This window comes from Amphiprion ocellaris, chromosome 5 (genome assembly GCF_022539595.1).
Source record: "Amphiprion ocellaris isolate individual 3 ecotype Okinawa chromosome 5, ASM2253959v1, whole genome shotgun sequence".
NCBI classification, from domain to species: Eukaryota; Metazoa; Chordata; class Actinopteri; family Pomacentridae; genus Amphiprion; species Amphiprion ocellaris.
In genome coordinates, this window is record NC_072770.1 from 5,393,719 (window position 1) to 5,462,220 (window position 68,502).

Genomic DNA, 68,502 nt, shown 5'->3' on the forward strand with positions numbered 1-68,502 from the left:
ATGTCAGTAATAATGTCAAACACTGATTCTCAAATCTGCTGTAGTTTTTTTCTCTTTTATGCCTTTATAAACTTATCTTTAGGTTTGAGATTTTTATTTCCCTACAAACCTTAAAGAAGGCACAGTGGTGATTATAGCAATTTCAAATCGTGAACAGTGGCCATAAAAAATCTACAGCATAATATGCGCCAAAATCCTGAAAGTTTACAAAGCTGTTGTTTGTTGAAGGTTTGTGTCACATTGCAATTTGGTACAATCCACGAATGTAATCAATTCTAAATATCTCCTATAAACAAATAAAACTGACTTTCCCACCCCACACAGACACATAAAAAATTCTCAAGACAGAACTGTATTGCAAATTATTTATAACTGCAAAATGTGTAACAAACTGTTCTGATAAATACAAGCATTTAACAAACCATCATCTAAAAAAGTTGACTTTCCATAACACCCACAAAACACAAATAGATAAGATCATCTTTCCATTAGAAAACAAAGACATTAACAAAAGCAACTCCCAGGCCAATGATATTTTATACATTTGCATATTTCAAAATATCGAACACCATTAAACTTCTGTTTTAAAATAACAGGGATAACTTAAAGAAATGACAGACTCACTGCGGGTTTTCTTCTCGTTGGTTGTTGCTATGTACAAACTTTTTGCATTGCTTCACAAATGCCACATTACATTTTTCAGTTTAGGTGGAGCGTCTCGTAACATTAAAGCAAAAAGAAAATGAGTGCCAAGAACAGGGCTGTGTGAAGAGAGCAGCAGATCCAAATTGTTCCTCAGATAACTTCGTGTCCTCTTATGACACAGACATAAGAAATCAATGTCATATTTTAGTAAATCATTTTGAAAACGCCACCAAAGAATCATTTGGAAGCAGTTTAAATGTATAGGAGAAAACTGGCAAATGAAAGGAAAAATCAAGCAGTTGCTTTGACTGTTTCTCTGCATTTCAGCTTTGTATTCGAGAGCCGTGAGAGCCTTATTGAGAGAAAAGGAAAAAGGAGCATCTTCTGAATAAAAATGAGCAAAATTAATGAATGTAATCTTCTGTTCCCAGGCACACACACGGCCATCTCTCTCTCATCCACACGCTAACAAAACTGTACAAAAAACATGTCTAATAATATACTAAAATCAGACTTCACTCAGGTTCTGTCTTAATGCCTCAATTCAGCACCGACGGTTGCAGTGTGACCCAACCTAGGCACCAATGAACAGGTAGAGAACGGTTTGTTCTCTCAGCCCTATGTTCTCTACTCTTTGTCAGATTAACTTCTTACAGAGATTTTCTTTTCCTTCAGACTGAATCCAAGAGCCCCTTAACATGTGGAATTATCATGCTATCCCAGAATTGGCACCTCGATGTGTTATCTCGATAATGACATTTGATAAGGGCCTTTGGTGTCTACATCTGGTATTAATAAGCAATCTTGTTATCTCAGTTCTGCCCCAATGCGATCAGATCCGAACAGATACAACAGATAATGGATGATGATAATGTCCCAGGTTAAGGAAAGCAATGCCGTTGTGTGGAGCTTTTCCTTTGCAGATAAAAGGGCAATTTGTATCTTTCTGACAGTAAGCTTGAGATGGCAGGAGGGGCAAAAATAAGGTGACCTTTTAACGTGTTGGTCAGATTTATTATTATTTAAGAATGTGGGATTATAACAAAGCAAGGCCTGACCATAAATCACAACCTTTTTGCATCATGTTTGTCCCATCCCTCTCCCCTCATTTCCTTTCATCTCTTTACATTTTATTCCCATTAAAAAGCATTAAATGCCCCAGTCTGGAGGATCCAACAGCAGGTACATGCATGTTCTGCATGCATTTCTAACTGCATCAACACATCATTTCTTATCCACATCATACATACAGCTCAACTGGTTGATATTGGGTGTAACTTTTGCACGACTTTTGTAGAAGTTCTTTTACATATTTCATTTGCGGTGTTTCCACAGAATTGTTGTGCAAATTTGAAGCAATTTAGACTTGTTTCCATTAAGTGCTTTGAGGTGAATAAACTTGGCTGTGTAGTGTCATCAACAGTGGCGGTATAGGCTCCATTTACCAACCACTAAAATACCTTAAAGAAGAAACAAACAAAACCTGTCACTTCAGTCATCCACCACAGACAAATGGAGAGAATTCTTCTGGAATTTTGTTAAATTGGGCAAGTTGCAATTCTTTCATCTCAGTTTATATTGGCTGTTAAATGCTGTCTGGAGACTTGAGAAACATAACATCAGTCATGTAAATTAAGTGTTTGCTGTGTCTGAACTGATTCAAAAAAGGAGCTTCCATCTCCTGTGAAGTGTGTTAGTGTCTTTGTCAAAAATCACTCTAAGCAAGCGTTGTTTAAGTGAACCTTTTCGAATATGATACATTAAAATGTGCATAAATATACGCTACAGAAACACAGCTATTGTTTCCGATAAACACCTGTGGTTGCATGTAAACACAAACTAACAGCTTCCTGATCACACTGCAGGCCAGTATGACCGAAGTGCTTGAAGGGCCACGAGAAAGAAATAACCAAGAGCCCTACATACACAACCAGTCAAAAGTTTGGACTCATCTTCTCATTCAATGCTTTCAATGCTTTTTATTCATTTGTGTAATTTTCTACATGGTAGATGAATACTGAAGATTAACATTTTTTGTTTAAAACATAATTCCATATGTATTCTTTTATAGTTTTGATGTTTTCAGTATTAATCTACAATGTAGAAAATAATTAAATAAAAAGCATTGAATGAGAAGGTGTGTCCAAATTTCTGACTGGTAGTATATGACTGGTCACATAGTGACTCAACTGATGCAGGCAAGTATGACGTGTTTATAGGGTTAAGACAAGTTTGAGAGAAATTTTGTATCAAAGGAACTGGTCCAGTAGTGCGGATAAGGTTGGGTCATAGTGCAGTCAGTGCCCTGTGCTGTCAGTGCTATGTTCTACACACACTTGCACACACGCGCGCACACACACACACACACACACACACACACACGCTTTCCTGCTAAGAGTCTTTGAGCATGTTGATGCGTGCAAAGATCTTGAGTGCAGGTCCCAGCTTAATGTTCATGGTGCTCATCAGGTGGTCCTCCTTTAACAGGAGCAAGGCCTGTCCATCGATCTCCTGAGAGCGAAACTCGTCTGCTATCTCCTGACAGCCTGTGTGAAGGGCAGAGGAACAAAATGCAGTGAATCACAGTGATACAGTACACTGTATCAGATGTGTGACGTGCACTAAACAGATGTACACTACCGTTCAAAAGTGTGGGGTCACCCACGCAATTTCATCTTTTCCATGAAAACTCACACTTTTCTTCATGTGCTAACATAACTGCACAAGGGTTTTCTAACCATCAATTACCCTTTCAACACCATTAGCTAGCACAGTGTAGCACTAGAACACAGGAGTGATGGTTGCTGGAAATGTTCCTCTGTACCCCTATGGAGATATTCCATTAAAAATCAGCCATTTCCAGCTAGAATAGTCATTTACCATATTAACAATGTCTAGACTGGATTGCTGATTAATTTAATGTTATCTTCATTGAACAAAACTGCTTTTCTTTCAAAAATACGGACATTTCTAAGTGACCCCAAACTTGTTAATGGTATTGTACATGTAGAGCTTTATTAGTGTGCTTCTTTAAAAAGCCTCGCTGACCTGGCAGCGAACGGATGAACTCATAAACTTCTTCCACGTTCCACTTGGTGGGGTCGTTGGGTAAGAAGCGCTGACAGAGTGACGGTGCGTCTCTTCCACCGCAGCTCTCCTGGTCTGAGGCTCTGCTCGGCTGCCGGTGGACAGGAACCTGAGCTGGAGCTGGAGCAGGAGCCAGGGGTCCTGAACTGGCTGCTGACAGGGGAGATGGTGGCTCCTCATAGCTGGACATGTCTGAGCAGGGGCTGGACTCCTCCTGACTGGGCTGTGAGGGATGTGGCGACGATACTGAACCGCCCTGAGTCTGCTGTGGTGAAGGGGACAGCTTCTGGAAAGCAAAGGATTCAGGAATGACGTCAAGACATGGTATTTGAGAAAGTGATGGTTCATCAGTAAAACACTGCTGGGACATTATATTAGTCATAGCAAAGATTAAAGGGGCAATAAATAAGATTTACACTGTACAATAGCTTCAAATGACTATAATACACCTGCAGGGAGTTGATAGGGTTATTGGATCGATACCAATGCCTTGAAAATTACTTTGTCAGGTGCTGAACCCACTGAATTACAAAATTCCCTTATTGATACAAACATGAGACAAAAGCACCCCCCACTGAAGGTTCCAGACCCATCCATTAAAATATTACATAACCCTCTTAAAGGGTACTGTTTATTCATTTTTGGATTTCTGTCAGATCGATAGACAATAGGTGGTTTTATATGTTTATATAATTACCGTGTGTGTAACATAATGCAGTGCTTGGTGTTAATGTTGTGTTATTTTTTTAGGGGGGGATTTTTCTGTTATTTATTGCGATTTGTATGTGTTTATGTTGTGAATGTTCTTTAAAATAATAAAAAATCTAAAAAAAAATATATATATATTTTTATTTTTTTATATATATATATATATATATATATATATATATATATATATATATATATATATATTTTTTTTTTTTTTTTTTTTTTTTTTTTTTTACATAACTCCAGATATTTCGACCGAGAAAAAATGTTTGCATGACAAAGCAAGTTATGTATTAATTATTGTGATATATTGAATAAAATGAAATTTGTTTTTACAGCTCATTTTCCAAAGACTATAGTTGACCAAAGTGATGTACATTTTGTAAGACAAGCAACAACAAAATGTGTGCAAAAAAGGATAGACTTAAAATAAGCAACATAGATTGTAGAACAAAAGTATAAAATATTTAAAAAGCAACACAAAACAGGAAAACAGCATGCAAAATCAATTTTTAAAATATAATTTAAAAAAATATTAACTCCGTAGAAGCAGCTAAAAGCAAAACATGCATATCTTAATATTTTTCCTAAAATGTTCAATAGTTTGATATCTTATTTACTCAAGCATAATAGAAATTTTTCTTGCTCTGTAATAACAGAAAAATCCACAGATTTCTGGTAACTACACAATATGGATAAAAAAAATGTAAAAGTACTCATTGATATGTGGCAAAAAAAAAACAAACCGGTCAATCCAGTTTCTTTCTACATCTATACAGCGTGCAGTCGGCAGAAAATCTCCTCTAATGCTTTTGCTTTCCTACTGGTCGCCAATAAAGGTTGACAGAGATCATAAAGCACTTAATGACCCTTGAAAGACAGAGGGAGATAATCAGCCTCACACAAATTATGCTCAACTTCATTAAAAAGCATGAGGCGTGAAAAGTGTGGGGAATAGAATGTGCAGTGGAAGCAGTATCTGATGGGAGGTAAAATGTTGATGAGGAACTTTTACATCAGTGAAGCAGCATGAGTATGTGTGAGCGTGTTTCTGTACCTGCTTTTTCGCCTCTATATTCGAGCGGCCCTGAGATTTTCGACGCCAGCGACTTGCCGGTTTGTTCCTCTCTGGGCGAAAGAGTCCTATCCGCTTCGTACAGCCCACGTTGTACCTGTTCAGAAACATCCACTATTTTTAGAGCTTTTCTTTTTATTATGACATAAACCGCTAATTATTTCACATGAAAAGAAATTTTAAAAAAAACAAAGTGACTCACCGCTTTGCACAAACCATTGAGCAGAATCTTTTAGTGCCCTTGAACGTGTAGGCAAAGTCGACCCAGCCACAGTATTCACACGTCAGCTTGGGTTCTTCTTTTTCTGTGGGAGAGAAAGCAGCATAAACACGAGACACTCCGAACATGAATTTTTCTACTGAAATGACACATTCATTCTTTGAAAACCAACATCCACTCTGACCAAATAACTGAAATAGAAGGACATGTAATAATCAGTATATTCAATATCTTTAATATCCATAAAATGAAGCTGTAGATCATCTAAATGATTTATTACGCAGTATTAAATTGACATATCTGCTCCAGAGATGGAAGAGGTTGAGACTCAGTGTGACGATCTTATTCACAAAGTCTGTTTTTCTGCACCAAGTAGTCAAATACAAGCACTCACAAATCTTTTTGTTCTACATTTTTAACCCGTCTTTGAAATGTTTTTTAGAAGAGGCACAGATAATGGCCTTATTTAGCAAAACATGTATCAACCAACAATCAGAGACACTAAAGAATATTCTTGGTCCGTTCCACTGTGTGTGTGTGTGTGTCTTTTTTTTTTTTTTTTTTTTTACAGCAGTAAGCCAATGTGTGTAAAACCATCCATCCATCCATTATCTATACACCACATAATCCTCATTAGGGACGTTGAGCGGCTGGAGTCTATCCCAGTTGACTGAGGCTGAAGGCATGGGACACCCTGGACAGATCACCAGTGTATCACAGGGCTACACATACAGACACACAATCACACTCACACCTACGAACAATTTAGAATCACCAGTTAACCTCAGCGTGTTTTTGGACTGTGGGAGGAAACCGGAGAAAACCCCACACATGCACTGGGAGAACATGCAAATTCCATGCAGAAAGATCCCAGAAAGGCTGGAATGTGAACCAGGGATCTTCTAGCTGCAAGGCGAAAGTGCTAACCACCAAGCCACTGTGCAGTCCCTGTGTAAAACCATTCATTTCAATTCCTACATGTGTTCCACTTTAACAAAGGCTTATTTCTGAAGGCAGAAATAAGCATTTGTTACAAGTGTTAAGAATTTATACTGTACTAGCAAATGTTGCTAAAGTTTTCTTTCATATCGTTACAGCATCATCATCATTCTATATGAGCATGTTATTTAGCAGGCTGTCTTTAATTTGAGGAGAAAAAGACAAAGTGATACACATTTTTAGGGGTTTGGTTAAGATATGCAGGCCAACTTCATTACACTGAGAGCATCCTTGGTGTGAGCAGAACCGGCTTTGGTCATCATTTATCACAAAGGCTGTGCACAGCAACCATGAATTTGTAAACAGACCTATTCACATTATGAGACTGATTCATGGTGCAGTTTCATACACTTTATCAATTCATTGGCGATGGAGACAAGAAATATGTGGAGAGAAAGCGGGGTACTATGCTTTCTGAACAGGATAAAGCTAAACAAACAAGTATATATAACTTATTCGACTTGAATCTGGTTGGTCTCACCTGGCTGGCTTATGTCCTCGGGCTCAGAGTCAGTGTTTGCTGCATTGCTGACCGGCGTTTTGTCAGGGTCTGAGGAGAGCTGATGATCCAGCTTCTTTGGGCTGTCGATGAGAATGGGCAGACGCTCCACCTGGTGTGAGGTACAAAATATTACCTTATGGACCAAAATGAAGGGTTTCGAGCTCCAGGAATAAGAAATAATGTGAAAAAAGACAACATAATTGACTGTATTTGAATCGCTGCAATTCAAAATAACAGCAGCAACATTAAAGCAAAGATCATAACTACTACGACTACATATCCTAGATAGTTTAATATCCATTTTCAGGCTTAAACAAACCAGGGGTCCTGAGTGCGACCATTTTGGTCACATATGCCACTAAAAATCTATCAAGTGAAGCTGTTCATGTACACTGGTTGCACCAGTGCACCTAACATTTAGCAGGTGTGTCTTGGTGTGTGCTATTTTTTTCTCCACCACCTGCATTGTACAATACATGGCAGATTAGTGATAGTCTGCTCAGCAAGTGGCTGATGTCAGTACCTCCAATGCTTTATGCTGCTCTGGGTGCTGTGAGCTCCTGCTGGCTACTCTGTTAACCTCACCCAGAGATGCTTGTATTGTCTGGAGATGGGCCAAAATACCGAGTCACTGCTGCTTGGTGTTCTGTGTTAGCTTCATGTTATTTTGTGTACAAGATATATATATATATATATATATATATATATATATATATATATATATATATATATATATATATATATATATATATATATATATATATACATATACACACACACACACACTAGTGACATTTATTCACTACTTGCCTTATTACAGACAATAGAGAATTACAACATATATCTTTCTGGATGTTTCAGTTGATTATTCACTTACTGTACTTCTGTCATTACGGTTGTGGTAGTAGTGGTTTCTACTTTTATTTGCCAACTTCAGCTGTTCCCCACTGTCTCATACTATTATCACAGCTCATTTGATATGCCAGTTGTAAACACTGTTGGTGCTCTATGTCTAAGTAAAATCATGTGAGGGGTCAGGTCACTTTGGGTATGGGGAGGGGTCAGCAGATTGTTTCATTTGGAAGCAGTATGCCAGTAGCCCCCACAAATTGTGAAGGCACTGTTGACCAGTCAGTCAATAAACCCACCACTAGTAACCTGCTTCTCCCTCCACTCGTTTGTGCACTTTTTCAACCTTTTTGAATTATTCTTCTGTGGGAGAGGCGATGAAGCAGGCAGGTTATTACACAGTGGGTTTCCTTTATTATTTGGCATTGTCACAATAATTGCAGATGACCTCCAAGTGATCACAGCGTGTAACAACATCGTTCTTATAACAACACAGTGCAGAAGCCCATTGGTTACACTGAGTGTAATATCAAAAGACGTGGTAAAAGATTTTTGGTGTGTCTAAATTATGTGCTAGTGTACCTTAAAAAAGTTATTCAAACCAGTGCAACCAATGTAAAAAGATCCCTGCAAACTACAACAGGAGGCACTGCTGGCAAATCAAGAAATGTGCATTTAATAGTGCTGTAACAATTAGTCAAATATCAAATTAGGCTTGTTCAGCTCTATAGCGAGTATTTACACCACATGTCCAATAGGAGGCAGAGAGCTCAAAGTGTAGAAATGACAACAAGCACATGTCATTGTGTTGTTCATACAGATGGGAAGATAGAAATGTTAAGCTTAGGCTTACAGATCTACTCTATAAACAATATCAGATAACAGGGCATCAATTTCAAAGGGAGATGGCTCAGATTAAAGAAGCATCATTACACACATACCTTCATCCATCTGTATTCGTTCACTGCTAGAGTCAGATCTACCTGTAATTAATGACTGACTCAAACAAAGGCTGCAAGCTGTCACTACTAGCAGTACCAGAGAGTTTGTGTTTGCCTGCTGACAGCTCCCTGCAGACGTGTACACTGGAGAGTGTGTGGTGCTCGGTTGTTTATCATGTTACTCTGCCTGTACAGCAGAGATGGGGTACTTACACACACAGGGAACGGCTCAGCGCCCTCCTGGATGACAAAGCCTTCGATGACATGTGTGAGGACCTGGGGCTTGACGATGGCCTGAGGCGGTTTGTTCTCACCGTTCTGCGGCGTGCTGCCCGTCACGGTGGGTGCCTCACTCTCATTTCCTGAGGTCATGGCTGGAGGTGGGGTCCCCTGTGCCGCACTTGGCCTCTTGGCTGAGCCCCCTTCAGACCAAGAAATGAATACACCATCCAGTTAATGTACAAGGGGCTGTCAGAAGTGGAACTCATAAATCATTTCAGTCATATTTAAAGACAAAAAGGTAGCACATTCTCTGGTTTCAGCTTGTCAAAATTGAATATTTGATGTATCCCTTGGTATATATGATGGCAAGCTGAATACTTTTGGAGATGAGATGGTTGCATTTTGAATAGGCCAATTCCAGCAACATATAATAAGTGTTTCTTCCCACTATTTAGGAACATATGATAGGAAAACTATTATTGACTTACAGACTATTAAGAAAAAATAATCAGTAAATAAAATTATACAGCAGCTCTATATTCACTGTTTAAGTAATTTTTTGAGTAGAAATAACAAACATGAACAGCTTTTCTTTGTTGTATCTGATAGAAAACTAAATATTTACAGGGGTGAGACTTTAAGGTGACAAAAACAAGACATTTAAAGATATCAGCTATACTTTAGGAGTCTGCAGTGGATCAATCAATACATTTGCTGAACTTCTGTGTATACACAGATTAACTGATGATTAGTTATAGCCATATATCTGGAAGGCAAATCTTTATTTTTTGTTTTTATTTGCGAGATAGTAATGGTTTAACAAAGTGTCAGATATTAAGAAATATGTGCTTATTCCGTTATATTATGTAAACTAAGCACATAATTGTCACATTATGGCCACCCACATGTAAACCTTCCCACTAGATCATCCACTTGCCTGTCGCTCATTTAAAAACGTTTATCCTGTCGACGGTCCAACAATACCTGAACAAGGTAAGTGACCCACCGACACAATGACGGTCAACAACCCACAACACACCCAAATCTGTATGTGATCGATTCTACCATCATAAGTATGCATCGGCTATTCTACTACAAACCCGCAAAAGCGAAAGTAAACATGAAGCCGCCATGCTTTGTCATCTTAAAGCCGTGAATATTAAAGAGAAGCGTTTTCTTACCGCGCAACTTTCGCTGTGTTCACAAAGAAAACATGTGCGGTTTGTTTGTTGTTCTAATGATCCGACACACACACAGAGACCTAAAGACGGACACACGCCGATCTGCTGTTGCTCTGAGCGGCGCCGCTTCACACCCCTAAATAAAAAGCTTTCAACAAGGTCCGCCTCCCTGTTTCCTCCCTGTTTCCTCCCACAGCCCTGATCCTCCTCAGGCTGCCGCAGCTCATCAGCATGTTTCGACCATTAGCCTCAAACCAGAGTCACAATGACGAGAACAGAGCCTACAGCTTCAAGTCTGCTACCGAAATGTCTTATTTTACTCCCAAAGATCGCGGCCAGTTTCGCCATGACACAATATTAATGCAGCGGATAAACACACACCAGCAGGCATGTTTTCAGCAGGGTTGTAAATGAGATTTAAGAGAGACATTGACCATACAGGACCCCTCAATGATCTCAACTTATGCACAATGTCTGTATATTACATGGATTTTTTGGTTCCGGTTTTTGTTTCCTCAAACTAACAATCGCCATGGAAGAACAGGCTTCCCTCAAACTAATGATGGGTGGAACTGTTTTTGTACAATATTTTCATTCAAGTAGACGTGCTGTAATTAAAAAAATGTAAAAAAATAAAACAAAAAAACAAACAAGAAAAGCACTCAGAGAGCACAGTACTCCGCCAAGGCCGCTCAGTTGTCGTATCATTTCTGATGGATAAGTCCCGATAAGTCCGCAGCTGTGGATTTGTACCAGGATCACAATCATGCAGCTGATGTAGTGTTCACTTGTTGTCATAGTTACAGTGATGCCGTGCCACTATCTCACAATGATACAGAAATCTTTAACAAATCCATAGATCCAGACTATAAGGCGCATCTCTGCTAAAATCTAATCAATTGGTCCTTGTGTCATTTCTGACCTTCGCTGAAAATTTCATCCAAATCCGTCAGTCTATTTTTGAGTAAAGTTGCCAACAGACAGGCGTTCAAAACAGTACTCCACAAACCACTCTCCAGTCCATCTAGCCATCGGTACATTTGTTGTGCCATTAACTCATAACTTAAGTTGCAAAGCAAAACTTCAGACTTTGCCACATTTGTTGGAAACGTAATCTGTGGCTATTCTGTGACTGGTTACATTCTCTGATGCAGTTTTAATTTAAAATGTCTCATCATGTCTTACTTCTCAACAAAGAATAGTCCTTATTGGACAGAAATGGAAACTCTGAGTCTAAGACTCCCTCTTCAGATGTACCAGTACTCAGACACAGTGAAAAATCTACAAAGACAGACCAGCAACCCAATAATTAGACATGTGATTATTAAAATCTGGTATGATGTAAGAAAATATCTAGAAGAACCAGATTCCCTATCACAATACAGCCCAGTATGGATTTTTTTACACCAAGAGAGCTGATGTTATATTTAAAACCTGGAATTCTAAAAGACTCGAAAAGAGCCAAGATCTGTATCTTTCAAATTATGATATTATGATGTCTTTTGAACAACTGGAGCACAAGTTCAATCTGAACAGACTATTTTTTTTAAAAATTCCTACAACTTAGAAGCTTTGTAAAAGCAAATCAAAACAATATACATACTAAACCCCTAAAGTCACTTTATTGAAACACTGATAACAAGGACAGTTTTAGAAAGAGCATCATATCTGAATACTACAATATGCTCACATCTTGCTCATCTGAGAGCTCACCATATAAGCTACCTGCTTTGGAACGAAGATCTGGAAATTGCAATTTCAGCAGAGGAGTGGAAATCCACCTATGCTGCAACTCATCTTCAGACAATAAACACACGGCTCAGATTAATTCATTATAACTGGCTGGTGCAAACACATGTAACTGATGCAAAGCTAAATCAGTTCAATAAGACTATGCCAGACATGTACACTAAATGTATACTAAACACTAGGGCTGGACCCGAATATCCCAACATCCGAATATTTGGTCGTGATGGTGGTATCCGAATATTTATTTTCGTCATTAATCGGGGCCGAGTATCCGGAGCCCAGAAATTGCTATTTGGGCCAGCCCTACTGAACACCAAGTGTTTTTTTCCCCCAAACATGTTGATATCTATAACATGTTACTTTCATTAATAGATCCTACAAATTGCATGGCTTTTTCTATTGGGTCATAGGTGTGGATCTCCAAGACATGTATGCCTCTGTAACACCACTCCCTCTACCAGATACAAAAAAATTATGACATTTATTTCAAAAAAGGTTTCGATTTTATACATTAAATTTCCCGACACTAGACTCTAAATGGTGCACATCCATTAATCCATTATCAAAACATGCCGGTTAATCCTGAGGGTTAAGGAAGGGTTCACCAGAACAGGTCACCAGTCTATTGCAGGGCTACACATAGAGACAGAGCACACTCACATCTACACCTAACACAATTCAGAATCACCAGTTAACCTCAGCATGTCTTTGGACTTTGACAGGAAGTAGGGGCACCCTGTGAGAACCCATGTAGACAAAGGTCTGAAAATAATCTTGCAATAATCAAGCTTATAAACAGTGTATGATGGATAGGATGTAAATGTATTTGATGTTCCAGAGGCAGTATTTAGATAGGCAGCTTTCTATTGCAGGAACTTGGTGCAGCTGCAAGATCCATCCATCCATTATCTATACACCGCTTAATCCTCACTAGGGTCGTGGGGGGGCTGGAGCCTATCCCAGCTGACTCGGGTGAAGGCAGGGGACACCCTAGACAGGTCGCCAGTCTGTCACAGGGCTACATACAGAGACAAACAATCACTCTCACATTCACACCTACGGGCAATTTAGAATAATCAATTAACCTCAGCATATTTTTGGACTGTGGGAGGAAGACGGAGTACCCGGAGAAAACCCACGCATGCACAGGGAGAACATGCAAACTCCATGCAGAAAGATCCCGGGAAAGCCGGGACGCGAACCAGGGATCTTCTCGCTGCAAGGCGAAAGTGCTAACCACTACACCACTGTGCAGCCCACCCAGCTGCAAGATGTTGCAAAAATTTACAGCAACTACCCAGTGACTGGCCCTCTGAGGTTTTATGCTCACATTTTGGTGTAGAATTCTGACAGCTTCAACTGTGACGTTGAAGCTCAGTTTGAAGTTTTGCTATACTATGGGTTAACTCAGAGTGTAGCAAAACTAGAAATAGTAGTTACTGAAACTAATTCATTTGTATGAGCACATAGGATATAAAATAATGGAGGTTTGTCATGCTTGCATATATGGTGAATTTTATGTTACTGCTATTTTAGAGAGGACAAGACTGCTTCTCAGAAGTACTCCCTGCCCTGAAAGGAGTTGTTCTGGCAGTTGCAACATGGATAAAATTTTGAGTCATCTTTAGAACATATTTTGAAAATTATTTCAGCTACAGATTGGATGCAGGAAGCCCAGAAAAGGGTTTTAACAAACATTAATAGACTGCAAAGCAATGTTCTATTTGTAGAAACAGTCTAAAAATCATTGTTGCCAGAGAAAACACAAAGGACATGGACTTCACCATGCTTAATGACAGCTACACAATGGTTGTCAGGTCCAAAAAACCTTAAAAAAAACATAGAGTTTTGCATATATTCTTTAAATTATTCCAAAAAAAACAAAACCCACTGGTAAGCTGCAGTCCCAGTGTGCCATTAATATAATGCCCACTCCTCTTTTTGTACAATTTTGAAAGACTTTAAAGGCGGCATACAGTTTTTCTGGATATCTTTTAGTATAGAGCGAGTAGAAAGCTTGTTTTATAAATGCAGTGTATATAATATTTGTAGCTGTTAACTTTAAATACTCAGTAAGCAACATGTAAAGTAGCTGTAGTCTGTATGCTTCCTCCTGAAATTAGATTTTTTCTGAAATACACAAAATTAAATTATGGGCATATCTTTAGTAGATCCTGCAGCCAGGAGATTACCAAAATAGTTCTTTGCTGTGCACATCACACTCAACTCACTGCCCAATTTGTGGTTTACATAACAGTTCATTTCATGAGATGCAAATTATTGGGACTATTACCAACCCTAAAAGAGGAAATGTGAGCACAGAAATGGATTCAGAGTATAGCTGCTGGATACTCATCCTTTCCAAGTATCTTAAAACCACCAACCTTTTATCTTAATCACCTGGCTGACAAAATTTGCACATTAAGCATAAAATATAGCCATACAAAAATAAATTTTACTGACACTGCAACATTTCTGGGCTTTTCTTAATACATACAGCTAAAAGCATCTTGACTGGATTATACATTTAACACTTCAAAGTCTATCCACATGTTATTACTTAAATATGTTTTAGTCCAGAATATGAAAATTAGGTTTGTAAGGTCTACAAACTCTGATTCTTCCAATCAACTGTCATAAAAAAAGAAAGAAAGCCTCACACATTGTTCATTGGACTGTAAGGGTCACTCATATAAATGGGAAATGTCAATAAACAGCCATGTGCGTTTTTAAACTGAAACACTCACAGCTGCCTCTGTAAATGACTCCAAATCCTTTTGTTGTAAAATGCCCCAAGTTCAAACATAAATGTGAAAGGCAGTATACCTGTGTGCCAGCTTAGTGCTAAAACAATGAATTACCAATTTATGAGCTCGTACTATTGTGCGATCTCATGCAATCAAATAGAAGAGCTACATAATAAATTCTTTTGTCATATTTCTCAAGTTTGACAATTAAAAGGCCATGAATCGTGGGATGTGACCTTATTCTATCTTTTAGCCCACTTAATGTATGTAGAACAGGAGTGGACAAAACATCTGGTGGCCTGGTCAATATTACAAACTCCAACAGAACTACAGCATGTGCCAAATGGGTCCACTATCTTTTGAAGGTAACAGCCTATACATATTTAAACAATGAATGTCTTTTTGATTGTTGTGAATAGAACAGTCCTAGGTAAAGCTTGATTTATGGTCTGTTCCAACTGCAGGCCAGAATGTCGGACAGAAACCTCCCTCCCCTGGCAACCTAATGGCTAAGTGGTAAGGGCGTTTACCATGTAGGCTAAAATGCCCCTAGCATACCCAGGTCACTCCCGGAACTCTGCTGCGTGTCATTCCTGTCCTTTCACTCTACATTTCCCATCTATGGCTTTGGCAACATTGAGCAATTAATTTACTGTATTACACCTGCAGTGCACATATGGCGAAGGGCTGTGGCAAAAAAAGATGCTGAGCTTTCATTTTAAGATCACAATCTATAGTTTCTGGTTCTAGCACAGCACTGTGAAACAAACATTTTTCAATGACTGTATTGTAAGTTAACTTGATATCCACAGAAGACAGAAAGAATAAATTGGCCGACGTCTGATACTGGCAAAATGAATGCTAAGAGGGTCATAAAAACCCCAAAGTGGAGGCTTCGTTTGATAAAAATTTGTCATACCTACATATTGACAGTTTCGTTTGAAAAAACATACACTTCATGAGTCATTTCCATGTCAAAAGGCCAAGCACAACTTGTGCAAAAATTATAAATACAACATCAATCTATTTTTATGTTTGCAGCATGGATTTAATCAGCAAATATGCACCATTTACGTGTATCTTTCATGCCTGGGGTAGCCAGTGGCGTGTCGTCTTAGAGCAGTCGCTCTGTAAACGTTCCTATACATTCAATAATATTTCAATAATACTGCATCTCCAATGTTTTCCTAAGTTGTGGGTATCAGTTGAGGGTCTAGAGCCCAACGTAAGGAAATCATAGACACAACAACAAAATGATAATAGACAATGTACAGTAAAACTAGATAAGGTGCTGACACAGCGTGTGTTAAATACAAATAAGTGTATGCATTCAGTTTTCTTTTCCTCCACTTGAGATTTATACAGGTGTAAGCCAATCCAAGGGGAGCCGAGAGGAAAGAAGTTAAATTTTGTTGAGGTAACAAGTTGTAACTAATACAATTTTTAACTGCTACCAATCCCCTTGTCCCAGAAAGTGAGTATCCCGCAGGGAGCAGTTTAGCAGCTTGGGAATTCCTGCTGAGTCATTACCTTGTGGCTGAACAGCTGGTGTGGCTGGGTCGACCTTGGGCTGCTCTACAGGCTTGGAGGGTTGTGATGGAGAAGGTACGGGTTGCTGTTGCTGTTGTTGCTGCTGCTGCTGCTGCTGTTGTTGCTGCTGCTGCTGCTGTGTGGAGGGAGTCTGGCACGTCTCTCTGACCACGAGTGAAGTTGGCTTATCTTTATTGTCTTGAATCATTCGAGAGGCCTAATATATGCATCAGGAACAAAAGACAGAAGGGCAGACATAAGAAAGAATATTTGATACAGGGATGAAAACACCCATCAGGGACTGTTAATGTTTTTAATGAGAGTGACTCAATAAGTGAAAACCATTAGGCTTGGAAAATATCACACCAGTGGGAAAATATTACATCAAGAATCCCAAACTCGGAAGATTCCTGCGTTTTTTTCCCATGTATGTCTTGGAGGAGAAACGCAGACTGTGGGTGTTTTTGGGACAGAGGTTTTTGTTTTTGCTGTTTTTTAAATTTAAGGACGTGTACAAGGACAGAAAAGGTCAGGATGTCAGAGTCAACAGAAACCTATGTTACATTAGACACAAGTAGAAGACAACAAATTTCCGTACTTTCTGGACTATAAGCCACTACTTTTTTCACACGCTTTGAACCCTGTGGCTTATACAAGGATGCGGCTAATGTATAGATTTCTACGGGCGAGCTTCATGCTGTCTATACGTTTAGCCTCGTCACATCAGACCAATAAAATTACCAAACAGGTCACAGTGGACCAATGAAACAGTTTGAATTAAATCAAACGCACTCACACTAAATTCTTCAGATTGGACATTTTGCGCTTCATGCACACACCTTCATCATGGAAAACATACAAAGAAATGCATATGATGCAGCTTTTAAGTTGAAGGCAATCGATCTGCCTGTCGAAGAAGGAAATAGAGCTGCTGCACGTGAGCTTAGCATCAATGAATCCATGGTGAGACGTTGGAGTTGGCAGCGTGAACTGACTCAGTGTGTTTTATTGCCGTGTTACTGCCGTGTTTCAGGCACTGTTCGGAAAAACGCATTTATTTAATCAAAAGTTTAAAAAAAACTTTCAGTGTAAATATCTTATGTTACAACATGAACACCTGCGGCTTATGGACAGGTGCAGCTTACGTATGTACAAAATCTTTTTTCTTTTTAAATTTAGTGGGTGTGGCTTATATTCAGGTGTGCTCAATAGTCCGGAAATTATGGTACTCACATTTATTGTCCCATTCTGAAACATCTACAATGGATAATGTGCAGCATGTTACTGTAAGAAAGGGATATCTCTCTATAGCCATTATATAGTAGTATAGTGGTATGAGAAAGGTGGGAAGTATATTCAAGAGAATGGGCAAATATTTTCCTTTATTAGAATAAATGTGAATGATCTAAATCATCTAAGTATTAAAACACAAATAATTCTGCTTTTAAATAATAGAGTGTGGAGTGTTCGACCTCTGAATGCTTCTGAGCTATATACATGATCTTTGAATTCACGAGCACATGTGTGTGGGTGACACGACAGAGCCCTGAAATGGTTTCATTACTAATCCACAGGTAGAAGAAACGTAGCAAGTGCCGCTGAAAGCTGAAAGACTGCTAGATAGTTGCCATGGATGCAAACAATGCAGATAAAAGAAGCTTTGAAAATGTTCTGTTGCTGATCAAGGTCTTCTGTTTGAGACATTGTTGTGTGCATCTGTACATACCGTTGGCTGTATTTGTAGGTTGATGGCAGTGAGCTGGACAGGCTGAGCTTTGGCATGGTTGAGGGAGGAGTGCAGGGCGTGAGGGCTGATGGTGGAGTGGAAGATAGTGGCCTGCTGGCTGGGTGTGTGGGGCTGGTGTGGACCAGGTTTGGGCAGCACAGGGACAGGGTGCTGTGATGGCTGAATGGAGGCCGTCTGCAGCAACTGGCCCGTTGTCCTTTGGGAACCTTGGCTCTGCTGGACCACAAACTGCTGTTGCTTGTGCTGCTGAACCAATGAATGAGGCTGAATCTGCGCGTACGCTGTAACGAGAACAACAGAGACTAAATCGATCAACTGCTGTTTCCACCAAACTCAACACTTCAGTAGCAACTCAAATTCACATCAAGGCCAAACATCGAGGTGGCTGTCAGTACACTATAGTGTGCAAATCTCTGCTCATTATTGTTACTGCGACCACAGATGTTTGTAGGTAAAAAGATGAAACCAACGTGTCAGACTGACAATAAGTAATATTTAATTCTTGAATGTCTGCACTGTAAAACAGGTATTAATTGATTTTACTTTAGTTAGAATTAAAGTTTGGAAAAGCTTGGCAACAGCCATTTTTAGCCACCTCAGATAATTAAGTCACTAGTGGGGATACTATTGGCTAAATGTGCAACTTGCTTTGTCTGAGAGAAAATTCTGTTCCAGCTTCTGGAATAGAAGTAGACTATTTCTTCATTCACCAGTTTATTTGACCTGCCAATTTGACAGCATCTTGAGCTCCTGAAAAATTGTGAAGGATGTTTTTCACATTTCTTTGCAAAGATAAAAACTAAAATAATTGGAAAATACATATGTCACACAAACTAATAAGAAAAGCAATCATTATTTGCTTTCCTTGTGTACACAAAAATTAGATGTTTAACATTTTATGCCACAAATCAATCATTATTGTCTTCTGTAAGATAATTCAGATATTTCTTTACAAAGTGAACTACAACTTGCTACAAATAACAACCATTATTTTTTTCATGTGATCTCACAACTGTCCAAACTCTGGATATCAGGTTTACTGTGCCACCCGGCTCATAAACAGTGAAAAATGTAGACATCTGCACAAAAGAGCTTGTTTTGTAGCATTGCCTTCACCTGTGTGCCCCTTGTTGACAGGATGTAACATTAAGAGCTTGTTGAAAGGTGCACAGAGAAAGGCACAATGTGGCAGTTTTGGCTGTACCATTACTCACAAATCGTTTCTAAATGGCCTGTCACCACCTGTCAGGGCTGCTATGGGTAAAAAGACATCCTGAGCTCACAACATTCCCAGAAGCCAAAGACACAGCACATCAATCTTGTATTGTGGGAGCATGTGTGAGTGGGAGATTGCTCAGCGGAAGTAGCCAGAGGCTAGGCTAGTATTAGAAATGCCCCAGGAACAAGCATGCAGAGCCAACTGTCCATGACACCCTTTATAGAGTTAATGTTGAGTCAGCCTGTCCCAGCCTTTTTCCCGCCTTCTTGACCTCTAACAACTTCACCAATAAGAGCATAGACTCAATCTTACAAAAATCCAGTCAGGACAAGAGTTACCCCCAAGTACTTCACAGTAGTTCCTGCTGTATGACCCGTGTGAACATTGAAGTGCATTTGGTGATGGCAATAAAGCTCCCAATAAATCCCAGAATGGAAAACTGCCAAGTGCATCAGCGTTTGTCTCAAATCCCCCTCATCACACCCTCCTACCCCCAGTTCTTTTCATGATGTTTTGTGTGGGATAGGCTCCATCTGGTTTCAAAGTTTCCCTGTGAGGCTCTAACCACAGTCTGTGCACTGCCGTTGAAAATATAGATGTATCTATCCAGCAGAGTTCGCATGTCATTAGTCCCTTTAATGCTACAGAATCTGCTGAAAAGTGTTTTCTTTTTCACATGGTGAGACACAGTGGAACCCTCTGAGTGAAACTTTGGTTAGCTGTGGCGCAGTGGCAAGACCTTCAGTTAATATTTACAATATTCAGAGTAGGATAAATATGAGCCAAAGATGGATGGATACAGCCAGTTGAATGATAATTTTACAGTGCTAGCCTACATGATGATTGACACTTGGAAAGGATTTTAAACAGGCCACGCAAAAGACAATTAACATCTATCAGTTCAGTCTATCAATGCCTAAAAAACGATTAGACACATCATGATTGTCTCTTGAAAAAGTTACAATCATTCCACAAAACTCTTTAACCCTGTCAAACCCAATGTTGCAAAAATACATCAGCTTACTTTTCTATTTTATTTGTTTGTGTGTGTGTATAATTTTTAAAAGTTTTTTTTAAAGTTTTATTTATTTATTGCCAATTTTTTCAGTATTTGGGTCTTACAGGGTAAATCTGAATTTTAAAGTCAGCAGTCATGCATCTTTAAAATTGAAGAGTATCTATGCTTGAGCAGAGTGACCACAATATTACAGATGAAGAGAACTATCAATGTCATACCACTAGTTTATTTGGCAAGCAATGCTCAAACAATCCAACATTAAGGTCCACAATAAAATTTTCCAAAACTGCAAATTGAATCATGTGGTCTTCTTTAGCAAATGTACTTTGCTCAGTTGTCCCCCATGTGTGATGGATGAAAATATCCATGAAAGAATAAGGCTAAGACTCTCCTGCCATGTTCTCAGCTCAGTGAGTCTGTACTAGCAAAATGCTGACGTTATGCTCACATGGTGATGTGTAGCAGGTTTATCATGGCCATTAGCACTAAGCACAAAGTAAAGCTGCAGCTAATGAGAATGTCTTTAGTTTTGGGGCACATCAAATTACTGCGCAAACTTCATAAGAAAGTTAAGTTTCCCACCAAAATATTACAACTCATCTGAGGGCAAACATGAATGTGTGCACCCAATACCATGGCAATCTATTTAATATTTGTTGAACTGACTCAAAACCACAAATATCAGCCTCATGATGGCTCTGGAGGAGCATTTGGGACTAAAGTGGTCAACATCATCATAGCCAGATCCACCCTGCTACTTTGACGAAAATCCCTGGAACTGGAACTTGAAATTGTTTTGTCAAACTTATATTTCCATGCTCAAGAATGTATTTGCATGCTTAGCTATTAAGACTACATATAACTATTACATCACCAGATTCCTCTACATGACAGTAAAATAACTGAAAGCTGAAAAGTGGACACTCACTTTGCTTTTTTCAAGTGACACAAGTAACATTAAAATGGAAGAAGGCTGCTTGAGGGTGATATTGGTTAAAGGGGTGCTTCACCAACTGCATACATGTACATTATTTCACTAAGCATGGTTAACCTTTAGGCATCAATTTAAAAAGGCTACACAGAGGTCCTTAAGGACAACAAGTCCACATCAAAAACACTGCCAAAAAAGGTTTTTTATTAATGCTTTTTTAATTTTTAATGACATTTCTTTCATTCTGTCAGCCCTGATCGCAACTACTAATTTTTATTTATTTATTATAGGATTTTAACCCTTTAAAAGTTAGCTTGTTCACATGACAACATTGCTGTTCTTAATTTTAAAAAAAGACCAAAAAAAAAATAATCTATACAATAAACACAACAGGGAATATATATATATATATATATATATATATATATATATATATATATATATATATATATATATATATATATATATATATATATGTATTTTTTTTTTTTTTTTTTTTTTTGATGATCACTGTCTGGGATGTGCCAATGATTAGCACCAACATTAATTCTAAAGCAATATTATTTTCTATGTTGCATCAAATTTTTAAAAAAGACACACTCAAGACATTTAAGACAAAAATGTCAAGAAACAACTGCTTTAAAAATGTCATATATAAACATTATTTTCCACTTTCAGTAATTGATTTATCTTTAACCACTATCAGTCTTGATCCCAAAAAACAAATATTTAACCCTTAAAAAAAAAAAAAAAACCACACACACACACAATTGAATTATTTTCCATAAAAAAAAGTCCACAGCAGATGTATCTTTGAAGCGTTCCAAGAAGCCCCACAGTTTTATTACTTGAAGGAGTGCATTTGTGGGCATTTATGGACATCTGTGTATGTGTGTTTGTGTGTGTGTGCACATCTTATGGAGAAACTGTTCAGATCCTTTATAACTTCTTTATCAAGGTCAAGTTCAAAAATAATCTCTGTACAAAGCAGAGCGACTAAAAAAACATAGCTATAACAACCATTAGCTATTAGCTCATATGGACATGTGGCCACAAACATCTGCATGTAGGCACAAAAGTACCCACCTATAAAGATGTACATACTCCCATCACACCCTCACCTTACACACTACCATTCAGAAGTTTGGGGTCACTTAGAAAGGTCCTTATTTTTTCAATGAAGATAACATTAAATTAATCAGGAATACAATCTGGACATTATTAATGTAGTAAAGGACTATTCTAACTGGAAACAGTTGATTTTTAACGGAATGTCTACATAGGGGTACAGAGGAACATTTCCAGCAACCATCACTACTGTGTTCTAATGGTATGTTGTGTTAGTTAATGGTGTTGAAAGGCTCATTGATGATTAGAAAACCCTTGTGCAGTTATGTTAGAACATGAACAGAAGTAGTAGAGTACTAGAAGTAGCAGAAATAGTCTTGAATTTCCCTGAGTGAGGCCTGAGTGTGCATGTTAATACATATGTGTGTGAAGTGGATAAGGTGATAAAGAAAAATAGCAGTTTCAATCTGTATCAGTGTGGCCATTTTTGTCTTTAAAGTCCCGAGTGTAACCTTTTTGCATACACAATGTAGGTAAAATAAATCCACTTGACCTTTTTAATCTTTTTCCACAGTGGATGATAATGATTTTGGTGTTGTATGTGTGCTTTCTGGGGGTCAAAATGCATCAGGAATTGTTCTGTAATTGAATAACACCATATTTAAGCAAAAGCTCACTAAATCATTAGATTCCCAACCCCAGTACGAGCAAAGGAGGGGGATTTCTGAATCACTACACACCGGATACAACCACCCCTCCCCATGATTCTTGACAACTTTCTCAAGGCCCTAATGAGGAACAGAGAGAAGTCTTGGAAGAGGAGGAAGACAGGGAAATTCATTTAAAAGCTATTCCCCCTCAAGGTTTAGAGATTAAGGACTGGAATGACTCAGAACCCACGCCCACGCACATATATACACATGCAAATCATACAATTCAGCATGTGGCAGTGGCCTCCACTCCCCCTGAGAGTTCGAAGGCCTCTTATGTTATTTGTGTATTGTTGTGCAATGTCTTGAGATTGAGGACAGTGTACATCTCTCTCAGCGTTTGAAGCACCAGGCCCTGGAAAATCCCAGAGTTTCCACAGTCACACTGGCAGCCACTTTGGCTTACTTTTATGAAACACATTCCAATCTACAACAACACAGCAACAGCAGGCCTTATGCCGTCTTTCTTCACTTTAAAGTGAGGAAATTAGAAAAATACTAGCAACATTGATACAGTTCTTGGTTGGTTCTGTTAAAAAAAGCTCTATCTCTTGTTCCTCAGTCTACACACAATGACAGACACTCAGGGAGAAAACCAAATCTCAAGACTCTGGCAGTGGTATAATACACAGTGCTGTTATGTTTTCAGATCAACATAAGGAGATTGTAAATTTTGATAAACAATAAAAGAGAAACGTGTAGTGAATTATTAAAATGGTCAATTTCTTTTTTTTTCTTTTTAAAGAGGAGCTACTCAAGTACAGAAGCTGTTGTGTTTCCAAGGTTTGCTGCAATTTTATCCAAGTGAAGCTGGCAGCTGATACTGTTGCTATTCCAAGACAAAGGCATCATGCGCAGATCTGTTCTTTGAATCTATGAGCGTGGTGCTTTTGGGGGTTCCCTGCTGTGGTTTCATAGTAAAATGCTGGCTCCAGTGATGACAGACACTCAGTACACCAAGCAAGAGGGCCAAAAATGTATTTCCTGCCCAATTTCTATTCAAGTGAAAGTACTGCTGTATGTGATATTCACAGAAACAGAAACGTTGCTCGATCAGATGAAGCACGACGACCAAAAACAGCAAGCACAATTAATCACACCTCCGCCATTTTTGTCCTTCTCTTGGGTCAGACTAGTTTCTGTTGAGTAATTACAACAAGAATAAGGGGAGTTGGATTAAAGCACACACACAATGTTCATTATTTCATCCTAATTACTGATATAGCGATTGAGTTTTTGGCTTGTGGAAGGAAAACCTCAATTTTATCAGGTCTTCAAACTGTGTTAGAAGTATTAAGACCTTTAACTGAAGTCCAAGAAGTTATGCTTCACTGTGGAAATACAAAAAACACAGTCTTTGCAGCAATAAATGTACATCGAGTACAAAAATTAAAATGCCTTTTAATAGTCCATACTGTATTAACAGAATGTTACCATTGATGAATTCTATCAGTATTTGTTATTGTAGCGCGTTCTGGAGCTAATTATAACTGTAAATATTCTATAATGTTGTAAAATGTTTTACTATGTAAAAATTCTAGTCTGACACAGCAAATAAAGCCATGAGATAAATATAGTAGAGTGAAAAACTATCAACATCCTCCTGATATTTCACTCTCACATGCACTGGGATTAAAGTATTAGGTTTCATGAAGTGGAAATACTCAAGTGCCTCTAAATTATACTTATCTATGACAGCAGTATAAACAGTATGAGCAAATGAATGAGCCAATATTGTGGTAAATCTTTCTCACAGAGTGCAATTTAAAAATGTTTTGTCATTAGATTTTACTGCAAGCACCATTATCAAAATGAAATATTCAATATTTTAGCAACACTAAAACTATCAGACATATGCAAATGAGTCAGTAATCTAGAGCCTACATCTACAGCATTCTGCTATAAAAACAAGGATATAAAAAGGGTTTAAAATCACAAACCAACGCAAACCACAAGCAAAATTTTCATTTTCCTGCAGCTATAAAATCATTTTGTCTTTTCTATTAGCCATAACACATTATTAAGCATCAAAGTAGCTACTTAAATTTAAGATTTACAAAACACAATGGCCTGTCAACATATAAAGTTATGTGATTTCAACCCAGAAATTAAAGTGCATAATGACCCAGTCTCAGTCAAGCTGAACTGAAGCTTTTATCCTAATCAGAATCCCATCAGCCAGCCATAGTCTCTCCTGCTGATCCACAGTGTATTAACTCCCCAGCATCTCATGTGCACACCTGTCCCTCGTGGCCTGCTGCTATGGCAACCCATGTTAATTTTTTTTCAGACAGCATGCTGCCAGATTTTCAGCTTCCATCCTCCCTTTCATTTTATGTGAATCCATTACTGAAACAAAGCAAGACACAGTTGTGCACTGACAGGCTGAAATAATCCCTACTCCCCCCTTCACATGCACACAAGCCCAAACACACACACACGCACGCACGCACGCACGCACGCACGCACGCACGCACGCACGCACGCACACACACACACACACAGCAGACAACACTATTCATTAAAACAGCATTATATGTATAAAAAGTTTATATTCATGCACATATACAATGATATGGTATATGTCAACACAGAAGTTATTTTGTGAAATGTGATGTTTTATCAGGACCCTGTGGAGACTGAGGCAATATTTTTGAAGAGGCTTATCCTGCAAACAAACTAGACTTCATTTAACGTAATCAGCTTGTACTGCTGGCTCATTCATAAGACAAAACAGCTGCTGACTTTCAATTACACAATAAGTGGCATGAAAACACTCTTGCATGGCAGTGTACCCTTCACAGCTTCTAGCTCACAAAGCAACTACACTGTCCCAGACACAATCCAAACACAGTCTTAAATACGGCTGGTTTCAACCTTATAGTGAGTGAATGGATCTGTGATTCAGGCCTTGACATGTCACAGCAACACCTAGGAAAAAAGCTATTAAAAGTGCAAACTATTAAAGCTTTTCTCATCTAATCTCACTATAAAAGACAAGAGCACATTTCTACTGTATATATGTCGGCTGCCTGAAACCCCAAATCTATTTTCAAGTTTGAAATGTACATCTGTCAAAAAACGAAGCATGCAGCAGCTGGCTGGCAATTTGGCTGTTTAACTTGTCCACCCACAAAAATTAAAACAAACGTCCTATGGAACATTGAGTGTCAGTGTCTGTACAGAAATAATACAAACCCTCTAAAAATGTGAACTGTTTACATTTCACATACACACCACTTTCTCTGCAACCCATGTGGCAGAAAACACGGCGTCCACACAGACATTATAGCATGAGCAGCATGTTATCAGAGCAGCTCAAGAACTGAACTGCGCTCCATCTGTGTTTACGTAGAAAGCGTTGAGAAACAGATTTGAAAATAGAAAAGAAGTCATTTTACAGGCAAGGAAGACATTTGCCATAAGTGGCATTAGAGGAAAAGTCAGAGGTTCACCAAAGTCATTAGCTTTGATCCTCTAGGGACCATGAATGTTTGTACAAAATTTTATGTCAGCCAGCTGTTGAGATATTTCTGTCCGAGTCAAAGCAGTGCACCAACCAACTGACAATACAATGCATAGCACCATATCAAAGGCTTAAAGTTACTAGTTCTTGTTAGCAATTTTTAGATTTTACAGCATTTTCAACATTCACTGTAGGTATTGAATTATCAAGCAACCTTGTTTTTTGACAAGCTGTTCATTCAACAAAGCTCAATAAGCAAGTCTGGGAATAGTAATTTGGTGTTGCATTTAAATTTGGTGAGAGACTAAATATGACACTCATTAGGTCTGCAAATAATAATTATCATTACTGACTAGTTGGAAGATTGTTTTCTCTATTAATTCATTGGTGATGGAAAAAAAATTATATTATAAACATCCAGTGTACTATAAAATAGGAAGAAAATTCAAAATCATTATTTTAGTTGGAACTATTTATCAAGATATTTGCATGTTCCTGTCAAATCACCAACATTTTAAGTAGCTACTTGGTTCAGATTTCATATTCAGATTACTAATACATATTATTTGTCTGACAGCGATCACTAAATCTGTTAGATGGTTTAACATTGTGGAAATGCAAGCTTCACCTACCTGGAGCAATCAGAGGCTGAGCACTGACAGCTGTAACACTGCGGCTCATGTTTATAGCTCGGACTTCTGTGACTGCTGCACTGTCCCCTTTCTTCCCTCCTTCAGAGGTGCTTTCGGAGGAGCTGGCCTTCCCCACTGTGGTGCCCTGGGTCCCCTGGCTGGGATTCTTAATCAGTGAGGCAGGCTGAATGGGCACGGGGTTCTGCTTCAGACTGAGAGCCTGCAGGGTCTGAGTCTGTGAGGAGGACGTGGTTGCCCCCTGCTGGCCGCGGATAGCCAGATTCTGGACCTGATTCTTTAGGGAGACAAAAATACAGATATTTACACAAACCAATTCACAAGTAAATTTTTATAGGTTTGTCAAAACCATGTTGATTACAGAATTAACAAAGTTGAACTTCACAACGCTTTAAATGGAAAACCAATAAAGTTTCTTAAAGCTGTTATGGCAGTAATTTTTTAATTTTTTAATTCATTATTGGTACAGTGGTCCCTCATCTATCATGGGAGGGTCTGGAACATAACCCTCCACGAAGTAACGACCACATTGTAACCCTTAAACATTGGTCGACTCACCCGTCTCCAGGGCTGTAGGTCAGGCTGGTTACAATTATTTTGCATTTTTATGCTCATGTCTTATGGTATCTTCCATGATAAACATCCCCAGCAGGACAGGACAGTTTTCTGCAGGTTTTATTCACTGTTCAGCACAACAAACACGGACTGCGCTCTTATCGGCTGTACCGCTGTACCACAAATAAATCAGCTTTACCAAAAACAATAGGAATGCAGAACCAACATCTGGGACACCAAGCAGGGCAATAAGCAATCACAAAACAATGAAATATCTGACCAAATAGTCAGCGAAATTAAGATCCAAGGCACAACATAAGTAAACACCAAAAGAATAAACAAAATAAAGTAAATGCAAATGAACACAATCATAAACAAATCTGATGCTACAATATTTATTCTATTGTGACTCCACCAAGGAATGCGGCGGAGTTATGTGATGATCAGCTATGTTTCTCTGTGAATCTGTCTGTCCTGTGCAACGGATTTGGATGAAATTTTCAGGGAAGGTCAGAAATGACACAAGACCTAGGGCTGGCCCGAATAGCAGTTTCTGGGCTCCGGATATTCGGGCCCTAATAATGACAAATATCCGAATATTTGGTCCGGTCCGAAACATCCGATTGGGGGGGGGGGGGGGGGGGGGGGGGGGAAGTATTCGGATGTCAAAATTAATATCCAGATACTACTGTCGGGACCGAATATTCGGATATTCGGGTCCAGCCCTAACAAGACCAAGTGGTTAAATTATGGCAGTGATGCAGCTTATTGTCTGGATCCACGGATTTGTTAAGGATTCCCATTGCAAGATATAGTGGCCGGCATGGCATCACTGTAACCATGACAGCAAGTGAACACTGCGTCAGTTCCCCGCTGACGATCATGTGATCCTATTACAAATCTGCCGACTTATCGGAAATGATACAAGGAGCAACTGATTGATTAAATTGTGGGGGTGTTTCTGAGTCCCATCAGTTCCAGCCACCTGCTACATATTTAGGTCAGGCGATTCACACACATGCATAACATACACCTGTGTTCAGCAAGGTCAGAGAATGAATAGTCTTGGCAGAGCTTTGCGCTCTCTGAGTGTTGTTCATGTTGATATATATTTTAAGGCTTTATAAACCCTCCCCACACACTACACATCACCGCAGAGCAACACTATGCGCAGCGATCAGACATCTGTCTGTGTGAAACAGACAAGGCCAGATACTGAATGCTGCTATACCATATGCACTATACTCAGGGGAGACGGAGGACATGATGCTATGGTCGCTGAGACGATCAGAGCCCAGCGCTGTATGCTACGCATTTTATTTCGATTAAATATTCTTTTAATGTTTTCATTTTTTTTAATATATAGTTTTCAATTTTTTTAGGCTAGAAAATGCTTATTTTGCCGCAAAAAAATATTAAAATAATGTAGCTATGGCAGAGCTGGCCACTATGACTGAACTGTTGTGCTGCAATGCACCATGGGAGTTTGGGGTGTTGGGGGTTTAAATGTCATTATTGTGGTTTATGTTAGTGTTACAGTGTTACTAGTGTTTGTGTTTTATTATGTTTTTGTGGTTTAGTCAGCCTAGTTAGTTTGCTTAAGTGTTATGTTGTCCGGCTCTTGCGTGTGAAGTGTAGTGTGATGACTTCCTACCACATTTACATCAGAGCCTGTGTCAAAATAAAAGCATCTGGCGGTTGTATAATGCATTAAAGCAGATATGTGTTCTCCCGTGTTACTTTTCAATGCAGCATGCCAGGATAACAATTACAGAAAAAATATCTGTACCACAAAATTCCGCAATATTGTGAAACAACAGCGGAACGAAACCCAATTCAAAAATCCGCGATACAGTGAGACCGCGAGAAGTGAACCGTGATATAGTGAGGGACCACTGTACACTGAATGCCACTTCATGTTGAAATTTTTATTTACCAGAGACATCCAGAACAGGATGCTAATGTTAGATGAAAGATTGCCATGATATTTTTAGTGTTCAATGTTGCTGAGCCTACCTGTGAAGAGGCCTGCGTAGAGCTCTCTGATTGGACAGCTGTCACTGTGGCGGCTGGAGTGAAGATGAGCTGTGGGGACAGAGGAACAGCCCGACCCAGGCTCCTGGCCACCTGCACCAGGTTACTTTGCTGTGCCTACAAAGTACCACACACAAAAGATTAAAAAGGAGAACTGAACGAGCAAGACAAATGCTTCTTGGATTGGAGTCTTCTTTGATCCCCAATATCACCAAATAATATACAAAAAAGATAATAGTACAAAAGCCAAAAAACAAAAACATAATATATCACAATATAATTTAGACAGACATGGGATAAAGTGAACTGGTGTAAGCTTTTAAAAAAGGTCTGGCATTTTTGTCACAACAGAGTAACAGACATTTATTATATTCAATTTTTATCTTATAAGTATCTATACAAATGATATACTGACACAACAGTTACTGTGTAATTATATATTTACAACGTTTTTAACCTGCAATCAATGTATGTGTGAAAAAACTGTAAATTAAAATGAATGCATAGAAATAAGCTGGACCTCTGTGGAAATAGTGCTAATAAATTCACAAATTTACCCCTAGAAGACTATACCAAAGGTTAGTCCATGGTAATTTACTGCAAACTGAAAAATGTGTTTTTCTGCCTGCTACAATCATTACTCGCATGTGACAATGCTGTGTACTTTGTCATAGTGAGGTGGCAAGAACAGTCTGTATGCCAGCTGCACAAATGACAGCAAATTAAAAGCGACAAGTTACCCACAACCAGCTGTACCAAATAGGCCCCTTGTATTCCTTCAGCAACTCTTTCAAAAACAACTGGACCTTAGGAGAGTGAACACCTGTGACCTCCAAAAATGTTCTCTGAGCATTCATGCACATTCAAGACATGGCATTCTGTGTTGGTAATAAGTCCTCTGGGGCTGGACAGATTATCCTGACCACCTACTCTGGAGGCAAGATGAAAATAAAGCAAACCATTTACTATGGCATGCACACACACCAAGCCTAAACACACACTAAGCCTCCAGGGGACAGAATTTGTGTTGGACTGCACTTATTTATTCAAGCAGTATATGAGTGTGCCTGTGTTTATGCATACATGCACGCTCATGTTAATGTGCCAGTGGCTATGCTCCTTGTGTCTGCAGTCTCACCATCTGTGCACGCAGGTACATCTGTGCCTGGCTGGCTGTGAGAGTGGGGTTGGATGGGCTACCCAGTAGAACAGCCTGCTGGGAAATACTTGTGGGGGTGGAACTGATGCTCTGGGCCCGGCTGATCAGCTGAGCTGCTGCTGGAGAGGTGGTCAGATTAATCTATGGGAAGAAATGAACAGCAAAACTAGGTTATGCACCTCTGAACCTCCACGGATATTTATACACCAGATTCTTCTTAACATCAAATGTAAAACACCCTTCATTTCCTAACATTTTATTACTAAATATGTTATCATCACGAAGTACAATCTCTCCAAAAGTATGTAATAGAGAAAGAGTAAAGCGGATAGAGCTGCTAGGATCCTGGTGCTAAAATCAGCTTAATTCCTGGATAATCTAATTGGGAAAAAGATAACTTAAAGAGGCTTTCAGGAGGTAGGCTCAACACTTAAAAATGAACTTACCGTAGCCTGAGTAGATCCTGTTTGCTGAGATGAAGTGCCATTTTGTGAAGAGCTTTGTCGTCCAGCAGCAATACTGGCCTATCACAAGCCAGGAGAGAGACAGGACGGAACGAGAGAGAGAGTAATGTACAAATTCTGAAACATGTCTTGTAGCAGGTCAACAATGATGGAAATCATTATTTCTAAACTGTGAGATGGAATTACATGTGATGACTGTTTGCTGACCTGCTGTACAGCAGCCAGGCTCTGGAGCTGAGCTGTGCTGAGACTGTGCTGCTGCTGGAGGGCTGCAGTTTGTAACATCAGATGCTGCTGCTGAGCAGCATACATCTGCTGCAGGTACTGTGCTGCTGTGTTAGGCTGTCTGTGTAACGCCTGCTGAAATACCTGCAAATATAAAAGATGGTTGAGAGTTATGTTTTGAATTTAAATGAGTGTGCAATCCATCTCTCTGCTCCATTCTCCCATTGCACATCTGCTTGAAGCCATCCACATCGCTCTTACACTAAAATAAATGTCAAACTACAGAGAAGGAGCAATTAAAGGCAAATGAAGCTAGCATCAGCACTAACATTTCTGCTGACGACGAAGGCAAAGTTGTTACCGAGGTCATGTGTAGTTTCAGTTACTTGGGCATGTTTCCATAAAATTAATCTGAAAACACCAAAAACAGACTAACCCAGAAATTTCAAAAACCATACATAGTCAGCAGCATTTTATTCTTTGTTGTCATGGTTACTACCGTTTGTGTGGCAGAATAAATAAAATTCACATAAAAATTTAACTTTATTTTTTATTCTTCAGTTTCAATTTTATTTAAAGCTCAAATAGGTAAACTTCAGCTGACTGATCAATTAGCTAATCGACAGAAAAATGAATCTGCAATGTTATGAGCAAAAATGCAACACATTAATAATGCAAGCTTTTTGATTATTAAAAAGTATTGCTTTTCCTTTTCTCATATCATGATGAACTGAAAAATGATGAACTGTTTGTTTGGACCAAAAAAAGAAATTTGAAGACCTTGTGGTTGAAAATGTGAACTTCTCATTATGTAGTGGTGTTTTACAGAACCAATTACTGATTGTTTTCTTAATTAATCAATAATAATAATAATAATAATAATAATAATAATAAATGTTGCTGGCTGCAAACATATTCAATACCAGTTAACTGCAGTGGAATCACTTTGTATTAAGTACGAGTTTATTACATCATTGCAAATTAAGTGTCACAATCATCTGATCCGGAATATAAACAACTAATTAGTGTTTTAAACCTGTGATCAGCATAAGCATACAGACAATAGAACCAAGTCGCTCAATGTCAGCCAGAAAAGTCAAAGTTAAAGTTAAACCTCTGCAATTAGAAACAGCTCTTCTCACCCTTCACCTCTGCAATTGCCCTCTGCCATGTTGCCAAGTAACTAGAGAGGATGTTGACCTGTGATCCATGAAGTCACAAACCATCCAGACCCACACCTCGCAGAATGACGGTAAAATTAGCAGAGGTGACCAGTAGCCCTTTACTCTCAGAGGGCTGTTGGGTGACAATAGTGTTTGCCTTTTAATTGTTACTGAGCCCAGTGCAAGAAAAGAAGGGCTCAATATAACAATAACCTTGCTGTCAAAGCATCACCACTAAAAGTTTAGTGGACATTATTCAGAGAGATTAAGCCTGTGTAGAGGCTTATCCTGGGGTTAAAGGGTCAAGACCACTAAAGCACAGAAAGCATTCTTTCCTTCAACTTGGACAGATCCTGTGAAATGACCACACATTTGAGTTTCCTTCATCAGGAAGACAAATGCCTCTTATTTCATTGAATTATTTCCAGTTGTAAGATGGACCATCAAACACAAGTTTACACTAGAAAGCTCAATGTGGCTTTTAAACACCAACAGAGGGCAGCAAAGCAAAGAAACTATGCTAACCTATGTGCCTGTGGTCTGAGTGTATCACTACATCATACACATACTTGAACTTTGTATCATGTTCTCAACAATGTCAATACAACACTAAGACACTCACCTGCACCGTTTGCCGGTCAGGTATCCCACTGTAAACAGATATCTGAGGCACTGCCTGTCTTCCTGTTGCAGTAGTACTACTGGCACTACTACTAGTGTTACTACTATTGCTGCTACTACTATTACTACTGCTAGTGGAGGTGGTGGAAGTAGTAGCAGCAGTAGTAGTGTTAGAGGTACTACTGCTGCTGACAGCTGTGGTGCCGGAGGAGCTGGTGGTGGTGGAGGAGGAGGAGGAGGAGGTGGTGGTGGTGGTCCCAGCACTGCTGGCAGTGGAAGCAGGGGCCCCCGGCTCACTCTCCATGGTGCCCTCTGCTCTTCTCACCTTTGACCCCCGGCTCTTCTGAATGGCTCTCCTGTGCCTTGAAGAGAGAGAGAAAAAAAGTAGAGTACATGAGAAAAACGGGACACCATAAACTTTCTTTGAACAGACACTGAAGAAATGAGTTTCAGGTTTCTTACATACAAGCAAAAAAAACAGCACAACTGAGTAGAAGCTTAAGTACACCTGAACACTGCAGATCAGAAACAGCAGAAGTAAAGTAAATGGAGGACCAGTAATGCGCAAAAATATTAAGGAAGTAATTAGGTGGTAAAAGTAAGAATGAGTGCAAGCATTAGAGATAAATCATTTTGTCCTAATGTTGTACCATAGGCCCTTTTGAATGAAGTTCTCCATCAGTCTGTCAAAGTTTTTGTAACTAAAATGAAAAGACTCAAAACCAATTACAGCTTATTCAGATTTGTAATTTATACTGCTGGGAAGCAGAGTCTTCTTCAACTGATAATTCAAAATAACTGGCATCGACTTTAATATTGTGTTAACTTCGCAAAAATGCCAACGTTTGACCAGGACCAACTTTTTAGATGTGAATATTTGCTGCTTTTGGATGACCACCTCAAAGTTCAACATTTCAACTTGGACTTATGGAAAATATAATGGGAATTTGTTGCTATTTTCTGACTGTACAGACCAAATGATTAGTCAGTTATCCAAAAAATAATCTCCAGCTTAGTTAATAACATAATTGTTAGTTGAACCCCTAAAGCATTTGAATGAATAAAGAACAGCATATATTTTCACAATCATGGAAGAGATTTTAAAGAAGAAATAATTTTGATAATTTATTCATCATTCCTAAGGACATATAGCAGTGTTTTTAAAAAAAATCTAAAATAAACAGGACATTTCAAGATGTCTCTTTGACTCTGGGATAGAATTGTTTTTAATTGCTTAAAAGTAATCAGTTGCAGCTGTAAAAACACTGAAGTGAAAAAAAATCCTAGCTGGCTGTGTATTTACCTGAAACTGAAGTAACAGAAAACATGCTTTAAAGATGGACAACAAAAGCATCTGAAATCTGGATCCTTTTCAAGCTGATCAATCTGTCTGGTAAATCAGACAAAACTGGTATTTCTGGTGGTTCTTACATTGAGCACCTATTTTGATACACACCAACATGGGAACACTAAGGTATGTTTCAGTAGCAGAACTTCTTTGCATTTTGTTACTGTTGGTTTACTTACCTTACTATACTGTCTTTTGCTAGGATGCAAAATATATTTTAGAAGCTCTCTGTTGTTTCTGTTCCAAGTTATGAATAAATCTATTGTCTTGTGTTGTTATTATTAAGCTGCTAACTTAGATGCATTTTATAAGTTGAGCCAAATTAAAATTATATGTACAAGTCCTGAAATAAGTATACCGTCAACCAGGAGAAGTCAACCTGCCTTACTTAAATTACACCTCTGCTTTCCCAGAGAAAGATATGTTGTCATCCTGTATAACAGAAAATGAATGATTCTTTTCTGTTTTCACAAATACAACAGGAATAACAAATCTAAACTGAAGAGCCTACTCAAATGAACAATCTTTGTGCCGCTTTAAGATCACAGACTAACTCAGGACCTGAAAGACTGTACAATGTGTCGAAATATGTTTGGTTAGAGAAGCACACAAACAATGCAATAGCTGGCTAACATTAGTGGCCACCCTAAATTACATCTTAGCCAATGGAAATTTAATGTTAACAAGAACACGCATTTGGTAAAAGTTAACTGGGAAGGCAGCAGAGGCTAACTAGCTAAAAACCAAACCATGAGCAAAATACCCTGTCATTCAACTTGAATATAAGTGTGTCTAGAATACACTTACTTGTTTAGAGCACTATATTGTAGCAGTACTTAGCCAATTCTAAATCACATTTCTATCCCGTAATGTATCTCACATTTCCAAATCCATTTCTTCTCGTCAGTCACCAGCGTACGAACGTATGATTTAGGCCTCTTCTGTAAAAGCCTTTTTCAGATTAGTCCCCTGATGCTCTGCTATCCATTAGTACAGGGGGAAAAAGGTTCAGAGCTCTCCAGGCAGATGAGATGGAGGGGGCTTCAGCATGGCAAGTGAAAAGATGTGAAGAAGATGGGAGGAGAGAAAGCATCCTTGCTTGGTGAGGGCAAAAAGACAAAACTGCAGAAGATGTATGTATAAAGTTCTGAAGACTTAAATTAAACTGAGCTTGGACAGAACAAGAGAAGAACCTCAATGTATAAATAAGGAGGTGGAATTAATCAGTGTGTGCTGGAGCTGGGAAAAAAAAGAGGCCAAAACAGGGTATGGAATTTCTAGCCTTGAGGTTAAAAGGTAATTCACACTAAGCTATGGTGTTTGTAAGTGAAAGAGAGCAAATATGAGGGGTAAAAGTTGAGTGAGCAGGTTGAGGACTTTAAATGGGTTGGAGTGGAAAGAGGGTGTGATGGAAGTAATTAAATAAGAAGCAATGCTGCCACCATGCCGCAATTCGTAAGCTATTTCCTCCTCCTCCTCATTATTCTTTTGAGCGGATTAGCAGCCAAAGCAAAGCTCTATAGCCCACTTAGCTACAAAGGAGACTTGGAAACAAACTGCAATCTCACTAAACCATATGCTATTCCTTAAAATGGCAAAAGCAGAACAGCCGCAAATAGCTCTAAAAATGCTTGAGTAAACAAATCGGTGTGCACAAAGCTGGAATTTAGGTTTGACTTTGGTTTGCAGAATTGAATGAGTTCAAAAAAAAAAAACTTAAGATGTATGTCTCTGTAAGAGTGGCAAACAGCCAGATTAAGCAATACAATTTTCAATAAATAATACAAAATATAATTTAAAAAAAAAAGTTTAAACACAAAACCAGACAAATCTAAGGAGAAGAGTAAAAAGCTCAGGTATTATTACATGTTATTACATGGCAAATATTATTACAAAGAAGTGCACAAATAAAACTAGAATGAAAAGCAAACCCTGCCAAATCTCAATGACAACAGGACATGACTGAAAACACAGAAAATTAAGCGATAATAGCTATACACACTAATGTGAATTAATTTATTTTACAGTCAGCAGTATTGTAAAATGATATTTTTTTAAAAAATTGCCTATCTGAAGAATTGTGGCTGAAATCCAGTGCGGCAAAGTAGGTTTCTGGTTGTAAACAAAGCACCGCTGTTGCCAAAACCTGCCTGCCTGTATGCTGTCATTAGCCTACATCCCAAGGTCTGCTTCCCATTGCCTCCTTATGTGTGGAGAGGGGAGGGAATCCCCTCTGGTAATGATGCCTTCAACCCCTATCTCTCTGAGAGGAGTCACCCATCCATCAGTAAAGAGGTGCAATGAAGAACACCCCCACTCCAGTCCTAAATCCTACTTCCACATCCATGTCTACAATCTGGCTTTGAGTTGATTTCAGGAAAAACCAAATACCCATGAAGAGTAGTAAAGTCAGTGTGTTTAGGAGCACATCAAAGCAGCCTGTAATACATTGCAAAGAGCCAGTCAAGACCATAACAACACAATTTCAACTCTTTGCGCCACTAACAAGACGACATATTGATCTATCCATGTTGGCATTGTAAGACCACAAGAACTGACTGTCAGATTTGTGTCTAGAAGATCTCCATAGCCAGCAGAATGGTGAGGGCTGTTAAGAGACTGTCAGACAGACTGGCTGTCTCTATAGAACTTACATCACAGCAAAGAAGTGCAGGAGCTTCCATCGGTGTCTATCCTATTGTTCGCATATAGAACAAATCTCATGACCCACATTAAAAATAACTCAAGAATGCATTTGTCAGCTGCACAAATCGATTGATGTGTGATAATGGCTTTAATAGCCAGGAGATCCACTGAGAAATGTGTGCCTGTGTGTATATTTGTCTGTGCGTGTGTGTGTGTGTATGGTGGGGGGGGGGCTACGCTGCTGCTGAGACAAAGCCCCCCAAACCCTGGTGCTCCTACCTCCTCCGACACCCCCAACGCGATGCAGGGGTATGATGCCCCATCCCCCGGGAGCGTGCTGTCCTCCTGCAGGATGCTGCTCCTCTTTGTCTGAGTGGTTGGCTAACTGAGTGAATGAGTGAGCGCGTGCAAGGGTGTTTCTGTGCTGTATCCAAACCCCTACACCCTCTTGTCTACCCCCAACACACGGTGAGCTCGTCGTCCCAGCATCAACACCGGAGTCCACCAACCAGGCCGCGACCTGCCTCCTGATTATGTGGTATCCTAGCGACAGCCAATGGGGTGCTTATGGAATCCCCGTGCAGAGCAGCATGCTGATTGGACAACAGGATCCTCTCTAATGAAGATGATGGTAATGATTTTACTCTGTTTCTACCCTCCCCCTCTGATGCTGCCTGAATACTGAATTTTTTAAAGATGTATAAACCCCTTTAAAATAGAATGTAATAATTATCACCTAAATTATTTTTTCAAAGCTTGAAATCCAAGAAAATAAGGTATTTAGTTAAAATGACAGCCCATAAACGTCACTTTTTTTTGCTTAGTCTAGATCTGGACAGTTGGAAACTAAAGGGTACATTTCCATTTCGGCACCTCAATTTTGACTGCAGATTCACAACACAGGTATTTAACCATTTATATGAAGCTCCATTTCCACAAATAGCCAGCATCTTGAAGTGGGCCATTTTTGTATCATAACATTTAGGTAAGGACTGGAGCAATGGCTTATAGTCAGACTGAATATCTAGCTTATTATTAGTAGCAGGACAGTAATCAACATCAATTTTATGACAAGACCGACACTAAGGTTAGAGACTTTTTAAAAAAAAAAAAAAAGCCATGATCAGGTAACTACCCTGTTTTATGAAGTAAACAAAATATTTAACAAAATTTACCCTAATCTTGCTTAATATGACACGATAAAATCCCAAACACAACTAATGATATAAATCACAATCAATGAGAGGCATGCCAGCCCAAATCACAGCAGGAAAGCAACAAACCATCTATTCAAAGCAGTTATGGAAATGAAATGCAAAACAACAAGAACAGAAAATTGCAAAGCCCTCATAAAAGTGAAATGGGATAGCTTTGCAGCTGAATCCAAACCTCTCTTTAATGACAAGAGAATTCATTTATGTGGAATACGCTAGATATAACCAGAGGATAATAGCATACTTATAGTCTGCCCCACCACATTAACACGCCACCCAACTGTCTGGTTGTATGATATGTAGCCATTTGAGTCCTTTGCTGGCGCAATGTGGTATTGATTGGGGCCAACCATGCGTGAACCTCATTGATTATTATCTTCTCATTAGCATATAGATTAGCTGGCGGTGCAGCCAGAAATGCAAGCCTAGAGCCTCACACTTGGCTAAGAGAGCCATGCAGCAGAGGGGTCAAAACAAGAAGGAAAGACCAAGGATGGGGTGGCACAATTTGATACGAGCTGTTTGATGATGGACCTCAATATCTTAAAGTCAGAGACTCCGAACTGCTATCATAAACAAAGCAGTTGCTGGGTAGGGAGGGTTAAGGGTGGTCTAACTCAGGGCTTAAATCAAACAAACTGGCGCTTTTTGCTCAAAGGACATTAAAGCTCATTATCAATTTCAAGAACACTTATGCCTAACAAGCTCTTCTGGGGAGCAGTATGAAAATAAATGATCTAGGCTTCATATGAGCCTTGTTTTCAGATTCTTACATCAAAGACTTTACCAGGCAATGCACTTAAAAGTATGTTTGAATATCTAGACAGAATCCATACTTATTACGAGTCATCATTAAAGTTTGAAATGACAGAACAGCAAGTTATGAACTGCTCGATACGGACAAAAATAACCCCAGACAATTCATTTAACGTAACAGTTCCAGAGGTTAAAACAGCAAATCAGCTCATGCCATAAAGGTTTTAATATATTCATTGAATGAGCTTGTCTATGTCTGTCTTCAATTATGTTTTGGTAAGGAGTGCCTACTTATTTCACACAGGGGACATGTAGCATCTGTTTGCCAGACTAATTAATTTTTATGGACATAGTTCAAGATGGTTAAGATGTTTTCAGAAAAACACACTCTAAGTGGAAGGCTTGTCATCCTTTATTTACACCAGGATTAACAGAGAATTACTCAACATTTTTGATAAGTAAATAATCTTCTAAGTCTTTTACTCATGAGTTCATTTTTCATTGGATTATCTAACGATGTAAAATATAAGTTCCAGTTCAACTGTGCTCAATAAGTTGAACTATTCAGTCTGAAATATTGAAATCTTAACAGACAACAACACATGCGGTCTAATATTGAGAGAGGCTGGCCGATGAACTCCAAATACTAAAGTCAGATTTTAGATCCTGCGCTCTACACAGCAGCATTTCCTTGGAGGACTCTGGTGATGTTTGGATCATCCCCTGAGGCTGCTGATTGTCAATAGGTCTTGTCCAAACAGAGTAAGCAGGGCAATACCATTGTGTAAGACAGAGATACCCTCTGATCCCGAGGCAAGATTGGTCGGCTATCCGTAATTGAGCCATCTGACTCAGTCGGACCTTGCCTTCCACAGCTGAGTAGACTAGCACAAAGAGACTCTGGCTACTTTCCAGGTTAAGTGTGTTGAGTGTGTGTGAGATTCCAGTACATGTAGCCTCATGCTGTGAAGATACAAAACACTTTCACTTGACTCTCCCGAGAGGCCCCTGCCCTTTTTCTGTTTAGCCTCATTTAATGTGGCCTTAGCCTGTAAGGTGGAAAATGCTCCACCAGTTGCTAATAAAATTGCTTGGACTGTTAATACCTCTCAAAATAAACCCGGGAGAGGCAGACTGAATGGCACAGAGACAGACTGAGAGTACTGAGGAATGAAAGATTCTCCCTCTGATCTATAAATACCACAGTTAAATAGTTCTGGCAAAGCTTGCAGATTAGCAACACACTTCAATCCAGACTTTTCAATCAAAGCAGTCTCCAAGGTATCGCTCTCAGGCGTCTTTTACATCAAGAGAAAAAAAATAGGTCAGGTATGAGCCAGGATGAGCAGCAGCACACAAATGTAGTGCTTCACTGCCTTCATCTGAAACAACTTCTTTAAATTTGTATCAACATCAGCATTGGACTGGCTAGACATCAAAAGCACAACTTATCCAAAGGATAACGGAGAAGCCCCTTGCTCATTGAACTCATAACTTTCAGGTAGTTTGGGGAGCTTAACTGCGTGTTTTTCCTTTATTACCTTTACGGACTAGATTACTGTGGCCAGAATAACACAGACTTGTTATTTTATGACCTTAAGAAATATCAAAATCTCTCTTTTCATTTGTACATTGTATTCTCAAAACAAGGATGCTACACTCTGACACAAAGCACTGATAAATTCTTAAGACTGTGAAACATTTTAAATAGAACACAAAGGTCAACCCAATAATGTATATGTCTGGTCCCTTAAATAGATGCTGAACTGCAGCAGCCTTTGACCTTCTCTGATATGTTGTGAGATGTGTTGGCAGATTTTTTACATTTACTATTTCAATGTAAAAGCAAAATGACTCAGATCATCAGACTCACTGATACACTCCTACCACTGCCAGGTGCAGGTTGGTGCAGATAAATATGCCTAAAAATATCTGCTTTAATTATACCTGTACTGATAAACTACACTACAGTTTCCAAGTCCCTACAATCACTCATTGACATGAGCAAGCTACTTTCCCTTGTGAGTAGAAAACATGAATTTTTTTTTTAACATCTGTTCTTGCATTTCCTCAGGTGGACATTTAAAATGATTGTCTATGTATTGTGGTGACCGTCAGTGGCTAACACCAAGCTTTTTATGCTCCAAGGGCGTAGCTAGATGTGGAAAAACAACTTCAAGCCATCTAAGCATAAATGCCATTTTAAAAAGATGAAAATATTCACAAAATTAAACATCTACCTATGATATCAACACATCACATCAGCTATGATCTTCGTATGGATGCCATTAATAATTTTCAGTAAGCATTTTCTGATATCATTCACACAATACTGCTAAAACGTTTGTGACTACAAATGGAAGAAACTAGCTGTTGCTGTCAGAAGCACCTTGAACACATCTGGTGAGTCAAACCCAGGGATACTATTTTGCATAAGAAAAAGATGAGCTTAATTTTGTTTAGCTAAATTTTATGCAGAATAAACACATCAGTACAATTAGGAGTCGGAACACCGAGGAGGAATTCTGAGCTTTCTCAAACAGCTTCTCAACAGTACCTCAATTCTCCTGAAAGCTACTTTTGTTTCTTTGAAGATGGTACAAGATAGTGCAAATGAATGTAAAGTGGGTCTAGCTGAGGTAGCACTGGGGCCATCTCACATGTAAATGATCACGTCTAAACAAAACATGGGAACGATGTGTGGCTCTCCTTCTCTTGTGAAATAAACAAATCAGCCTTTTCATGACACTTGCATAAATAGCACAGAACAATTAATTTGAATAACTGCTTACTGCATCAGATCAAGTGTCAGGAATAAGGAAGCAATTACATCTGGCAATTTTTTTCTGGGTATGTGATCTTGGGTTTTAAAAGGAATCATTCAATTTCATAATAACAGCTTTCCATGCTTTTAAGCAGATAAACCATCCATCTCTCTGCAATTAACCTCAGTGGCCTTGAAGAAAATCTACGAGCTTCTATGCTGAGATTACTGCTGCTTTTTATTCTTAAAATAAGCAAATTACTGAGTACGATCTGACCCTCCTCAGTGCAGATAATGGAGAGGAGGTGTGTACCGTAGCCAACCATTATGTGCTCAGGAGCAGGGGTATCCATGGGCAAAACTGGCTTTATCTGAAGAATAGTAACATAGGCAAGGAAAGATAAACACAAGATTCACTGCAAGCTAAACATGCATCTACTACATTTTGAAATTTCTGGTGTTGCCGTGCAGTCCCTTATAGATTTAAATTAGGGATGTCTGACAGTATCGGCCCACCGATATTATCGGCCCGATATTGGCATAAAAATGTATTATCGGTCAATACTGTTATCGTTTTTTTGTCTATCGTGAAAACCGATAAAATAATGCCTAGATTTCGCCGGCATTTACCAGCGCGTACATGATCACATCATCAAACTGCATCCTGAAGCGTGTAAACAACCATGCCGGATTTCTGGCGTCCAAGCCCACATATATCAGTATTGGTATCGGTTGATATCGGAATTGGAAATTGACAGTTGGACAATATCGGCATATCGGTTATCGGCAAAAAAGCCAATATCGGACATCCCTAGTTTAGAACACTCATTTGTTTCACCTTATTGTATACCACCTTATGAAGTCACTGTCTCACCTAATTAGCTTTAGAGAATGCTTTCTAAAATAAGCACACAATAACCTTTAAACCAAAGTAAATTAACAACATACTCTTCTCATTAATTGCCTGACCTTTTGAAAAATGATTAACATAATTAAATAGAAAAAAGACGTGAAAACTGTGTCCAGTTAAATTGACTAATGACAAGATAAAATAACAATAGCTAACAATTAACAGCTACAACTGTAGTGAGAAAACATGTAGCTGTAAGTTCTGCGGTGATTAAATGTACATTTTAGTCCATTGCATTACTTTGCAACCCATTTAAAGAGCTTAAAATGTACTCATTTGGTATCGAAGCAGGTTTGTGTAAGTTGCCTGGCTTTACGAATGTTTGGTGAAATCCACTCACTCATGATTTTTTTTTGGACAGATTATGGTGTAGATTTCTATTTAGGGCAACTCTGAGGTGAAAATCTGCTTGGTCAGAAAAATAAAGTGACAGGCTATATGGACACATTTAGTGTATACAGAAACTCTACAAATGTTTACCATTCATATGCACTGTTTATTTTTTGCCCCACTGGTTTTGTGACTAGCGTGGAGTGGCTGCTGTAACACTGCAATGCCCCTTCAGGATTAAGCAAGTAGTTTACCCATCTCTCTGTGTGGAACTACATTGAGGGGCTATTCTCAGTGATGACCTTCACTTGTCAAAATAACTAGCTCCTCCTCTGTGCCAACGGTCATTGGTCATGACCAATGGTGCTAAAGTTCCTCAAGCAAGCTCCTAGCTAACTTTAACCAACATTTCTGAAGTAATGACGCAAAGCTAACAGGAGAAGACGTTACTGCGGCCCAGGCGATTACACTTAAACGTTTCGTTTCTGGGCTAATTTTCATTGATGATGGCTAATTTTTACTATTCCTGCTGGCACTGAATTCCATTACTAAAGCGGTTAACGTTAGTTCCATTAGGGTTGTTGTCATTCACCATCATGATATTTTGTAACTATGTATGTTTACAGGCTTTGCAAACTAAACTTAGTCGTTAAACTAACACCAATGTTAGCAAGCAAGCTAGAAACAAATGCTGCTGCTTGCTGCTGTTTTGGGGCCCCGGGGAAACGTTAGCTTGTGCGACCGATGAACCTCACGCGTTCCGACGCACACAAACACCAACATGAGCGTCGTACCGACCGTGACACCCCGATGAGCAAAGTATGCGTCGTCTTACCGTCTTCGTGAAGCTCGAAGTCTTGCTCCTCTTTCTAGCCTCTCTTCCTCGGCGTTGCTCCTGATATCCTACACCATTTCTGGACGGTGGCTCGCTGCGCCCAACAGACTCGGAGCAGAGCAGCGGCGGCAGAGCAGAGTCGAGGTGGGCCGAAGCCACTCTTTTCCATTCGCATTCCAAACTGGCAGCGTGACGCAAAGCTGGCCAATGAGAAGCCAGTGTGATACATGACCCCGCCTCTTTCGCTGTCAATCAACACCCCCCCCCCCCCTCCCTCCTCCATGCGCCTGTCAAGTGGTGACCGCTGTCCTGATCTCCATGGTAACAACAGAAGGCTTTAACCCTTGCACTGTGCTCTGTTTGCTCTGTAGCTCCACTAAAACTGTGCTTTTCACAGTGCAGCTCAGGGACATTAATACTGTTATAAAGGCACCAGGGCAGAGCTTTAAAAATATGATGCATCACTTCTAAATCAGAGGTCAGGACCCAAAAGGCAGCAGCCCTGGAGCCCCTGAAGGCCCTGGAGCCCTCTGGAGTAGAGATTCAGGGTTTTGTTCAAGTGCCCTTCAAATGATTGTGGAGCATTTTCCCTCAGCTCTCTGCACCAGTATGTTGCCCAAAATTAACATTTCTCTGGTATTTCTGTGAAAAATTAATAAAATAAGATAAGCCTGTATTTATCCCACAGGAAAGAAATTTGCAGTGTTATAGCAGCAACAGTAGAATAAACTTTAAAAAACAAGGATACATATGTAAGCTATACTGATGATATTGTACTGATTTCAACAGTAGTAGTACTAGTAGTAGTAGTAGCAGACTAGTCCAATCAATACATTACTAAAGCTGGAAATCGCTGGAACAAAATGAGTGCAGTGTCCAAACTCTGCATCTTGTGTATCCTTTTGAGAAGATGTGGGATGGACTGGTAATAATAAATACAATAATGATGAACAATGAAAGTGCAGCTTTTCAAATATTTCATATTTGAAAATAGACCTGTTTTACAGCATGTATTTTGAATGGTAACTGCAGAAAAGATGATAACTCCTGTCCATGTAAATGGACCAGTAATAGAATTAGTAACACTTTTATTCAGCTGCATTGTACCAGGTCTGATATATAGTGCCATGAAAAAGTATTTCCTCCCTTCTCAAATTCTTGTTTTTTTGCATATTTTCCCCACTTTAGTGTTTAAGATCATCAAACCAATGTAAATATCAGACAAAGATAACCAAAGCAAACACAAAATGCAGTTTTAAATGATGATTTTATTTATTAAGTAAAAATAACTATTCAAAGCTACCTGGCCCTGTGGGAAAAGTAACTGCCCCCTAAACCTAATAACTGGTTAGGCCACCCTTAGCAGCAACAACTGAAATCAGGCGTTTTCTATAACTGGCAATGAGTCTTTCACATCTCTGTGGAGATGTTTTGGGCCATCCTTCTTTGCAGAATTGTTTTAATTCAGCAACAGTGGAGAGTTTTCGAGCATGAACAGCATTTTTAAGGTCATACCACAGCATTTCAATCGGATTGACGTCCGGACTTTGACTAGGAGGTCACTCCAAATCCTTCATTTTGTTTTTTTTTTAAAAAGCCATTCAGAAGTCAACTTGCTGGTGTGTTTTGGATCCTTGTCCTGCTGGAGAACCCAAGTGTGCTTCAGCTTGAGGTCACAAACTAATGGTCGAACATTCTCCTTCAGAATTTTCTGGTAGAGAGTAGAATTCATGGTTCCATCAATCACAGCAAGTCGTCCAGGTCCTGAAGCAGCAAAGCAGCCCCAGACCATCACATTACCACCATGTTTGACTGTTACTAAGATGTTCTTCTTCTGAAATGCGGTGTTACTTTTAAGGAAAATGTAACGAAACACATGCCTGCAGTTCTTTACATGTTGTCCTGGGTTCTTTTGTGACCCCCTGGATGAGTCATCGCTGTGCTCTTGAGGTAATTTTGGTAGGCCGGCCACTCCTGGCAAGATTCACCGCTGTTCCATGCTTTCTCCATTTGTGGATAATGGCTCTCACCGTGATTTGCTGTCCTAAAGCTTTAGAAATGGCTTTGTAACTGATAAATGTTAGTTACTTTATGTCTCATCTGTTCTTGAATTTCTTTGGATCGTGACATTTTTGAGATCTTTTGGCTGACTTCATTTTATCAGACATGTTCTATTTAAGTGATTTCTTGATTGAACAGGTGTAGAGGTAATCAGACATAGATGTGGTCAGTGAAATTGAACTCGCTTTCCAAAAAATGTGATTAGCCACAGTTAATTCATGATTTAACAAGGGGGGCAATCACCTTTTCACATAGTGCCAGGTAGGTTTGGATAGCTTTTTCCCTGAAAACATCGAATCATCATTCAAAAACTGCATTTTACCTTGGTTAACTTAAATTTGTTTGATGGTCTTAACCATTTCAGTGGGGGAAATATTCAAGAAAAATACGAATTTGAGAAGGGGGCAAATATTTTTTCATGGCACTGTATATGAATGAGCAAAAGATTGTTCTGTTCAATCTATGGATTTTGGTTAGATTTCCTTATTAATATTAAGTTGCATGAACACATTTATTAATATGTTCATTTGCAGAAAATAAATTGAGGAATGCAAGAAAGTAACACAAAATAAAAGATCTTACTATCTGTTTTAGATGCAGTAAGTTGTTGATGCTGTTGCTGACCCATATTTTCAATGAAAACCACACACACTAGATATTTTCTGTTTCTAACTCCAGGTCCTCAAACTGATCAGGTCAAAGGTTACTGATGCCAGACTTGCAGTGATGAATTCAATTTTCCAACAACTTTCCTGACATTTTTCAGTTTCTTAAAATTCTCTTCTTGTTCAATGTGGTTGTCTTCACTGTCTCTATCAGGTCTTACATTTTTCATACTGTGCAAAACCACATTGTACAAGCACTGAATCTGTAATGTGCACCCACATAGAAATGACCCGACATGGTAATAAAATGGACAGCAATGAATTGCTAATGTTTCAGTGAGTCGCTATTGTGTTGCCTGCAATATGAGGAGAGAGTGCATTCATCCGCCTGCAAATACTGAATAATTTATCAGAATATGACTTATTTGGTTGGCCCCTGAGTTAATTATCTGTTCTTTCATAGCTCCCTTGATACCTCGCTCGCAGCATCGATATGAACACAGTATCATTTCAATCCCCAAAGACATACTATGGGCCAGCAGTCAGGCTGATGTGTGACATTAATGTTGTAGCAGTGGCAACACTGGACTCAAACACTAACCTGCTGAAGTGGAACATACCTTTAGAGTGATTCTTCCACAGCATCACAGACCAGATGTAATGGTGTGCAGGTAATACCTGAGACTCTTTATGGAATATTTATGTGGGCTATTGGTCATATTAACAGTCAAGTGTCCATGTGTTTCCACAGCGCTGCTCAATGCTTTTAAACACAACAATGTACGATAGATTGAAAAACTTTAAAGCCGCTCCACCATGACAGAGAATTGCAGGGTTCTAGATAAACACACGCTTGTGTTGTTTTTCTTTCTTTCAGCGGAGGAAGACTTGTTTCAAACACAAATTTTGACTATTTTGCAGCTGGTGGTGCACACTTTTTTTGTGGAAATAATTCATGCAAAAATGTGTACCAAGTCCTCTTTAAGTATTTATTGTTTTGAACGAAAACCACAAACACAAGGATGTGGTTTTGACTTAAATTATTGCTGCTTGTGCATAAATACCCAGAGCACATTTCCAAATGTCTTTTACCAAATAAACCCTGTTGGCCTCTTAGATCACGTAACAATAGAGTCAAAACAAAACATGGACAAGCAGCATTAGTTACAGGGTTCTGTTCCACATAGCTGGAACAAACAGAGGACTGTAAAACTTATCTATTTCTAATAATGATTTTAAATTAGATTTTAAACATATATTTTAACAAGTCTGCAGTTCCTTTGTCTTTTATTAAACCTTTCAGTTTCTTTACAAAATAATGATATCTGCATATGCTTCAAGTCTTATTAATGTCTCTGTATAAATGTGTGATACAGTGTTTAGGAAAACACATTAGAGTTTCATCAAATAGTAAGTAGCCAGTAGACACTGGCAAATGTATTTACATTTTGCTTTTAATTCTCAAGGAGTCACAGCCAGTGAATGAGTTTCAATTGCAGCCCTGATTTTCTGTCCACAGCATCAAACATCAGGTCTGTGTTAAATAACTCCATCCATTGTCTATATACCACTTAAACTTCATTAAGGTCACGGGAAGCTGGAGTCTATCCCAGCTGACTTAGCGTAAGAGGCAGGGGACTCCCTGGACAGGTCACCGGTCTATCACAGGGCTACATATAGAGACAAACAATCACACTCACATTCACACAATTTAGAATTACCAATTAACCTCAGTGTGTTTTTGGACTGTGGAAGCTGGAGTACCTGGAGAAAACCCACGCTGCACAGGGAGAACATGCAAACTCCATGCAGAAAGATCCCAGGAAGGCTGGAACACAAACAGAGGATTTTCTAGCTGCAAGGCGAAAGTGCTAACCATCAGGCCACTGTGCAGCCCATGTTAAATAATGACTATCTTTACTACAGCTTAGACTTGTGCATTTGACAAAGTCTCCATATAAGATCGTTTACAGCTGTAGTAATCATTCAGAGCCTGCTGAGTTGCTTTGGCTTGAGATAAAACTAAAAATTCTCCTTTGAAAGTCATGTTGGACCAGTTTGTTTCTGAGACACATAATGATTTCATTACATTATAAATCAGGTGATGCTGTAGAGGGAAGAGGATCCTGTAAGAAAACATATAACTGTCTATGACAGAACCGAAACGGCTTCAACGAAAGGGTAAAATGATAGCCTTTATAGCCCGTTAAATATGATCAAACATCACTTTAGAGAGAGGAGAGACAGTCTGGTATTTGATGGTCGTAGGAAGTCCATGATGGTTTCTACTGGAAACATTATGTCCTATGAACCTCATTTGGATAGTTACATTCTCTGTTATCATCATGTGTTTCTAATATTTACTGAGATGTAAGAGATGTTTAGGAGACTTTGACATGTAGAGTGTAGTAGTTCGGGGTCTGGTAAAGAGTTTACAGAGGGACAGAAACAGTCTACTGCACAGAATTTAACTTGCAATCAGGACTAAAGTCATATGAATTTACCAGAGGTTCAAGCAATATTAAAAAAAAAACTGTCTATTAGGTTTTGTCTTGACCTGATGAGTCACTTTCTGTATCATGTCTGATTTCACGCAATATATCATGATGCAGCAAGCAGACAGTGACTGGTGGTGGTGGTTCGCACTTGCAGCAAGATGACCCCCAGTTCACCTCCTGGCCTGGCCCTGGTATCCTTCTGCATTGAGCCTGCATGTTCTCCCTGTGCATGTGTGGGTTCTCTCCGGGTACTCCGGCTTCCTCCCACAATCCAAAAACATGCTGAGGTTAATTGATCATTCTAAGCTGTCTGTAGGTGTGAATTTGAGTGTGATTGTTTGTCTCTATGTGTAGCCCTGTGATAGACTGGTGACCTGTCCAGGTGTCCCCTGCCTTCACCCTAAGTCAGCTGGGATAGACCCCAAACCTCCCGCAACCCTAATGAGGATTAAATGGTGTATAGATAATGGATGGATGGATCTTTTTTCCTTTTTTTTGACTTTCATCTTTCTGGCTTTTCTGTGATGATTGTATTTGTTTAGAATAATTATTTCCTCCAACACAAAGAAATATTTTAAATTCAAAGAGGAAACTACACTTTTGAGAGACTCTGGGCGAAAGTTATTGCTATGTTTAGACAGGCACAGGACGAGAAATCAGGACGTTTAAGGAAGTCACTCTCCAAAAGCAAACATCATGGCACAAGACGGGTGTGTTCTTTATTACATTTACTTATCCAGGAAATGCTGTGTCTAATTCATTCTCCCAATCACAAGCCCCCCTCTTAGTGTCGTCATGTACTTACCTTTGCATCAGAAACTTACTGTGCAAAGAGATTTTGTGAATTTTGCATAAAGGCCTTTCTGAAGTGCAACACATTGAGCTTTGGGAAAGGGAGCCACTGGTGGATGTTCCAGTCTACACTGTAGAACACCAAAGTGTTTCCCACTCCACTAAACAGATACTAGGCTGATATTTGAGGATTGTTATTTAGTTTTCCATCCACAAGAGGGAGCTATGGGGTTAGCAGTCTGCAGAGGACTTTCTAAAAGCAGTCTCAGGAACACACTAACAGTCACAAATCTAACACACATAACTACACTAACACAACTGTTGAAGACTGATTTCTCTAATTAATTTTGAAAGTGTCAGAGAGTGTGTGTTTGTAAATGTGCAAAACCTATTGTTTCAAAAGAGGGATTTAAAGAATTCCATGAATATGTTCAAAATAAAGTTTCTAACCCTTTCAGTTATGCTCAGTTTAGCATTAAGTCTGCAATGGTTTGTGAGAATTGTTTCCTCACTTGCCATCAGTCTTGTAAAAGGTGTTTAAAATAGCATTCAGGAACTAATTGTTCCCCTTAAACAATGAAAATTCCTGAAGTCAAAGGCTGTGTGTGGTTGCTTCCTCTCTGGTCAGTCCTGTTGTGTTTGCTTTTATAATTTGCTTCAAAGACACTCCAAACCACCACCCTGATGCCTTTTTGTTCCGTTTTTTTTCTGCATGAAAGAGCTTGGGAATGACGATAGAGAGGCCTGCACCATCAAAGTTTGCTTATTAGTTCAAGAATTACTTAGATTTCTTCTCATTGTTTTGTAGTTCTCCGATTTGTCTCACTGTTGTTTGTACAACACGGATGACTATTGTGAGGAAGGATATTTAGTCTGATTCAGTCCCAGCAGACATCCCCTCCCTGTTGCAGACAAACTTCACAAAAAAAGCTTTGGACATTACGAGCATCCTGTACTTTGACCTCTGCGTTGAACGTCTTAATCATGGTGCGTTTGCATCACTATTAGCAGTGTTTACACTTATTCACAAGTGTTATTAGCAAGAACATATAAGGAGGACTAGCTGTCTACTTTCTCCCACAAATGTGCCTGAAGACTAAAAATGACCCTTTGACCCTTCCGGTTACTGATTTTGATCCAAGGGAATGAATTAAGATTCCTGGAAAATGTTTAAAAGGATTTCCTCTTCATTATGTGTCCTTTTCTGCTCTCTCCTACTTGTGCTTGAGCAGCTGCATACCTTCTACTTGCATTTATTTTTTCATAACACCATGTGCTTCTTTAAAGTGGCATTAGCGGCTATGCAGGCAATGGAGTTACAGCAGCTTAAAGTACCTCCACCTCCTCTGCAGAAACTGAATGGCAGAAAACATGGCGCACACTCATTACTTCAATTCTTGCACACCCGATCAGAATAATAGGATTTTTGCCACCGACATTCCGACATGCTGGGTAGTGTGCAGTGATGTGTGAGGAAGAACAAGGGTCCAGTGTTTTGCAGGGTTTTCGCTGCCAGTGAATGGCCCATCAACTGTTTGTGTACTGTAGCTGCCCGTGCCCGTGTCTTGCCTTTTGGCTTGGCTTATTCTCATCATTTTCCACTCAGTTGTCATCAAATTATAGATCAGAAAATAAGATGGTCATATTAGTTCCCACAGAAGCAGCTAATACTGAGATATAAAGATAGAGCAACAAGATTACAACATCTAAAATGCTAAATAATACTATGATGCATGGTATGATTAATTCATAACCTGTACTGAATGTTATCTATTTGTCTGCAACGAAAGTAACATCCAAAGCTATTATTATTAAGTGATTATAGTAAATCCTCTCTCCTGCATTCCTGCCTCCCTCAGTGGTTCATTTGCAGGTAACAATTTATTCTTGTGATATAGACTGGTGTTTAATATGTTCTGTTCCTGTTCTTTCAAACAGGTGATAAAATGTTCTCGTTTGTCCTGTGAAAATGGTTTTATATAAATGTGCATGCTATATTATGAAAGTATTGTTCAGAGTGGGAAAAACAAGACAAACTGGATGATTAGGGTTGTGAAAGAGACAGTTTCTTTTTACCTTTCAGTGTGAAGATGTCAAAGCGATACTGATATAAATCACAGCTGAAAAGGAAGGCAGTGAGATTCTTAATGTTAGCTTGTGATTACTATATTTTTTTTTTATTGGGTCTATTTGTTGGTTATTTGAACTTCAATGGTTGGTTGTCAATGTTTATAAAGCTCATCTGCTCTGCAAGGCTGGAAAAGATTAAAAAAAAAGAAAAGATAACAGCAAATAATGACATAAAAATGCTTATTTTTCTCTCTCAGATGAACCTTTATTCATTGCATATGTCTTAAAGTTCAATTAAAAATGGATGGTGTTTAGGTTAGAGGGGAAGGATTGCAGGGAACAAAAATAGTTTAGTAGTTGCTAGGCTGGTTATTCACATCAATATAAAACTGCTGCAAGTAGGTCAATTTCTTTTTCTTTTTTTCTATGCAAGGTTGTGTGTCACACTGTGAGATCACTCAGAATTTACTGAGGGAGTGAATGCATCGGAAATGACGTCAATCAAAAGCATCCTGGTTCATCAAAGTTGCACGGAGCCAAATGGCAGCTGAAAAAAAACTTGGCTGTCTGAGTGCTGACAATATAAAAGGAGATGTATTTGCTTTGTGGGTGACAATTGTCACCAATGGTAATGAAGTTACCTCTCAAAGGCAAGACTTTTAAAATCTAGTTTGTTTATTACTACTATCTAGGCATCATTTTTTAAAGCCATCCTGCAAAAAAATAAAAAATTGAAAAGAAAATTGGAGGACAAAAGTAAAGAGATGGTTTATTTTTAGAATGGTCATGCATTTAAGTTTACATAAATGCAAAAAAGCTAAATTTCTTAATGATTTCTTGTGTGCGTGTGTGTGTGTGTGTGTGTGTGTGTGTGTGTATTTGAGGTTAACTGAGGTGATCTGGGACAATGGGCCAAAAAGCTGCTCTGTGCTACCAGACATGATTCAGTGGTTTGACCTACACTGAAGCATGATTTCTTTTACTTAAAAAAACCTCCTCAAAAAAGTTGAAAAAATGAACAACTGGTTGATTAACAGTATGTTTAACCTGCTGCAGGCTACAGAGTGTATGCAGCATGCCTGCCTACACGCACACATTTTCTATTTCCAGTATGTCTGTGTAAGAGGCGGCTGAGGGTTTAAACAAGAAAAAATTTTAAGCATGCTGCAGTCTGTGACTCAGATAGAAAGAATGAGAGTGTGTGGATGAGACCCAGTGCACGTCTGCCACCAACAGCTGAGAGAATTCAAAATAAAACGGAAATAAAGTGGTATGCGAGTCAGGTTCTTGTTTATTTCTGATTAACCACTACACTTCTTCAGAATTAGAGCCATACGTCATCATACATTACCACAAAAACGCACACAAATTATTGCTCTAGAAACACAGGTCACTAACATCATAACTAGGACTTACTTTCACTCAAATTAAACCAAACTAACCAAAATTAAATTGAAACTCAGTGGAATTTACACAAAGGGAACAAGAAAGGTGAAGGAACTGGAGGAACTGGATATAAGTTGATGGATTTACAATTCATTGTGTGAGTCAGCTGAGCAAATAAAGCTGCACAAGTAAGAGAGACAACTGTCCATAGTTAAGCTGTTATAAATGCCAAATGTATCAAATGCATTGTCCTTACATAAATCATTAAAGGGTGCCTTTTGAACTTTATTTTTTGCCTGACTGACTGATTCACTCTGTCTTTACCATTTTTGTCAAGCCAGTGTGAATGATGGAAACCACAAACAGAAAGAGAAATGAAGGTAAGTAAGTGGCTAAAGGATAAAAACATAATGGAGATGAAGAGGTTTAAGAGGAACCAGGAACAATAGAGATGAGTAAGAAACAGAGTAAGTGTGTCATAGTCACATGCCAGAGAGAGGCTGAACCAGTGTAGTCCTGAATGGGCCGGCTGCTCCGACACTCCTTCCTTAAACGTAGTGTTTTAAATATGCATGGCCATTCTGAAAGCAACAGCCACACTCAGGTTTCTCTTTTAGTTCCCATGAGCTCACATTTACTCACCATCACATTTGATCACAAAATGCAATCACAGAGAAAGATAGCTCTACAACCCCAGGCCAGGCAAAGTAAATTTTAATATAGATTTATACCGAGTGGAAAATTCTTAAGGGATAATGCTGGTTTGATGAAGTTCAACACTGTATCTTGGTTTGTTTCAGAGATCTGGGAAAGTCACTACAAATTAGTCATAGTGGGCAAGAAATGCGCAGTCAGACACTTAGTGTAGTTGTTTAAAAAGATGATGTAAACTTTATTTTGAGGTAAAACTGAAAGGTAGCATGCCTCAGATGTTGATCAGAAACTGTCAAATCAGTAAGTTTGCAACACACAGGTCATCATTTGGCAGTTTTTTATTTTTTTTAAATGACTGTGGCTAATCCGGAGGTTTGTTTACAACCTTTGCGAACATCTGGCCTCTTATGTTTTTTAACCTGCCTACCCTTTACCATTTGTGCATAACAATAGTGCTTGGGTATGATCATTTACTGTACATTCAGGCTGCAGCCAGCTATTATTTCCATTGATTATTTTGCTAATTATTTTCTAAATTCATCAGTCACAATTTCCTATAACTCAAGGCGATGTGATCAAATTGCTTGTTTGACAGTCATCTCACTACAACCACAAAATATTCACTTTACCACTGAATATGGCCACACACAAACTGGAACTGTTCTGTTAACACTTTTGCTCAAAATCACACAAGAAATTAATGAAACTGTTATATTATTGTAATATAGCTGGATACGTTTCTGTAAATTGATGAATCAGCAGTTCATTTCTGCTTTATATGTGTAAGAGAAGCAGATTTATCAGACTGCATGTAAACAAACTGCCCATTGGCAAATTCTACACACCTTTCAGCTGTGTTGTTGGGCTGATATTCATGGTTGAAAATCATGATGTTTTAAAGATTTGGGACACTGAACCAGACAGTAGTGCCGACTATTGTAAAGTAAATATTTTTAACTGAACAAAGTCAGATTTCCAAAGATAACAGTAGACTTGCATGTCCCATGTTTGGCTTCTTTCCCCTCTTACCTCATTTGGCCTGGGCTGCAGACCTAAGAGATGCTCCAGTGAATTTCAGCAAACACGGCAGTGCTACGCTAATGCAATGTGACAATCTGTTTTTCCATTTTGCACGGTTTTGGAGGCAGCAGTGGGAGTGACATTTTTCTAATTGAACATAATGATGAAAGAGGTGGGCTTCAAGTTGGAGATTATAATGTGCCCGCTTTACTGTTTTTCATGAAGGACAACGTGCAAGTTTTCACTCCTTTATAGCTCCTTTATAGCCAAACCAATTGGTTTGGGAAAAGAATCATGATATTGATCTTATACCACATTTGACAGCTGCAACTTCTTTTGCAAGATTTTTCATCCATTTTCTGCACATAATAAACACATTCCCTGTGTGGTCCCTTCCTCCTTTAATCATTTTATTGTATCCGACTCTCACTTTTCACTCTGCTGAGGAGGAATTTGAGCTTTTTCTATTGCTGTACTAAGTGGACTGAAAAGTTGACTTCAAGTTTGTTGTGTGTTGATTGGTACCATTTGGGTAAAAGCCAGGAGTTGTTTCTGGCATTCCCTTTCTTATTGGACCTGAGAATACAAAGCGTATGTGCTGACATAACCACATGCATTACACGAACACAGAGTGTACCCTATAGGCAGCTTTTCTTTTGCAAACGCTTGTAAATTAACTCACTCAACAGTAGAATCTAGACGGTAGACACATGCATTAGCAAAAACATTAGGTGATGTAACTTACAAAGTCAAACAATGGTTAAAGGGTCATGGGAAAGTTTACTACTACACATTTACGATAAAGTGTAATATTTCATACTGCCCCCCTTTGTTTCTGGCTGTTTAATTACTGTGGGATTAGACACATTTAGCTCCCTCGACCCTCCACACGCCCCACAGGCATCTTAATCGGGATGTCCTTAGGGGCCCGTGGCACTAGGGGTGCAGCCTTTGTGGGCCCAGCAAAGAAAGGAAAGGAGTGTGTCAGCGATTTAGCTGAGAGCTAGAGCCTTGTTTGGCCTCTTGCCTGCTGCCTGGTCAACTGAGTTTCTGCAAGGGCACTGGGCAGAGTGACAGGCCAGTTACAGTGAATCAAGACCTTGTTGGACCTAGGTGGGTTTGCAAAGATGGATGGGGCAAGATGGAGAGGGAAGAATGGGTATTTAGTCCTTGTGCTGGGATTCAGCCGGTTCATTCTGGTTAGTTTTTGCTCTGTGACCATAATGCCAAAAACCTGAACAATGCTTGAATCCCTTTGTTCTGTGGGCTAATTCACGTGGTCGGGTTGCTACTGTGCTGGCATAGATCACTCTTAAGTCTTTAAAATGACATTGACAAAATGACAACATGACATTAAATTAACGTATTTCTAAACCAACATTCTGCATTGTATCTCTATTCAAATTAGAAAGTTCATCTCATCTCTCATTTCATTTTCGTATTTCATGTATTTCGTTTATATCTGAAAAGGGTGAAGGGATTAAAGAGGGAAGCACAATGACTGATAAGATTATGATTTGTTGCCACACATGACCTTTTGTTAGCTACTGTGCTTTATCTTTCAGTTTCACAACCTCTCAGGCAATGGGCGAAGGGAAATGAATGGGATTGAGAAAGCGTTAGAGACCACAGCTGAAATGCCAACTGTCTTAAAGGCGACCACACACTTTGGCATACCGCACCACTCTGTTGTCTGTTGCCCTGGTGAATGTTGGTGTTATTTATTTGTGCTGAGTGGACGCATGAATAGTAATTTTACCACAACTAGCTAAGCTACATCTTGTAAAACCAGTTTCACAAGAGTTTTATGCTGAAACATACTTTTGTTTTGGGTAGATACTGTCACGCGATGATTTTTTATAAAGTTGAAGGAGAAAATCTCAAGAGTAATAAAAACAGAGAAAAATGAAAATATCACTAATATCTGCCCCACAATCTTATAAATAATGAAACACCAGTTCTAAAGGGTTTTCCAGATCTACTTTGACTTCTCTGCAGCACTGTTTGAGGTCACAGGACTTACTAAATTAACTGAAAATAATGTGCAATAATCACTGGAAAGTTGCCATGTATTTCATAGATCAGCACCAGTTTATCCAATACTTGTTGCCACTGTCTTCTAAAATGACTTTTGGAAATATAATCACACTTGTTTTGAAAACGTGCTTTTAACAACATTTGATTTTCAAAATGGTTTTAAGTGCTTTCATATGATAAAAATACAACAAAACTACTAATAATCATGGAAAAGATTACTTAAACTTAACATAGTGACCAGGAGTGTGAAAAATAGAACAACAGTATGCTGATAATATTTCAGTTTGGTTAAAGAAGAGCAACAATATTCTAACATTATTTCATTTGTTGTTAAACTGCATTACTGTTGAAGATTAACCATAGTCAAAGAATATATTCTTGAAAATGTCTTTTTTGTTTATCATGTGTACATGTATTTCAAATGTTTGTTTGTGATAATTTTTTATAATAATATCTAATATTTCCATCTCAGTAAGTTCCCTATAATTATCAAAATGAATGTGATAATATCGAATGTAAAACATGACCTGAAACATCTTTATAATAAAAGAGAAATAAAGTATGCTTGTAGCAAACAATTTTCCAAAAACACATTCAATAAAAGGATAACCGTCTGTATTACTTTTCTTAAGTAACAGGAAGGATGAGTCGTTTTCCTCAGAGACAGATATCAAATTGAAGAATTTGGTGCCTTTTGGGGAAATAGTTGTGGTGCATCAAATCTGAGTCATCTGTATTGAATGAAAACCAACTGAATAATGCAACTATAGACATCACAAAAAGTTATGTGAATTTGAAAGCTTGTTTAATGTATCATTATCCCAGCAGCATGAGAGAAATGACAATGAAAAACAACAACAAACTAATCCCTATTATGTTTACAGCATATCTGAATATCTTTTTTATCATCATCTTGGGCATCTGATGTTTCTGCACTACCTGCTGATTTTGAAACTTCCTGGTATGTCAGGTGTCTTTCACTAAAGTAAAAGTCTTGTGATTCACTTCCTGGTTCTCTCACAATAGAGATGTCAGTAGATTGCATCATGTATTGTATCTCATATGGCCCATCAGACAATGCAGAGAGACCTGGAGAAAGTTATTCAAAAACTTTAACAAATGCATGAAGACAAAGTCCTTCTTTGTCTTCACTGAAATAAGAGCTTAGCCTTCTTGGAGAAAACAATTGCCGAAACAATGCCCATGTGTTCTCTTGTGAGTATGTTCATCAGTCCACTCTGCACTTATAACAAAGCTGAATTACAGCAACTGATATGCAGGAACCTTTAAAACAACTTTTCTTGTGTGGGACTTGTCTATGGATGTTTTATGGAAATAATACACTGCAAATATTCATTTTGTCCACTGCAGTATGGTAACACTGAGGTTTTCTTTAAGATACATTATGGAGTTTTGGTGTGACAAAATTTACTTAAAAAGGTGGCACTGGAAGCTTGATGATGCGGTGAACATCTGCAGGTTGTGCAGTAGCCACTGTTGGCTGGACACAGCTAACATGATAACTTTCTACACTTTAAACCGTCAGGACAGTCTGAACTCTAGATGAACTGATTTTTTCACTTCAGTACGTTACCGATGTCAGGTTTGATACAAATAATTATATGATTGAACCTTTTGAAGATCTTTTTAGCAGGTCTTCAACCACCTGCACTGTCACATGGCAATAGTGTAATTCTAACAAAAGCATTTTAAAAAAATCGCAATTTTAACAGATATCCTGACTGAAGCATTTCCATATTGTGCAGAAACAAATATACTTCAATACTATTCATTTGTACCCCATAATGTATTTAGCAACAAGAAAAGCACTCAGAGAGCGCAGTACTCCACCAAAGTTGTTCATTCCCCCATATTGCATTGCCAGAAATGCAGCAATTTTCAGAAATGCAGCATTTGTTTATTAGTTATTGGTGATCAGAAATCACGGCAACATAGAATGTGGCCACTTAATATAGATGTACCCACAAACAAAATGACCTTGCGCTAAGCAGAGGCGTGTGTTATGTATGTGTATGTTCTGTACGGATACCGGATAGCGTGACCTAAATATGTAGCAGGTGGCGGTAACTGATGGAACTCGGAAACACCCCCACAATTTAATCAGTTGTTCCTTGTATCATTTCTGATAGATAAGTCTGCAGGGGTGGATTTGTGGTAGGATCGCAATCATGTGATCGTCAGCAGGCAGCTTACATAGTGTTCACTTGTTGTCATAGTTACAGTGACGCCATGCCACTATCTCGCACTGATGCAGAAATCTTTAACAAATCCATGGATCCAGACTATAAGCCGCATCACTGCCAAAATCTAATCACTTGGTCCTTGTGTCATTTCTGACCTTCCCTGAAAATTTCATCCAAATCTGTCAGTCCATTTTTGAGTAATGTTGCAAACAGACAGACAAACAGACAAACCAAAGTCGATCATCACATAATCCGTGTTCCTTGGCTGATTAATAATGTTACTTGTACAGCTAAAACATTAAAAACAATATTTAAAAGGCAACACTGTGTGATTTCAAGTTGACCTTTGAATTTAATGTATTGTAAGTTCAAATAAATGTTTTGTTATTTATATATAACAAAATATCAGACTTGGACATGTATGTATGCAAGTGTATCATATTGCCAATGATGTAGCATAGATTTCTTCAAAATATCCTGGAGGTCAACATATCTGTCCAAGAACACAGACTGAAAGTGTTTCCAGTAACAGAAGAAAATAAAAAAAAGAGATGTAATTTGGTGCCCTGAGTTTGAGTCATCTGTGCTGTAAATATAGACATAATCAAAGCAATAATGTGAGTTTGACAACTCCATGCATTAGAACTGATGGCGTTCAAACCACCAGGGAATCACCTGACTGTGCAGTGGGCTAGTAACCACCCAGCAAAGACTGGGTTTTTGTTTTCAACAAAATGGAGAAGTCTGCCAAGAAGTGTCTTCAGCCCACAAACCATGGTGTGGTACAAGTGATCACAATCACCTCATGTTTTGTGGGTGACTTGTATATTTGTCTCCTAAATGAGACTCTTATCTCAGTCACAGATATGCAAAACTGTCATCAATAACTCCAAGCACTGTCTTCATTAAGACTAAAGTAATAAAGTAATGAAGACAGTTGGAATGTGTAAAAATAGATTTATTTTAATGAAAACAAACAGACAAGAAGGAAAATGTTTGCAGCTCAGTGTTGCTGTTGTGGTTGTTAGCGTACATCAGGTAAACATGAGTTCAGATTGTTTTCCCAGGTACCTGAATTCCACCTCAGTTATGTAACATATTTATCGTTAATCCCCAATAACACCAACATGAAAACAAACAAGCAAAGCAGGGTTGACGGAAAACCTACAGCTCTACCTCCTTGATCCCAGCAGCAGCAGAGTAACTCTGCTGAAGGAATTCTTCTATTTATATGAGTAAAGAAAATATGTTTTAACCTGCTGGGGGGTGGCTGGGTCAGGCTTCTTGGAAGAGGGCCACGGTTTTAAGCAGTTGAGAAGGATTCAGATTTGCACGCCACAGCTTTAGAAGGTCACAACAGAGGTTCAATTGTATGGCACTTCTGAGAAGAGTAGGGGATTAATTCAAAGAGAGCTTTTTTGAAGAACTCTTTTTCTTATTGTTTGTATTGTTAAAGCTGTGAAGCATATAAACATTGTCAGCCGAGGCCAGGGTCAGAGGTCGTTGGGTGAAAGGTTATCAATAATAATCAGTGCAGCCCCTAGACTAATGTTAAACAGCTTATATACCATATTAGTATATAATATTGGCCAAATGTATGTTGCATCATTTATGGTTACTTTTTGTTGTAATAAATAGAGACAGCAAAAAACATGCTTAAAATGTAAGTGCAATATAGATTATTATCTCCTTGCTGTGTTTTTTAGATTTCACCTCTCCTGTCGCTGTGAGGCTTTTCCTTTGTGTTTGTTCATGATGACTTTGCATATTGGTTGGTGTGTCAGTGAGAGGTAGAGCTCTCTGATAAACATGTTCTCAACAGGATGTGATAAATAAACTGTTGGGGGGAAAAGGGGAGGAGGCATTTATCAGCATTTTTAAAACACACATGAAAAACTTCTTAGAGTATAGTATCAGCCTCACAGCCTTAATAATCATCAAGGGTTTAGGGAGATCTGTGTCTGCTGGTCCGCAGCTTTTATTTCAGTTACTGACTTTTGAACAGATAACTGTGCGCCTTAAAGGATGAAGCTCGCTGACCTTGTAATAATTAGCAGATTTCAGCTTGCTGGATAGTGAAAAGATTATTTTGAACATCAGTATTTGTCCTAAAAGCACCAATCTAAGTACAGATCACTGTAAAATGAAACTTTTTTTTTAAAAAAAGTGTTTGTTTACATGTTAACCATCACAAAAAAGTCAAAAATGTCTGTCATCATCAAAAAAAAATATTTCTACGATTGCTAATTTATTCTTTTACAATATTACAATATTTGGGCCTGAAAATACACTTTTTTAAAGCTTTAAATCAGCAGAGAATATCATGATTTTACAGATATTTGCCATTATTACTCCATCAAGGAACACTGCGGACTTATGTGATGATCAATGACTGAGCAGCCTTGGCGGAGTACTGCCCTCTCTAAATGCGTTTTTACATTTTTTGATCGTAACAGTATTGCTGCAAATCTCTGTGCTGGAGATTAGACCATATATGTGACTAAAACCCATCATCAGTTTTTGAAGAATGCCGAGCACGGCACATTCACTGATGGGGCTGCCTGTAGTACTAATAAGACTACAATGGGTGTGCTTCTGTACCGTAACAAGCGTGGGTTTGGGACTATTTACTTAGTCTTTCTGGAGTCTCGTATTTCAAAACGTCCCCAAGTGTCTCTCAACAGTAGAGGCCCTGGCTGTTCATTTTGGCCTCCCGGTCATGGAGTTGCTGTCTGATGGATTTTTTTTCAAGTGGAATTTTTTTTAAAAAGTAGTGTAGGGCATAAGGGGTTAAGCATAACCATGGTGGTAGAACTGAGTCTACAGTGGAATGTGCTGTGAAAAGGTAAATCCAGCAGGCTGTCTTAAACTCCAATTTGTATTCCTGTTGACTGTAGATATAGCCTATTGTGTTGCCTTAGAGGCATGTGACAGCACACTGGGTTGGTTTATCTATTTCATAGTGCCTGGTAGTGGATGTTTCAATAGGAATCAGTGAGTGTGTGTGCACATATAGCCCAGGTTATCTGTGACTAGTGATACGCAAAGCACAATGGAGATTAGCCAAACAGATGACCCCGTTTTAGACGTGTTGGAATTGTTCTGCAGCAGCTCCAGTTTCAGTCCTTGGGGGAGCCTGACTATCATAGCTTGAAGCAGGCATCATTATAGGCAATTGTTACTCTGTTTTGCACTCTTTCACAATTAAACCTGTTTTTGGAGCAGTTGTGGTCAAACAGGGTGACCCATATTTTACTCATAAGGCCTGAAACTAACTTTGTGACCAAAAAATGTAAGTGAAAGATACACTGAAGAAATACATGACTGCATGCAGGAGTAGAGTGTTAAAGTTTAGTCAGTGTCAGCATTCATGCTCTCCAGAGGATTTACAAAATGTCATTGCAGTATGTCTAGTAGCTGTTGAGAGATTTCAATCTGGAGCAAACTGACTGACAGAAGAGCATTGCTGTCCTTAGAGACATGCCACCAGCAACAAAGTGTCCCAAATAACTATGGCACCCTTTGGTTTAGCTCCTTTGTCCCAGAGTACATTTCACTGGATTTGGGGTATCCATGGTTTTGCAAGCAATGTGTCTGGGGTTAACGGTTGCCCTACTTGGTTACAACCCCATTCAGACAGTGGACACCTCCCACTATTTAAACAGACCGCAGTAGTAGATGTGCCTTGGCATCAGATTCAGTTGGCCAATTACATTGTAAATACTTAAAAGATGAATGACAGGTCAGTCTGTGGCCTTGGCCTAACAGGTTTGTCAGTGATGAGCCAAAAGGAAAACCTCCAACAAAGAAGTCATGTCCATAACTCTTTAGCAGTGAAAGAAAACCAGGGCCACAGGAAGGTCACTGCTCTGTAACAAGGCTTCACTACAGTCTCAGTATTATAAGCCTGAAATATGTAATGACAGCATGAAATCATGGTTCCCACTAACATGTAATTCGTTTGAATGTAGCTTGGTAATGACTGAACTGATCAGATGACAGTACCAATGCAACTGTTATTACATTTTTTGCACAAGGTCTCTTTATGTATTTATGGAAAGTAATAGGTGTTCATCTTTGGGAAATGGTTAAAAATGTGAACTAATGAGGTAAATTCCTAGCAGCAGTGAAAATTATCAATAGCCTTGACAAGCCTAACTTCTCACCTTCATTGAGGATTTAAGGCCACTAAAGGCAATCTTAGTGTCCTATGTCACATGTTTTGCAATCAGCAGTGTCAGAAACAACAGGCACCGGTGATGCACTTTAATGACCCCACGATGAAAGAAAGTCTTTGATGTGTTTGTGTTTTGCTGGAGTACAACCCAAGCTGTGCAGATCAGGAAACAAAACTGTTTTTTGACAGACCCAAGCCCAGGCTCTGGGGAGTGCCCGTATTGCGTCTGTATGTTCGGTTTGCGGAAGAGCTCCAGCAAAGATGCAAAGTGTGCCGGACAGGTGGATGTCGTAATGCACATCCTGCTGTCGCATTTCCGCTCATAGACTGGATTTCTTATCTTTTTACATTATCAATGAAAGGTTTGAATGGTGGTCAAATGAGGCCAGGGTTAGGACAAACTAATAGTATGCAGCAAAACGTAGAGATCAATCATTGTGACTTTATCGGAACAGTAATTTGGGGATATATACTTATAAACAGTTATATTAAAATATGTCTGTAGTGTAAATGTGAAGTTACCACCATCAGCCATTGAGTCTTGCTTTGCACCAAGACTGGAAACAGATACAGCAAATAGCTGGCTCCATCCAAATGTCAAAGGTCACACATAACCCACTATAAAACCACAAATTGGCATTTTTTTGCAGATTAAAAAAACAAAGCATAACATGTAAATTTGTGAAGCTTAATGAGGCTGGTAGGTGGATCTTGCTAGTTGTTTTCCCCGCTTCCCGTATTTAAGCTAAGTGGCTGCTAGTTCAAGATCATTTTAGGCATCTAAACTATTGAACTATTTCTTTGAAAGTACAGCCTGTTCCACACTGAGCACATTTAGATGGTTTAAAAAACATTTTTAGGCCTGCATGCCTGTCTTATTCCACAGGTCTTCTATTTGGTAAAATTTTTTTAGCAGTAAACATTCCTCAACCATCCATGCCTTACACTCTGGCACATACCAACAGTTAAGTACATACCTTCCAGCAATCTACGCATGATATTAGGGGTTTTTTTGTGACATTATCAAGGACATCACACACACCTCAGTCAGGTACATCTAATTTTAATTAACACCCATTTGAGTTGATGCCTCAGATAAAAACGGGATGAATAAGATGCTCTGGACTAATTATTTTACAAGGTAGGAACAAGTGCAGTTCAGTGTTATTACAGTACCTACAAACAGAGGATTTCTTGAGAAGCGTTGAGAAAAAACTGTGAGCTCCCCTGTAACTTTGAGTTTGTCCTGAGTAAAGCACTGGCAGCACAAAGGCTGGTGATGGACACTGCTGAGAATCACAAAGCAGGGGAGCCTACGTGCACAAGGACACAGACCAACTCCAGGAGTCTCACTGTAAATGGGAGAATTTGAGCCGTTGGTTGACTCAGCTGAAAATTAGACCGGTAGGTGCTGTCAGGTGCATGTGAGGTCAACATGTACACCTGCCTGCAGCGGGAGGAGCTGATGACGTGAAATCAATAATGAAAATCAAATACACAAGATTGAACTATCATATTTATATTTAAAAACATCTACAAAATGGCTTCAAGTAAAAATCTGACACATTCTTTGAGTTCTTGTAGCAAGGTAGATAAAAAGATTAATGCTAGTTTCACAGGGTTCGTCCTCTCCGTCCTTTCTCTCCCTGTACCTTTCTGCAGGTATCTTTGGCTCTGGAGCTGAATGTTACTGATCTGCACTTACTGGCCCCACCAACCTGCACAGACTGCAGAAAAAAAATATTCTGTAACGAAAGCACTGCCTATAGACACCACGGTCCTACTATCACATTTGAACTTGTTTTATGGCACTTATTGAAGTTGTTTTCTCCTGACTAGATCCTTGCTTGTGTTGTATCTATTCTCAGATGTATGCCACTTTGGATAAAAGTGTCTACTAAATGATACTGTAGAATTGTCTCCTGTTGTGTGATTATATATTATATCATTATCATTATTACTCCTTACTACTACTACTCTAAAGTCTGGATCTTATTGTCTTACTTGGATGTGGTGGAAATCATTTTAAATTATTTTTTTGTGATTATTTTTTGCTTGATCCAGCCAATAATACAAGCCCCAAAATTAACGAAACATTAAAGTATTAAACTATTTACAAGGAAAAGCCGCAAGTCTTCACATTTGTGAAGTTGGAACCTTGAAATGTTTTGACATGAAAATTACCAAAACAATCGGGAAAATAACTGTCAAATAATTTTCTGACAATCAATCAACTGATAAATTGGCTAATCTTTTCAGCAGCCCTAATAAAGATCACTAATGAGCATGATGTATGTTGTTCGCTTAGGACTTATAACACCAAGCAACGAATTATGTAAAAACAGTCTAGTATTGTAAATGAATGATATAAAGAAATTTTTGGCAAATTTTCTCTTTTTTGTCAAAGAATATGAGAACCAGTCTGATGTCTATATGAGAGTTTCTGACTAGTAGCACCTCTAAAGCTCATTAAGTAACATGTATTTTGTTGTGTCACAGACTGCTGTTTTTTTAAGGTTTTTTTGTCTTTTGTTGGCTTTATTAGACAGGTTAGTCAAGAGGCAGACAGGAAAGTAGGAAGAAGGGCAAGACCCGCAGCAAAGGGCCGTGAGCTGGAATCAACCCCAGCCTGCTGCCTCGTGGACTATAGTCTCTGTTTATGGGTCACCCACTAAACCAGTTGACTCCCTGGGCACCTAACAGACTGCTGTTTTAAGCTGTATGTTTTTGTTGGGATTAAAAAACTATGATATAACAAGTTACTTCGCGAGCATTGCAGTTGCCAGCAAGAAAGTAAATGAGCATATATTCCAAAATTTCTCAAAATTATTTACTGCTGGTCCCCTGCTCCAAAGAGGATTCCTGGAAAGAAGTGAAAAATATAAAGAACGCAGGTGTTGCAAAGTGCAGAAACGCTTCCAGCAGTCAATAATTTCTGCTGCGTTCATGCAAAGGCTTTGTTCAAACCGGACAGAAGTCAGACTCCTTGTGACTGGCATCCTGAGCGTTTGATTTACTATACAATACCATCCTTCAGAACATTCACTCTTTGTTCCAGGAAGAAAATGTCTGTTATTGTTTTGGTTGGGGTTTCAAAGGATTTACAAGTTAAAACCAAACAATAACAAACTGTTCCTCAATGTGTCATTTTTTTTCTTCCAGTTGTCCCCTCACTGCTGCTGCTGTAAGAGTACAGACGTTCTTCCTCCACCATCAGGATTATTTTCTTTCCATTTCAATGTGCTCTAACCAGATACCAGCCCTCCACCTGTAGCAAGAGGCCTACGCATCATGTCTTACTACGAATGAATGATTAATAAAGAGGAAACCACATCAGCGGGAATCGCAAAAGTGATTCATGGAAACACAGATGTGATAGCATGATACTCTTCACATCAACCTCCAACACACAAACTTAAACTTGTTGCAGTGTTATTCCTTCATTCTGTTGCTAAAGGCAGTCCGTTTATTTGGGGTTCCTACTTGTGCCTTTCCTCAATATTTCCCTACTATTGTTTTCCCAAGGTTTCAAAGGCAGAAGACAAACTACGAAGGGAACAAATTTTGACAAATTCAACCGGTTACCCTCCCTCCCTCTTCTGTGCTTTGGCCACTGTGCAAACACATGCATTTCCCTTTGGGTGCTCCTAATTATTTTCTTAATTTTTTTTACATACACTCAAGCTGGACAACTCCCCCTCAGTACCAAACAAAAGGTGGTGCACAGTTTTCATTTTTTAAATTTGTTTTTTTAAGCCTTTGGTAATAAACATCCCATATCACAGCGGAAGGGTTGAATAGAGGTCAGATATGTCATTTCACTGAACTGGTGAAAGACCAGTGACTCACAGTTAGACAACAGAGAACTGAAGGCAAACAGGCAAATGTTGTGTTCAAGACCAGTTGAAAGGGACCTAGAAAAAAAAACACAGCAAAAAATACAAAATACATTCATATCGATACAAAATACATTTTAAAACATGAGTGGAATCGTCACAGCCGTTTAACATTAGTGGGAATGGAAATAAATCAACAGAATGTAAACAACAGATACTGAAAGCAATTCAGACTCTTTTGTCATATATAAAGATGCTAAACTTTATCAGGCACTACAATCTCACATGTATATAGTAAATTAGTTGCAGATGTTCATACAGCCCAAACCACAGTATTTACACACTTAACTTTGAGTGTATGAGGCCTTTGTGGGCAAGTTGCAAATTATTTTTAGCTGATTTCTGTCTCAATGTGATGATGTACCTTCCCGGTCAAGTGGTTTCTTCAGCAAATAATCTAAAAACAGACATTTGTGGCTGCTTATTTTTTTTGCCCATAATACTTCTACACCTATACTTAAGCAGCAGTGTGAGCGCAGGGCTTTTAGCTGCAACTCTCACTTATTTGCTTTCTTACTTTATCACACTATAAAAATACTCCAGTACAAGTTTGGCATCAAAGATGCTTTCAAAGTTAAAGCATGTAAACATGATCAACTCAAAGAATGCTGAAAATATTAAAAGTACTCAGTGTAGTCAAGGCAGGGAATAGGTGATCTGGTATTATAATTATTACTTTGAAGATGATAATGATGATTGTTATAATTATTCAAATTTTTATTACTGATGCATTAATGTGTATCAGATCCTTCACATCAGAACTTCATTGACACTGAACATTTTTATAACCTGTTTTAAAACAGACTTTATTGCA

The 68,502-nt window shown here is 38.8% G+C and overlaps 1 protein-coding gene across 2 annotated transcripts; it reads right to left on the reverse strand.

The window, feature by feature from the left end:
- Positions 1-351: 351 nt before the first annotated feature.
- On the reverse strand, positions 352-44,443 carry phc2b (polyhomeotic homolog 2b (Drosophila)). 2 transcript variants are annotated; one of them, XM_023287598.3, is made up of 15 exons: positions 44,289-44,443; positions 33,487-33,847; positions 31,684-31,845; positions 31,459-31,536; positions 30,992-31,153; positions 29,836-29,970; positions 27,247-27,541; positions 18,182-18,483; positions 16,456-16,672; positions 9,240-9,448; positions 7,216-7,345; positions 5,718-5,820; positions 5,498-5,612; positions 3,694-4,018; positions 352-3,191 (listed from the first exon to the last, which is right to left on the reverse strand). In XM_023287598.3, the coding sequence occupies exons 2-15, from the start codon at positions 33,787-33,789 to the stop codon at positions 3,037-3,039; spliced, it is 2,691 nt and encodes an 896-aa protein (XP_023143366.2). In that variant the 5' UTR covers positions 33,790-33,847; positions 44,289-44,443; the 3' UTR covers positions 352-3,036. The 2 variants fall into 2 exon arrangements, with proteins under 2 accessions (XP_023143366.2, XP_035811858.2); XM_035955965.2 differs by lacking the exon at positions 44,289-44,443 and adding an exon at positions 37,759-37,927.
- Between the last annotated feature and the right edge of the window lie 24,059 nt (positions 44,444-68,502).

Coding starts and splice junctions, on each gene's coding strand:
- phc2b (XM_035955965.2), bottom strand. CDS start 37,802: ATGGGGCATCATACCCCTGCATCGCGTTGGGGGTGTCGGAGGAG. Junction 31,846..33,486: donor CTGACCGGCAAACGGTGCAG/GTGAGTGTCTTA, acceptor TTATATTTGCAG/GTATTTCAGCAGGCGTTACA. Junction 18,484..27,246: donor TCAGCCTCTGATTGCTCCAG/GTAGGTGAAGCT, acceptor TTCTCGTTACAG/CGTACGCGCAGATTCAGCCT.